At 39.1% G+C, this 72089-nt stretch overlaps 3 pseudogenes across 1 annotated transcript; 2 read left to right on the top strand and 1 right to left on the bottom strand.

The window, feature by feature from the left end:
- Positions 1-7228, top strand: part of LOC101969726 (HLA class II histocompatibility antigen, DQ alpha 2 chain-like) — a 7236-nt pseudogene extending 8 nt beyond the window's left edge.
- A 2992-nt stretch (positions 7229-10220) lies between these two features.
- On the bottom strand, positions 10221-10919 carry LOC101969431 (eukaryotic translation initiation factor 4E pseudogene; annotated as a pseudogene).
- Positions 10920-48866: 37947 nt separating this feature from the next.
- On the top strand, positions 48867-52813 carry LOC120889008 (class I histocompatibility antigen, Gogo-B*0102 alpha chain-like; annotated as a pseudogene). Its single transcript, XR_005732713.2, has 8 exons — positions 48867-48979; positions 49247-49513; positions 49741-50016; positions 50622-50897; positions 51025-51139; positions 51996-52028; positions 52166-52212; positions 52378-52813. The product of XR_005732713.2 is annotated as a class I histocompatibility antigen, Gogo-B*0102 alpha chain-like (transcript).
- Positions 52814-72089: the final 19276 nt, after the last annotated feature.

Below are 72089 nucleotides of genomic sequence, written 5' to 3'. Positions count from 1 at the left end.
CTTCGACCTCAGGTGGATGCTGTGACTACAAAGAGATTATGGAAAAAATACAGATTTTTATTGTATTATACATGTTAACTAATACTAACTTAAGTGCTGTTCAGGGAATCACTCAGAAAAGCTGCATTAAAGAAAAGAAGGATGAGCATGGTATACCATTCATTTTGAGTACAATATTCTATATCAAATAATATTTGCCTATAGTATACTTCTTGATGTTTGAGAATACTAGCAAATTGTGAGAAAATTTTACATGATTTAACCTTCCATCTCCTTCTACTAAATTAGCAAGAGAAACACTTTCTTTCCTCATCAAATAAAACGAAACCTTGTGTTAATCATTTTTCAAAATGTTATTCATTCTTTTTTTCTCAGATGATTATGTTAAGAACTTTGTTTTGCTGGATGTAAAGCTACCATGTTAACCTCAAAACCTCCAAGAAGAGGTTACAAGTGTAGTGGATACCTGGGCACAGTGATGCACACCGATAATCCCATCAATTTGGGAGGCTCAGACAGGAGTGTAAAAATTTGAGGCCAGCTGTGGCAAATAAGTGACATCCTGTGACAAAATAAAAATTAAAAAGGGCTGGGGGGTGTAGATCAGTGGTAGAATTTTCCTGGGTTCAATCCCCAGTGCCAAAAATGGGGGAAAAGTGTAATGGATAAAGGAGACAGAAAAACAGAAAAAGTAACTAATCTCCCCCAATCTTCCTCAAAGTTGCATGCACAATACACACACAAATGCATGCATGCACATACAAATCTGCCATCTATTATCTGGTAGCAGAAATTTGCCTGGATTTTCCTTTATTCTATTTGAGCTCTGAAACTAGACACTGTTTAATGGTGTTCAGATCTCACGAAATAAAATTTTCAGGCTACTAAACAAAATTTTTTATCAAAAAATAATAGATCAAATTGCAAAAAGTGTTTGGTCTACTACTATAAACTCAAGAGATTTGTAAAGACAGCACATAAGTTATAATGATAAAAGCAACAATTATGGTGTTTTATACAGAAAGTTAGAAGCTACAAAGTAAACTAAATAGGTTCTCAGTGGATCCAGAAACATCTTCTAATTACAGAGGCATCTACGGAAATAGTGAAGCATAAGATTTTCATTGGCTTTAAAAATCTATGCCAAAAGTTTTAATGCTAACTTTATATAGATGTGAAACTCCACAGGGGCTCATAGTTTCTGGGAGGCATAATTAATGGAGACAGTTATCACTAACAAACATATCCACAAACTTCAATTTAAAATATGTAACACCATACACAGACAGACCATAATAACCATATAAAGTAGAAAAAAATCAGGAAGATATAGAAAAGGACATGTCAGTGTGGGTGGCTCTACTTGATACTACAAATTTTTAAGTATTTGAAAATAGAAATGTTTAAAATTCTGGGGCTTTTAAGACTATGAATGAAGAACTTGCTTAATTGGAAGTACACAAATAGGTCAAAATAAAATGTTACTTCATTCCTACTCATTGAGATCTTTTTGAGAATAAAACTAACCCAAAATATAGAAAAACACATGGAAAACAAAATTTTGATTATTTGGTTTCTCTAATGCCCCAGTCACCAAAAATACTAGGAGGGGGATGTGGAGTGGGATGGAGTGAGACATGACACAATAAAGTTTTCCTGGAGCAGTAATAATTAATACGGACTCAATGGACACCATACAGTGACCATCCATGAGGCTTCCCAGCAACATCCACTTCCAGGCTCCTCCCTAGATCTGCACATTCTGCCAGGGTCCATGGAGGTCCCTGTTCCTCTCCTCCATCTACAGAATGAAAGTTCCCTCTGCTCCATTGTGAATCTGTGCTCCTACAGCATTCAACACAGGGGAAGTTCACAGGCTCCTTCCAGGTCTCTTTGTAAAAGTACTTCAACTGGCAACTGAGGTGTCAGCTCCAGGGGTTTCTCTAATGGGCTGAAACCCCAGACAGCAAGGGTAGCTGTGGGCTCCTCCTAATGCTTTCTTCCAGGAGTTCTCTTTAGGTCACTTTCTTTGCACAGTTCTCATCCCTTCCCCCATTCAGAAAAGTGACTTCTGAGGTTTCCCTTGGAGGAGGGTGGCCATGAAGAAAGCTCTGATCCTGGGGGCCCTCACCCTGCTGGCCATCGTGAGCCCTGTGGATGTGAAGACAAGAGTGGGTGAGTACATACATGATTGAGGATTAGGACTGTGAAAGAAAGTTGAAAAAACCTGACTGAATTTGTTGCTCCATAGTAGTATATGAAACCACATCCCCTGAATCTGAATTGTTATACATATTTTCTCTCCAAGAAACAAAACCCCTAAAACCTAATCTTAGTAGATTAAACTGAATTCTACAATGTCCACCTCTCACTGAATATTCACGAAGGGCATTATTGTCTTTCTAAAGTCAGGACCAAATGGTATACTCAAGCATTATTACAGCATTAATTTATGATAACTCCTGAAATTACAGATATTTCTCCAAGTATATTGCTTTCCTTTCACAGCACCCGAGTATGAACCCACAACTCCTCGCCCACTTTAAAGTCTTTCTCAAAGCAATTGTTGATTTATTCTTATTTTATCCATTTTCTTACGATAACTACATCCATAAATGTTTCTGCCATACAGAAAATAGTATGTCACTTTTTAGTTTGTTTCCAACATAATTTATATTTTCCAAGTTTGGGCTTTAGAGGCAAGTAGAATAAATTTGTCTGAAGATCATTAGAATGGGAAAAATTAAAATGATTAGTAGAATGACACTGAGCAAGTCAATTCCATATGTTGATCTTCAGGTTTCCCATGTGTATAATTAATTAACACAATATTCTGAGAAACACACAAATAAAAATAAATAATCAAATGTGTATTCTAAGTAATAAAAAGCTCTATAAGTGCCAAGGTTTGGCATTATTATAATTGTAACATCTTGGGGTTTTTTTGGGGTTTTTTTGTTTTTTGTTTTTTGTTTTTTTTTTGTCTCAGAAAACTGGGATAATGTGTGATGGAAAACCTAGGGACTTAGAGATAAGTTAGTCTCAGCTGGTCAGCCCATAATGCAAGTCCTGTCATATCTAACCATCAAAGCACTAGAAGGAGGGCAAAACAGATTAAATTACATCATTCTTTAACTCTCTCTGCTTTTCTGTTCCATTTCCACAATACCTTCTTAATCTAAAACTCATCCCAGTACATATCAGCCTCCTTTCTAGCCCTTTATACGGTTATGTCATGGTCACTGAAAAAATCATTAAAGTTTAACCTCCCCCCAAAAAAATCCAAGCAAAGAAAAGAATTTAAAAAATGAAACAGAGTGAAATCTTTAAAATATTTCCTAATCATCATTTATTTATTTATCTAACAAATGTTACTGAATTCCTACTATGTGCCATGAAGTTTACTAAGTACTCTAGGTACAGAAGGGAATAAGACATAACATCCCCATTTCTCATCAAGTATACAATATCATGGAAAAGACAATTTGCATGAAAACAAATATAATTTTTCATTAATTAAAATTTAAAACAGTCAATTTTTAAAACTTGTCTCTCAATTACTTGAAGAGGGAAAAGACAGAAATGGGGACTTTGACATCAGACTATGCAAAATAGGAAACCACATACTATTAGTCCCTTTACCCAAATTTGTATGTTCAAATCCTACCTTCTGAAGTGATGGTTTAGGAGATTGGGTTATTAGACTGAGACAAGTGCCCTTCTAATATATTTCTAAGAATTCTCACTGGCTTTTTATTTTTTCTTTCTTTTGTACTAGGGATTAAACTTAGGGGTATTTTACCACTGAGTATATCTCCAATTTTTTCTTTATATTTTTGCTAAGAGACAGGGTCTCATGAAATTTCATAGGCCTTGCTAAATTGCTAAGGCTGCTTTTGATCTTGTGATCCTCCTTCCTCAGCTTCCTGAGTCACTGGGATTACAGGTATTCACTATTGCACCCAGCCTCACTTGCCCCTTTTGCTACATGAAGTTATTGTGAAAAGATGGCTTTCTAGAGAATAGGCTCTGCAAAAGTCACATCTGTTGGTGTCCTGATCTTGGTTTTTCTAAGCCCCAGAATTAAGAGAAAGAAATTTCTGCTATTTATAATTCAAACAGTTTATAGAATGTTGTTAAGACAACCCCAAATAGACTAAGATAGAAAACAGGTACCAGGAAAAGGGTACAGTACTAATGTAACCAGTATGGGAAAAGCTTTGGAATTGCAAAATGGATACAGGCTGCAAAGATTTTCTGCTGTGTGCTATAAAAGGTTCACACAATCATGGACAGAATGTGAAGGATGATTCTTCCAGAGGCCCAAAAGAAAAAAAAGAGAGCTATAAAGAGTGAGCCTCAGTCTCCTTAGTGAATACCTAAGAATTACCTAAGAATCAAAGTAATCCTGAAAAATTGCTTGTAGATTTTCAGAAGTAAAGATTAGTCTCATGAGGCCTCACTGGGAAATGAAGAGCATGTTATTAGGAACTGTCTGTGGTAAAGGTGGTCCTCATTATGGCAAAGAATGTGATTGAATTGTGTTTGTGTCCTAGGGTTTCCTAGAAGGTAGATCTTGTGAGAAATTAAATTGTATGTTTGAGTAAGGAAATTTCTGAGCATAGTGTTGGAGGTGCAACTTGAATATTCTTGGCTATTTGTACTATATGATAAATGACTTAAAATGAAGTTGATAATAAAAAATAAGCAGAACTTCAATATCTGGATAATCCTCAGCCTATACATATTGTTAAAAATGAGAAGGCCTGTTTGGGAAAGATCAGGCTATGGCCAAGGGACTATTTATTAAGAAGATTAGTATGGATTAGTCATCTCAATCAAAGCCAGGTGCTAGTCTGAAGACAATGGCAAGGTTAATCAGCCATCTAATGAGAAGCCATGAACTGTTATCCCAGGCAATGGAAGAATGACCTCAAATGCATTTCAGAGGTCATTGGCATTGCTACCATCCAGCAAAGGCCTAGAGGGCAAGTGCCACTGAAGTCACTGCAGAAAGCCCCTATTAGAGTAATTCCCAGAAGATACAGGGCAGTAAGACCCAGGCACACAGCCAATACCTAGATAGGGCTGCCATAAAGAACTGGCATGAAGGTGGAGCCTCCCAAAGTCATGGGGTCAGTACCTTCTGGAGCCTTGTAGGCCCAAACACTACCCCAGGCAAGACCCATGAGGTCAAAATGTCAAACCAAAAAAAAATTATTTTCTATATGCAAGGTTTTGGACTTGCTCAGACCTGCCACTCCTTTCTTTTTTCCTACTTCTTCATTTTGGAACAGGCATGTCTACCTGATGTCTACCCCATACCCCTCACCACCATTGTACTTTGGAAGCACACAACATGTTTGATTTCACAGCTTCACAACTGGAGAATTATTTTCCTCAGAATACCTTGAATCAGTGATATCTAATTTAGATAATATTTAGGTGGGAGTTTGGAATTTAGACTTTTATGTTGGTGCCAAAAAAAGTAAAAAACCTCTGAGACTCTTGAGATAGAATAAATGCAATTGGGAAAGATGAATTTGAGAGTCCAGAAACAGAATAATACAGGTTGTTTATGATATTTTGTTACAGCAATCAAATAGAGTAATATACTGCAATATTCACAGTATTTCCTATGCCTTCTTGTTTATGAAGTTTTTTTCCTCTCCCTATATCTCACCTGCCCACTCTTAGCTTCATGCTCTGGAATGGTTATTCTTCAGCTGGCCATGTTGGCACTTATGGCACAAATATCTACCAGACATATGGTGACTATGGCCAGTTTACCCATGAATTTGATGGAGACGAGCTGTTCTAAGTAGACCTGAAAAAAAAGGAGACTGTGTGGAGGCATCCTGAGTTTAGCAATTTCACGACATTTGAAATTCAGAAGGCCCTGAGAAATCTTGTTGTGGTCAAAAAAACTTGGACACTTTGATTAAAGATTTCAACTTTACACCTTCCACCAATGGTAAGTGTCCACATTCTGCTTCTCTTCACTGCAACCTACCTCACAGTCCAGATCTGGTCTCTTCCATTCCTGGGGGTAGCTGTTCTTTCCATTACATAGTAAATTCTTCCCCCTTTTTAGTACACGTATTGGCAAATACTTAGTCCACATCATATTTATTTAATATTTCAATATCCCTCTGCTAGGTTCCATGAGATGCTCCTTGAATTCCTACACAAGGATATTCCCAACTTCTTGGCCTAAGAAGTTCTAAGCTGATCTATCTCTCTCTCTCTCTCTCTCTCTCTCTCTCTCTCTCTCTCTCTCTCTCTCTCTCTCTCATACACAAACACACACACACACACACACACACACACACACACACACACACCCTGTGGATTCCCAAAAAGAAGAATGTGCTCTATATTTCAGAGGGAAAAAATAGAAGCCTTAACTGGTATAAAAATTATTCTAAAAGGACAAGAAAATATCTCATTAGTATCTGGGGAATACTACGCTCCTCCAAAATGACTAATAATCTCAAGGCACAGTTATCATAAATACCAATAAGTGTGCTGTTTTTGTTGTAGAAATCCCTGAAGTGGCTGTGTTCCCCAAATTTCCTGTGACTCTGGGCATTCCCAACACCCTCATCTGTCTAGTGGATAACATCTTTCCTCCTGTGATCAATATCACTTGGTTTGGCAATGGACATTTGGTTCCAGAAGGTATTGCTAAGACCATCTTCTATCCCAAGAGTGACCACTCCTTCCACAAGTTCAGCTACCTCACTTTTTCCCCTCCACTGAGGATTTCTATGACTTCAAGGTGGAACACTGGGGCCTAGAAGAGCCGCTCCTCAAGCACTGGGGTATGTTGAAATCCCATCATCACTTGTCTACCTTCCAATTCTATCCCCAAGCTACATGGTCTTGCCTGAACCCTTTAACCCCCATTGCCACGACTTTATTTCCCACAATTGCAAATTTGTCCAATAATTAACTTCACTCTTTCCCAAAGTCTAGGTGTCTTGTGCATTTTCAAACACATGCACCATTTTCCCCACAGACACACCCCCTGTCCTGTGACTATGTTTCTTTTTTCTCAGAACCTGAGCTTCCAACCCCTATGGAAGAGCTGACAGAGACTGTGGTCTGTGCTCTAGGGTTGGCTCTTGGCCTCATGGGTGTTGTAATAGGCACCATCTTCATCATCCAAGTCCTGCACTCCCATGGAACTTCCAGCCACCAAAGGACTACATGTGTGATAACCTAGAAAACAGGTAAGGACTCAGATGTGTCATATCTGGAACTCGAGATGGGGAGGCTGGGAGTGCAGGGTTTTCATCCTGTACACCTGAATGCCTTTGGAAAACTTCTGGGCTAGCTGAAGTATGGCTTGACCTTGGGACAGGGGCACAGGCCCCATCAACCTCGTGCTGTCTGCTGTTTCAGATAATCACAATTTAAAGAAAAAAGAGGAATGTTTGGCTGACTCTAGCTCTCTGTGCAGGCTTTGCTATATGACTTAGACCCACTTCCTGCTCTAGTTTATTGTATTGCTCCTTCCATGCCCTCCTCCCTGCCCTGCTTGAGTGAATTCATGAAACATTTTTCCCACAGAGACTCCTTATTCTTATAAAATCTTCCAAATTAGTCTTACATGATTGCCTACCTTTCACAGAGAGACCTGTCCCACCCATTTACCTACTTGTCTTTTGGTCACCCTCATCCATAATCTGTGTAAAAATTAAATAAATATTTTTCTGTGGTGTCTTTGCTTAGAGTATACTTTTCCTCTGTCTTTTTCCTAGAACTGATTTAAGTCATGTTTAAGAATAGAAAAGCTTATGTTGAAATTTTATCAGATTTCTTAGGTCCTTAACTTCTTTATCAGGCCATATTAATAACACCACAGCTGAAGTAGCAAAATGATATTGTATCATAATAAAAGATGTTTTTAGTTTCCTTTTTGCTCTCACTCTTTCTTTACCATTTTTAAATTCAGTGAATATAGTGAATAATTTATTCCCTAAATGTAGTATTTTTATGAAAAAACAAAGAGCAATGCTTAAGTTTTGAGTTTTCAAATAGCAGTCTAAAAGCTATGGAAGAAATAAAAACTTGAAAAAAACAATTTTAAAGTCATAATTTGATTTTCAAGAACATAAAGTCAAAATGTTCTCCACAAATGTTGGATTTGTGAAGATGGAAAAATGATACAAGATGTCTGCTCCCATATTTCACCCCAGATGAAATGGAAGCTTTCTGGATTGGTCAGACAGAAGATAGAAGTGAGAACAAGAAAATAAGAAAATACTGTGTGTTTCCCAGCAAGTGCCCCATACTTAGCTCATTTTGTGGCTAACATCAATGAAAAAAAAAAAAACAGATAGAGGCAATATACTGGATAAAGGCACCTATAGCAGAGGCAGCTAGAGCCTCATCCCCTATGGACATTTATAATAGTATAAAAACATTTAAATCCACTCCATGCTCAAGCTCATAAATTGAGTTTATTGACATTATATCTTAGGCACTTTCATTATATAAAATATTGTATATTTCCTGAAAATGTTAATCACCCAATATTTTAAATGTATGCCCTTCAGTAACCTCAAAATAGGTTTTTGAGGAGACGGTGATGTTAACTCATACCATTTTCACTAAAGGACCTAGTCTAGGTGCATGACATATTTGCATATGGCAGCATAGGAAAAAATACTCTAAAACTGTGGAGAGCAGTGACAGAGAATGGGAGAGCAGTGACTGAGATTGGGGGGTCTCTAATGACCTTATACCTGTGGCACAACAGGTTCCTGGGAAAGTTTCTGTTCGAGGATACAGGATGCCTAGCTGCTATAGTAATGCCCTGCCTGGGGAGGCTCTGTTCAAGAGTCTTATCAGCTTCAACCTTGATCTCAGGTACACAGCTCCTGGGAATAGAGGAATTCTTATGCTAGACAATCACAATGTTTCACCAGCTCTGCTACTTCTGAGCCTGCTGGCTTAACCAATGTACCCTCTTGAGCACTGCACAATTGCTCCTAACATTGCACATTGCAATGTGGATTGCAACAATGGAGAAGCTGCATAGCTGTTTTTAATTCTGTAATTTTCCTGAGTATAAAGAATAATGCTTGCATAGTCATTATCCTAATAATGAGACATACATAAATAAAGATTGCTGGTGTAACTCTCTAGATCTGTTCTTCATCAGAGAGCAATGCTCCACCAGATGTCAGCTTTATCTGCAAAATATGCATGTGTGAATCTCCATATTTTCTAATTCCCCATGACCCCTCACCATAATCACCAATTTGGCTGTGCTGGTCATAGCATATAATTTCTGAATTTCTTGTGATGGAAAATAGTCGAAAAGAATATCCCAGTGGTTTTTTCTTGTTTAAAATACAATTCACTGTATACATTTTATTTATCATTTTGTACACTGTCTTAAAATGAGTGAGACTGCTTTTTTCTTGAGCCATTTTAACCAAAGCAAAATTACCTAAGTAATACTAAGTGTTAAAATACAGCATAAAGATATGAAATCAGGCATACTAATTCTAGTTAGAAATGTAACTATGATGTTATTTTTTATAATCCATAATTATGTTCATGAAATCACACAAAGCCCCTTATTTGAAAGAAATGCATACATTTGTAGCAAAGTTTTGTAGTTAGAAAAAAAACAAAATAAGCACAAAATTAATACTTATTACACTTTTGTGCCATATTCCTAGATGCTTCACCTAAGTTACATGAGGGAAATGGAAAACTGAAGTTAGAATCATCAGTGTTATCAAGTAGAGAAACAAATAAATTAAAATATAGCACCCATCATCAAGAGTACAGTAAATATAATGCTGTCAAAAGAAACAAAGAAAATTGCTAGAAAATTGTATGCATCATATTCTTTCAAACCAGCAGAATAAGCCCAGCATAAAATGAAACATAAACTCAATTTTTTTCTTATTAAGGTATAGAAATGCAAGTCCTTTTGAATATTGTCAATGGGTAGAACTTGTTTGTAATGGCAATTCTATTAAGCTAATACAAAATGGTCCAGGAATGCATTTATGGAATCTGGGGACTGTGTTGATTGCAATTCTTTGATTGGGATATTGAACACTCTATTTTTAATTTTTTTAAAAATGAACATCAAAACATTAGATAAAGGTAAATGAGACTTTCTTACATCTTAGCAATATTTAGATGGAATAAAAATTAAATGCAGTCCACACTGCTTTTTAAGAGGCTTTGCCTCAGCCCCAAATCTCTATTGCTTGAGGCAGTCTTCTTTGAGAACACTCAGAAGGCCCTTTCTTAAACACAAATCTATTTTTAGAGGTAGAGCCTCTCTTAGTAGCTGTGTCTTCATGAGACTGATAACCAATCTCTATCTTTCTTGTATACTCTCCCTATATGTGTAACAACCTCTCTGTTTTTACATTCAGTAAGTCCATGTTGCTGTCTTATCACCTTTAGCTCTACCATGAAAAACAGCTCCACATACATCATCACTGTGGTTATCAAAAGTTGTTCCAATAAGACACAGCAGTGTCTCTAGACAAAAGCGGTCAAGGTCACTTTGTTTTTGCTTTTTGTTCAGTATCATGTGCCATCTTCCCCATTTGTTTTTCTCATCTTCCCACACAGGCTCAAAACCATCCTTAAAAGTTGAGTAGTCATAGCCAGGCATTAAGTTACTAGACAACTAGCTATGGCTTTCTACAACCCTAAAGTCTTCAACTGTATCAAATCTAGAGATCAGTAGAAGGTTTGCTTGACAAGTTTTACTTTTATCATTTAAAAAAAAAAAAACACCAGAATGCCCATCTATTCTGTAGAGGATGCTTTACATAGTGTTCTGGGTTAGCAACCTCCTGATGAGAGTCTGTTTTCTCCTTTTCTGAAGGCAGGGGATTAGCAGTAGGGGTGGTTCCCAGTTCTACATTCACCATCCTACATGAATCTCCCCAGTGATGTTTGAGGCTAAGTTACAAATGCCAAACTTAGACCGGAAACTGGAAGTGGCAGGTCTCATGTGACACAAATCAAGACAAGAGGGAAGAAGTGAGTACTTCATGGAAAAGCAAAAATCGTATAAAGAAACAAGGAAAGAGAGAAGTGGTATAGCAAGTTACTAAAAAGCAGGAAAGCAAAATTTAAAAATAATAAATTAGGGTTTGGTATCCTGTGACCCAGAAGATCTGTTTGGTTCAGATTTCATTCTTGGAGATATTTATTGTTAAAAGCATGAATGTTATATTCTAATTTTTGGTAGCTTCATCAGAATCATTTTCTTTCAAGGTTTGTATTGACAAAAAGAACAAAGAAATGATTTGGATCCAAATAAATTGTTTTCTCTTGTGTTGTCAAAGTGTGAAAAAGAGGTATCTTGCATGTATTGATAATAAAATACCAAAGGGGTTGATAAGTTATTCCTTTGCTTCTAGACTCTGTTTAAGGGTTCCATAGATCATGTAAAGGGGACACATGTCTCTCAGATAAGCAATGTAGGACAACAGTTTCATGAACTCCATCATACTGAAAAACTAGTGATTTCTTGTCTTTCTAAATTAACAAAGGAATAAATGCTACTGTAAACCTGTTACTGATCTTGAGATAAGAAATAATTTTAGAAAAAATAAGTATAGATTGAGGGGGATAATTAAGTATATTTCCACATTCTTGGTAAAACATAAAGTACAGCATATATCTCTTTGGCATTTAACCTGTCCCTTAATGAGGATCACACAGACAACTAACTGTTTAAGACAAGGATTTAGGTACAGGTGGTTTTATTGGGAACAAGAATGATGGAAAGGAATAGAGAAAGGGTAAAGGAGGGGGAAAATACACACACACACACACAAAGGGATGTGTTGTTAAAATTGCTACTCTGGGCAATGGAGATGATATTGCTGCACAGTAGGCAGAACACCTTCCTTAACTGTCATCTAAAGAACAAAAGTCTTACCTATTGTCTTCTACTTCTATTGGTTGGTTGAGGACTGCCTCCAGGGGCACTGACACCCCTAAGTTCCTAGGCTACATGTTAACATAGGCCAGATGGGCCCTGAAGATGGCTCTGAGTAGCAGGACAAGATGTGCTTGAGGGAGGGAGTCTGGATTTCCTCATACCCTCCCACAGCAGCTGCAGCTGACAACACATGGACCACAATGTCATGGTGGAGGGACCATATTCCAGCCCTTCTACTGCCAAGATCCAATGACAACCCTCATTAAACCTATTTTATCGCTGAGCCTTCATGCCTAAGGAAGATTATAGTCATTATAAAAGACCTAATAAAGAAGGTAATTAAAGGATATTCCAATCCCTGATAGCCCCCAACCGCTGTTGGTATTCATAGTCTTTTGACTCTATCTCATGTTTTGGCTTTCCCTCATTCTGGGTCAGCATTCCAACCTGCCCAGCTGGCTTCCCTGATGGGAACCACAGGTATCATCACCTCAGTCACCTCACCTTGCTATCACTGTTGACTTATATCTAATTTATCATATTTCTCTTGCTCTTTTGAAGACTTCTTATCTTTAATCTTTAGTAATTGGATTAGAATGATTCTGGTGCTTGTTTTATTTTATTTTATCTATTCTGTGGTTCACTGAGCCTCTTCAGTTTATAAATGTATGTATTTGGATATGAATTTATTTCTTTTTCAAGTGCATCTTATGCACCTAATCTCTTTTTCCTCTTCTTTGGGGCTTCACTGACATGAACATTAGACCTTTTGCTATTGTCCCACAGGTCCCTGAATCTTTTTTCATTTCTTTAATACTCATTCTGTTCTTCAAATTGTATACTGGATATAAACCCATCTTCAAATTTATTTGCACTTTTGCTTGTCATTTCCATTGTACTATTAAATTTGTTAGTGAACTCTTATTTTGCTTAAGTAATTTTTTTATTCCAAATTATTTGGGGGGTGGGAGTGCTGGGGAATGAAACCAGGGACACTTAACCACTAAGTGACATCCCCAGCCAGTTTTTTATTTGTTATTTAGAGATAGGGTCTCACTAAGTTGCTTAGGTCCTCTATAAGTTGCTGAGGCTGGCTTTGAACTTGTGATTCTCCTTTCTCAGCTTCACAAGTCACTGGAAATATAGATATGTGCCACCAAAACCATCTCCATTTTTTTAAACAATTATGCTAAAAACTTCTAGAAGTGGTCATGTTACCCAGGATTATTTGTGTGCCAAATAAATTCAGATTATAGTCTGCATATCTTGAATATACATGTCAGTTCTGTGTTCTATTAAAGCCTCTGAGAAATGTTGAAATTTTTGCTTTAGCAGGCAACTAACATCATCAGAATTAGAAAGCAAGCTCTGTCTCATCTCTGTGTATGGTAGTACTGATGGCAGTACAGTTTCTTAATCCTTTGCAATGCTGCTCTGTGTCTGCCCTGAGCATATGCCACTCAGTGTTTTGTCTGGCACTTGGATGGTGGTTATTTTATAGCCCAGTTACTAATGCATTTGGTGAAATGGTGGAAGACTGTGGCACTCAGGTGCAGCCTGGGATCCCCAAGGTTTATGATGAAGAATTTATAGAACATCTCTCTCCTCTGTGTCATTTTTCCACACACTTCAGTTCCTATGGGTCCCTTTGCCAGTTTCAAAGTCCAGAAAGATGAGCTTCTCTCAAAATAGTTTCCAGTACTATTACATGATTCCACACAATTAGAGCTGCTTTTGAGGCAAAATGGCAAAATTGAAGAGAGAAAAATAATGTGGAAATATCCTCAACCTCCATAAGTCACAGTTTTTATGGCTGTCAAATGGGTTTTGCTCTTGGGTTTTTTAATGCCTCCACCACTGCACCTTAGTGCAGCTTCTTGGTTTTGATCACACCCAGGACTGAGCTAGAATAGAAAAAGAAAAAAAGAAAATAAAACAAAAACAAACAAGGTGTATTTCCCACATACTCTATAACTTTCCCCTTTCCAATCTTCTGGCTAGAAACAGGGAGTGCCTTGGGAGTTTCTTCTCCCTGCTTCATGACCACAGTTACCCCAGCCTGCTGAGAGCCACAGCTGAGTTCAAAGGGCCACTGGCATTTTGCCAATAGTAGTGGTTGGCAGGTGAGGCATTACTATCCGCCTAGGCCAATACTTTGGAGTTCTTGTGGGGATTCCCCAGGGATTCCTGGAGAATTCCCATTGGTTGGAGAAGTGCAGGAGGAGGGATTTCCGGAGGATATTTCTGGCTGCTGGCTCCTGGACAAGCCGCAAGGCATCAGGTTGCATGTGGAGTGTGCTGGTGGAATTCAGAAATAAAGTTTGTTCCTGCTTCAGTGGCTTGTGATTTGTGCCCAGCCAGACTGTGGCACCAGCCAAAGCCAAGAGAGAAAAGAGAGAACCAGGAACCCCTCCCTGAATGCCATTTCTTCAGGTTCCACTTCCCTCCTGCTACTGTTTACTTTTCAAGGTCCACGGGTGGCACTTTACACATTCTGTTCACTATTGTTCATTATGATCACTGGGAAAGAGAGACTATAGTGGGCTATGTTCCACCTTAGTCAGTACAGAAAGATTCTGAGCATTAATGCTAAAGAATGTTTTAGAAGATTTTAGGATTCTAGGTTTCTCTGGGGGCCAAGGATGATCTTGATGGATTTTAATGTTGTCTTCCATTGTTTTCTGGATTTCATTCTTTTTGTTGAAAGTTAAACCTAACTCTTATTCATTTTTGAAAATAATGCATTTTTTCCTCTCATCGATTGAAAGCTTTTCCCTTTATTTTTGGTTTCCAGCAAGTTATTCATACTATTTAAAGGCATTTTTTTTTTTGCCTATGAAGTTGACTTTCTTGAACCTGTGTTTTGTCTTTAATTGGTTTTTAGAAAGTTCTCTGCCATTATCTGTTTCCTTTCCTGCATCCTTTATCACTTCTTTCTAGAATAATTTTAATTATATTAAACCATTACATAATGTCCCACATATCTTCAATGCTCATTTTCTTCTTCTGCATTTTATTTTATGCTAATATATTATAGTGATTTGTGTCATCTAAAATCGGGGTTAATGTCTTAGTGAGATTAATGTATACATATGTTACTGGTTTTATTACATAATATGAGCCAGGTAATATTCCAAATTAGATGGTAATGAATGCTCCCTTAAGAAAAAAAAATATAATTGAGGGAATGAGTAGGTATGGCTAGTCTCATATATACTATTTGAACTGAAACTTGAATGACAAGAAAAAGCCAACTATTTAAAATATATAGCAAAACATTCCAGTCAGCAAGAACAGTAAGTGCAACTTCTAAAGCAGGAATCAACTTCTCATGTGAGAGCAACAAATATGGAGACAGTATAGCTAAGTTAATTGGGAGACAAAAAGAATGCCATTCATGAATTAATAAAACCATAGAAAAAGACATAGTGAAGGAAGTTACTTGGATTACTCTGTTATTTTCTGAAAACTCCTGACCACAGCTGACTGAAGGGGAAATTGTGGTAATGCTTTTCTCCACTGAAACCATAATTTATGGTTTGAGAGATGAAAAAGGAACAAGGCCATCATTCATTTAAAAAAACAAGTTGTAAAAATAAATTAAAATAGAGCATAAGACACAGGCAACTCATTTATTTCTTGTAAAGAATTATATTTAAATTAATGTTCTGTGAGTTTTAAGGAAAAGATTATCTTTAATTTATTGTTTTGTTTTGTTGGAGTGGTTGCTGTTTCATTAAGTAGAAAAGGCCTGTTGGGCCAAAGAACTATTGATTTGCAAATAATCTAATCTAAGACCATCACTCATAATTTCCATGGAAGAAGATTTGATCTGAAAATTACTTATGCTACTAATAGAAGTGAAAAAAATTTTAAGAGTGCCCTATTCCCATATGTAGTGGGTTGGAATAAAACCGTTCTCAACCTCTTCCAGTGCATTCTCCTGACTTCAGAAGGTGCAGCTTTGAAGAGGACGCTTCCTGGGTAACCTTTGGTGTCATTTAGATTGACTAATCAAAAGCATTCTGTGAGAGTTGAACATGATTAGATGTTCTTTCAGCTGAAAAGTTACCTTATTTTTCTGTGTTGGGATGAGGAAATATCCTCATATCTGATAAATCACTTTAGGGATGTAAAGAGGCAACACATAGCAAGTCCCCTTTACCAGTGCAAATTGATCAGAGCAGCTCACTAAATGGAGGGGCTTCCCCATGTGGCTGTCCCAACCAATGTGGTTCCCTGGTTAGAGAAGAGATAGTAGCTTTTTCAGTGACCTTATTCAGCTTCTTCTTTTCCTCTGGTAATTCTCTGAGCTATATTAAGCTTTGTAATAAATTCTTATCTTCCTAAAATCAGCTAAAGAAAAATTTGCTCTGCCATTGTTCTTTTATCAATATTCCTTGTCTTTCAGTTGAATAGAAGAAAAAATCCTTGATGGCAATTCAGCTCCCTCTTCTGCAGTACCTAAGACTTTGAACTCCTTTGTTGAGCACTAAATTTAAGAACATGGTTTTGGGGGTTTTGTCTGTATCTGTGAATGAAAGACTTCAGCAACATTGAAGAATTAACCATCTTCTGAGTCCACATAAAATTTAAATTAAAATGAAAAGGATATCTTAGAGAACCCCCTCTTTTTAACATGCTTTCTCTGGTTAACAGAAATTAGAAAACAATCTTTTATTTTATTTTATTTCATTTTTTCTGGCCTCTGGTATAATCAAGAGAAAGCCTTAGAATAAGAACTTCAAAACAGGACAATTTTTAATGAAACAAAAATGGCAGCTATAGCAACACCCTCTTGGAAGTTTACTGAATGTCTCTCCCAACATTACAGAGAGTTAGAAAGGGAGACAAAGCTAAAATAGGAGAAAAGGAAGAAACAAAACTATCTTTTTAACAGATAATATAAATGTGATACAAGAAATGCCAACAATTCTAAAGATGGCTCATGAGATTTATAAGAGTTCAGCAAAATTATTGACTTCAAGATCTTATATTACAAAGCATGCTATTTCTGTTGAAAACACAGCATTAAAGATTTTTTTTCTTCCTACCAGGGATTAAACTCAGGGGCACTTAACTGCTGAGCCACATCCTCAGCCCTTTTTATATTTTATTTAGAGACAGGGTCTCACTAAGTTATTTAGGGCTTGGCTAAATTGCTGAGGATGGCTTTGAACTCACCATCCTGCTTCCTCAGCCTCCCTAGCTGCTGGGATTACAGGAATATTGAGGATTTTTTAAATAAGGTTATTGCAGAATCAGTTCTGGCAGAGAGAGTGATGAGAAAAGGAGCACCACCTGCTCCTGAGGACTCTCTGGGGCCCTCTGCCACAGGCCAGAAGGTGAGCTGAGGGCCTGGGGACAGGCCATGGCCTCTTCCCTGCAGAACCTGGAGCTCTGGCCATGCCTGCTCACTGGCTGACCACGGCTGTCAAGGCTGGATGACCTGAGGGCTGTGGCAACCTGTCAGACCCAGACCCTGCTGCTGTCTGGTCTGCTGTCCCAATCCTGTAGGTTCCAGGCAGAACTGAGGACCTGGCGCCTATGGATGGAGGCAAGCAGGATTAGTCGAGAAGAAAGGCGGTCCTCCAATGCGGTGGAGGCAAGAGGGGACTTCAACCGCCAACAAACTAGTAGATGCCTAAAGCTCAGCCACACCTTGGACAGCAGAGCAGCACAGAGCAGGGCCCTCTGTGACCCCTTGGTGCCAGCTCCTGGCGACACCACCTTGTAGAAGAAGGCAGAGGCCTTAACGCCCTGGAAGGTGATTAACACCCAGATGACCAGGGTGGACCCGTTAGTGGCCTGGCGCTCGGTGTTCCTCCTCACAGAGAGCCTGCAGAGCAACAAGCCGCAAGTGACCCACTGGAAATGCCACCATCCCGCGGGAAGATTCCGTGGCCCTTTGGAGAAGCCTGTGTGTACAATATGAAAGGCCGCTCTCAGCTCCCCACCTTTAAAACTAGTGCTATGTCAGGACCTTGTAAATGTAAAGAGGTTGCCCACATGTGGTAGAGGTACACGGTGACGTCTGTAAATGCCCGTGTTAAAAACTCAGAAATGTCTTCTGGAAGGGACTTTGAAATGGATTTGTTAGACCAGCTCTAGGAGGGACACTTGTCAACATTTGTCCAGTAAGTTAGAGGACGTGGAGGTACCTTTGATGGCGAGACAGAGGAGGTCCCATGCCAGATGGTTTTGTGTAAAAGACCTTTTTTATAAAATAATGATTGTTTTCTGTGCATTTTATTCCTCATTACTGTATATATATAGTTGAAAATGCTAAGTACTTATTTTGAAATATCTAGACTTTCTACAGGTTCTAAAGTGCCAGATATATGTTAAAAGTAGAAATGCTAAAATATAATACATTTTGTAAATTTTCTATAAAATGTTTTGGGGGGAAATAGCCAAACCCCCTGTTGAGTGGTGCAGATTGTGAGCTGCTCCTCAGGAGCACCATGCCAGTATAGCAAGGGTTGTTTCTGTGTCTATGGATTTTATTTTACTTTGCTCTGTATGTAGAGTATATAAAGGACAAATGAGTCCTAATCTAATCCTTTCTAGATATTAAAGAGCTTGCCAGTATATGACAAAAGTAGAATTAATAAACAAATGGTGTATATTTTGTGTTAAAATACCTAGGAAAGATTGTCTTCTGAAAATTTGAGCATTATAGCCCACTGGGTCAGTGAAGGGCCAGAATACTCACATTTTGAAGACATTTTCAAATTAGAACTATTGTTACATATGTGCAATTTATTTAAGACTCTTGTGTACACAGTGAACAAATTGAGTTCTTACTTGAAACTCCTAGTCTGACTAGATGTTTAGAAATGCCCACTGTATGTTAAATATAGAGGTAGTAAAATATCATTTTGCTACAATTCATATAAAATGTTGTCTTTTTGGAATGGAACTGTGAAACTACCTCTGTGAGCAGTATAGTACTATCTGTACTTGTTGAGTGATGTGGAGGAGGGTGGGAACAATTGCAAAGGGTAATATGTTCATGTGTTCATACTTAGACATGTTCAGACATCAGTTTTCTATACATTTTGTGCATTTTGTTTTGTTGTGTATCTAGTATATATGATGGACAAATGAGACCCGGTTTTGCAACATCTAGTCTCTAGATGTTAAAGAGTGTATGACCAAGTAGTTAGTAACATTAGCACATTTTGTACATTGTGTGTTGAAATTCATAGGAAAGCTTGTCCTCTATAAATAACTTTTGGATGTGAATTCGTTCAACCATCTCTAAGCATTCATATGTTTCTACTTGTCCACTGGATTGAAAGTAGAGAAAAGGAAGTGAGGACCGAAAGGTTCAAGGACAAAATATTAGAAAATACTTCTGATTATAACCATGGTTGTGTGTGCAATTTTATTTATGTGTGTGCATAATGGACAGGTTCTTATGTGGAATATCTAGACTTTCTATATATTTAGAAGTGTGTGATGAACTTAGAAGTAGTAGAATAAAACGTTTTATAAATAGCTTTTAAAAATGGATGGGAAATACTGTGTGTGGAATTGTTAAACCACCTCTGAACATAACACTGTCTGTACTTGTTCAATGGGCTGAGGGAGGCAGGAGGGAAGTTGCAAAAGGTTTTGTTAAGTGTGCTGGACAAGTTCAGCTTACCCATTGCCCTGCAATGTGCATTTTATTTAACTTTGCTTTTCTGTATATATTGTGTATATACTGGACAAAAGAGTCTTAATTTTGTAATATATAGCCTCTAAATATTAAAGAGGTTGCCAATGTATAACAAAAGTAGAGTTAGTAAACATTTTGTAGACTTTATGTTAAAATTCATAGAAAGGCAGTCTTCTGAAAGGGCCTTTTGGAATTGAAATTGTAATATCACACTATATGACACTCAGATGTGACACAGGTAACATAGGAAAAAGAAGTGAAAGAAATGAAGGATACTAGGCCAGAATGATCCTACTTAGAAAACACTTTCAGATATAACCATTGTTATGTGTGTGTGGTTTATTCAACACTTCTGTGTACATAGTAGACAAATTTAAGTCCTTATTTGAAATATCTAGAATTCCTGGATGTTTAGAAGTGCACAAAGGATGTTGAAAGTAGAGGTAGTGAATGAAACATTTTGTAGATTAAAAAAAAAAGAATATTGTTGTATATTCCAAAACAGGAAAATATAAAAACACAAAAGTTAACACTGAAAAATAAACAATAAAATCCTGCTGTATAGAGATACCCCACCATCACTACCACTATATGTGTCAAAGTGACAAAATAGCCAAGACAATTTTGCCATCATGAGTGAGGGAAAGAGACACTACATACATCAAAGTGTATGATAAAAAATGTATACAAAAAAAGTTAAAAGATTCCAGGAATAGGCTAACCCATGAAACAGAGGTCTTCATGAGCAACCAGCGAATATTTACTAAGCACTTACTGAATACCATAAGACATAGCATTTCAAAGTATGTGATCTGATTATTTAAACATAAATAATGCAGGACTCTGAAAACCTGAGATACTACTGATCTCTTTTTAGAAAAACCCAAGTAGTAGGACATCCTGGGGATCCATACTGTAAATGTTTACCATCAGACTTACATGGACAGAACAAATCTCAAAAGTATCAATACCTGCCCTAACTTTGACAACTTTATTTTCCCTGATGACCCCTCCAAAGTAGATAGTAGTGGCAAATATATGTTGGAAATGAGTGTGGGGATGTTCTATTATATAATTCCAGAAGCTACTGCATTTGTATCTCAGTGGCTTCCCTCCTCCTCATCTGGTAATAGGTAGCATAAATAAGCAATGGGGAACTGACTTCACCCAGATTATCAAATAACACTTTATGTGAGCAAAAGTGATTTATGATTATACTTTTATTGTTATTATGCTATTATTTCCTCATGTTTTGAAGGTAGATGAGTTTATCCTTCCACCATCATTTACAGAGTCAATAATGAACACTCAAAGCAAATAAAGATAAATTCATGTAACCAGAGAGCTTGGATTTGGAAGTTAATATGATTTGAAATTCTCTTTCTATAATGGCAAAAATGAAACTTTTGTTGCATAAAACCGAGAACTAAAAAATAAATATTAAAAATTCAAAAAAAAACTACATAAATTATACTTGAAGGGTGTGGGGCTGAGGATCAAACTCAGGACCTTTTGCATGCAGAAAAGGGCTTTAGCACTGAGCTATTCCCTTGGCAACAAACTTTTAATGAGTAGGAAAAGAAATAGAGAAGGACACTTCCTATATAGAGGGAATGACAATTGATATTACTATTATTATAATTATTACTATTATCATCTATCCAGCCTTGCTTTGTTTTTCATACTTTCCTTTTTTTGAGGAAAATAAAATCCGTCTTTCTGCACAGAAATTGGTTCAAAACTAAGGCCTGACTTAGAATCCTATCTCTCATGGCTAAAATGATTGGTTGAGAAATTGGAATGTCACTCTATCAGGAATTTCTCCAGATTGTTAAACTGGAGTTGACATATTTTATCTCTTGCTAATCAGATGATAGGCTGAAAGTTTGAGATGTTCCTCTACATACCCATATTTCCAGAGGAGAAAATAAGAACTATCAGGAAAAGCAGTACTCAGACAAACACAGAGAGCAAAGCAAGAGAGAAAGAAACACACAAAAGATAGATAAAGAGAGGCAGAGAGATAAACATAAAGAGAGAATGCAGACAATGAGAAAGAAGACTTTAGAAGGACAGAAAGAAATGATCATGTGCACCATGAGCACAGCCCAATGGATGGATTGAGGGAAAAAGAAAAAAAAAAGACAGCAAGACATTCTAATGCAAGTAAGAATTAAAAGACTTGTGAGAGAGACATTCATGGAGGAATGCAAATGAAAGAAAGTGAGAAAAACCATTTAATACATGAACAGAGATATAATCCTTCAGATAGAGGGAGATCAAGAAAAATGTATGATAATAAAGAGACAGCCAGGCACAGTGGTACACGCCTGTAATCCCAGCTGTATGGAAATATAGGGGGCTGAGGCAGGAGGATCATGAGTTCAATGCCAGCCTCAACAACAATAAGGCACTAAGCAACTCAGTGAGACCCTGTCTCAAAATAAAATACAAAATAGGGCTGGGGATGTGGCTTAGTGGTTGAGTGCCCCTGGGTTCAATCCACAGTACCAAAACTGGATAGATAGATAGATAGATAGATAGATAGACAGATGAAGAGCTACAGAGTAGAAAAAGAAGTACAGTGAGAAAAGAGAGTAAAGACAGGAAGAAAAGGTCAGAGAGAAAGGAAGGAACTAACAGACAAAGGAGAAAAGAATCTCATCTTAGTCCTTGATATAAGCATTTTTCAGAAGCCAAATTAATTTATGAACTTTTAAATTATTTGCCAAATAATTATTTTTTTTCTTGGGATGGTATTAGTAGAGTTTCCATCACATGCAATCAACATATTATTTTCTAATAAAATTCCCACTGGCAAGTATATAACCTGGTAGTTCAGACACAACCCAAAATCATTGTCTTTTACCTCCATGTACATAGTCAACAATGACAGGAGACATTTGTGTGGTGAGGTTGGTTAACTTATAGTTGGTTAACTTATAGTGTTAGGTGTTGTTAGGTAACATAATGGCACAAAATAATTCCAATACCTCAAATAAACAATCAGGCTGCAGCAGAAGCCAGGAAAGAATGCTGAACACAACCCCAACTTCCAAGGCCGCAGATGGTGGACAATTGAATGTTTTCATACTTTTTCACATTTTTACATGGCATCTGAATTAGACCAGGTATGGGGACCCATACTTCCCCTAGTCTCCTCCCTTTTGGGGCATCACTGAACTAGCCCTCTAGAATCTGCTCATTTCTGTGTCAGTATGTCCCACCACCACTTTTACTCAATCAGAATCAGAAACACAAGGGACTCACAAATCTATTTAATTTTGCAATATATATATATATATATATATATATATATATATATATATAAAGATAAAGGAGTTTGACGTTTAATTCATGGGAAGTCTTCAGACAGAGCACAAGATCAGAAACGTGTTGAAAGTACTCGTGGCCCAAACAGATGTGGCAGGCAGCACAGGGAGCAGAGCTCCCAGCGTCAGGTGGAAAGTAGTCACAGATATTCAGGAAAGACCAGGACAAGAAGAGGGCCAGGGGCCTGGGGTTTTGGCTCAGTGATACAGTATGTGTGAAGCACTGGGTTTGATTCTCAGCACCACATATAAATAAATGAAAATAAATGAATAAAATAAAGGTCCATCACAAATAAAACTTGTGTGTGTGTGTGTGTGTGTGTGTGTGTGTGTGTGTTTGTCTGTGTGAGCATGCGGAGAAGAAGAAGGCCTTGCATCTGCTGCTCAGGCACTGTGGGACTCAGGTCTTGATGGGGGACAGGGCTGGCAGAGGTGGATTTCTCACAGGCCAGAGAGAAGGGAGGCTAGGAACTGTGCACAAGGGTGAAGACAGCAGTAGACCATGGAATAGAGGTAACAGGAAGAAACATGTTGGAATCAGTGCATGATCCCTGAAGAAGAGAGAAAAAAATAAGTCATAAGATAAATCCCTAGAGAAAGTCAGCCCCCTGCCCAATACCCCTGGGGCCTCTCTGCAACTCAGAACACTAAGGGTGATTTTGTACAACCACCCACTCCTCACCATCTCTCCTGGTATCTGATTAAAGAGGATACTGTGCTAAAGTGAACACAAAGCTTCTGCAGGGGCATGTGGAAGAAGGCCCCAGTTCCATTACCAGTCTAAGTGCTTTGGTGAAGCACAGGTCACGTACTTAACTGGACAGGTAAGAACTGTAACATCCTTCATCTCACCTAACATCCGGCTCAGCAGCACTGTGTAATCTGGGGGTCTGGGAGCATCGTGCAACCCTCACTCAGTGCCAAAGATTGGGTGTTGTTCTGGAAAACAGTTCCTGAAATTTCCTGCAGAGACCATGTGGAATGTTCCAAAATTTTCCTCCAACCAAACTCACATGAGAAAGAGTGTGGCATGAAGCCAAGAACAAAGTAACTGAAGTGTATTAGAGTGTCCAGTCAAACCCAGCCAACATCTTTATCTATCTTACATGTGTCACATTTCTGGGCAAGAGGAGTAGGGCTCTGTCTTATGGGTGGAGCTTTGGGTTGTTCCATCATCAGCAAGAACAAAAAGACAAAGGGACAGAAAAGATCCTTAACATGGGCAAAGGAAGAGTTGCTTCTCTGTCTCTTTGTCTCAAGTTCCAAAAGAAAATTCAAAGAATGTCCAGATTGCTCTCTCTCCCACTCCAGTCCATGTGATATCACCCCAAAGCCACTGAGTCAGTCACTGAAGGTAGTGAGCAAAGTCTCTGCATCTGTAAGGAAGTCACATGTTAACAACTGCTTGGCACAGGTAAGGATGGACTGAGAGCTTCTCTGTCTAAAATCACCCTCCAACACTGTCCTCTGTGATGAAGCAAACTTGACTTGGGACAAGGAGGACTCAGGCCTTTCTAATTTCTGCAATCTACTTCTATCCCTAGTTTTGCCCCCCCTTTTAACTGAGATAAGAAAAGTTATAACAGAAACACTTAGTCCTAGCACCAGTCTTCCCCATTTTCTCTACAGGTGACTTACCTTTCTTATGCCAAAAGTAGACAGTAAGGCCCAAGCCAAGAAAGATCAGTCCCAGCACAAGACTCCCAATGCCACTCAGCATCTTGTTCTGGGAAGATTCTGACAGTGCCCCTGGGAAGTAGAAGCCTGTGCATCAGTGATTGTTCCCATATCCCACAGAGTCCCCATCAGGAAGCCTGGAGTCCAACCCAAGATATAAGAGTCAGAGGTGCCCCACTACCAAACAGAGGAGAGTCAAGGGCATGCAGAGACCCCAGGAGAACAGTGGATGGATGAGGATTTAGGGGAAAAAGGGAGAGTGGGTCCCCATGGTAGGTCCATCTGAAAATCCAGAGACCATCCCCAAACACCAACCTTAATGCCAAAGCCCAGAATTTCACCACTGCAGAAGATATACTGCCAAGCTGAACCTCAGCCTGGGGATCAGGTTACACAAAGCAATAATATCTTGGAACCAAAGGAGGTCAGTACTCAGTATCTGTCTTTTGACTTGAGATCTCAGGCCTCCATGACTCTAGGCAAGAAAGGGTGCAAAGGGTGTGAACTTTGTGTGTTTAAAGAAAAATGCCAGTGTGGTTGGAACAGAGTACTTTGGTTGGATAATTATAGGGAACAAGATGGGAGAGGCAAGCAAAAAAAAAAAAAAAGGAAAAAAATTTGTAAGACATGTAACTCCCATTAGGAGTTTCTATGTCTTCCTAATGGTAATTAGATCAAATATCTCTACCCGAAAACATGACTGTAACATTTCATAAAAGTCATGAAGAAATATGGAAATTTTCACAGCATTTTTTTTCTGGTTTTGTTGTTGTTTCTTCTAAGAAAAACTATGTATTTGTTTTTGCTAATTTTCCCCCCTTTTCTCCATTTTTTTCTGTTTGTTTTTTTGGGGGGTTATTTGTTTTGTACTGGGATTAAACCCAGGGGCACTTTTTCATTGAGCCACATCCCTATTCCTTTTTATATTTATTTATTTATTTACTTACTTACTTACTTATGAATGAGACAAGGTATTGTTAAGTTGCTGCAGATCTCATTAAGTTGCTGAAGCAAACCTCGAACTTGAGATCTTCTTGCCTCAGCTTCATAAATTGCTGTGATTACAGGTGTGTGCCACTGCACCTGGCTGTATTCTCAATAACAAGGAGACAGCACCCAAGAATAGAAACTGAAGAGAAGTAAACCAGGGGGAAAGAAATAAGGAAGAAGAAATCGCCATGCATTTCCCTTTCAAGGTCTTCATCCCCATAGCTTTCATGTCTCCCAAACTGTATCACACCATCAACAAATTTCCTCTATGTAGTGTCCATTCTGTTCCTCAAATCCCATGCTCCAAACATTTCCTGAACTAGAGACAAACGGAGAATTCTGACCCGACCCCACCTTTTCTTATAGAACATGCAACACAATTTCTGTCATAGAAGACAAATGCCAGTCGTCCCTCAGATTGGTAGGATTCATACTCTAGGAGTTAAGAAAATCCTTAGGGAATCAACCAAATTCTTTTACATGCACGTAAGAATATATCACAATGAATCCCACCTTTATGACAAATTATAATGCAAGAAAAAAAAGAAAAAGAAGAAAAACCTTAGGACATAGACACACACACACAAACTTTCAGGTGACAGACAAACATTCAGATAAGATGTAGAAACTGAATTCTTCATCTGGGGAAGACGACAGGAAAGGATAGAGGACTCTAATGAATATGGTCAAGATGGAAGAAAGGAAAAATATATAATTCAGGTGAGACCTTTCCAAAAACAAACAAACAAACAAAAAATGGGCTGTGCAGTTCTCTGCTCGCTAACCGCTCTAAGGGAGGATGAAGTCTTTCATTCAATAATCAGGACTAAAAGAGTCTAAATGGAAATACGATGGGAGTATACAAACTGGTGGAAAGAGAACCAAACCGGAAATCAAAAACCCTGAGCTCTATTCCTGGCCCTGCCACTGAGGGCCTGAAGGAACCCAGATAAACAATTTAGAGGAGCCTGGCCGCAATTTTTCTACTTCACTCTTTCATTCAACAAATATTTATTCAGTGGGACTGCACTAGGTGATGATGATACATTAGTGGAGAAAAGGTCGGGGGTCGGGGTGCAGGAGCCGAATTCTTGCTGGTGCGGAGCTCAGCTCTAGGGGGACCACAGTAGGATCTACAGGATGCATGGACTGACCCAGGTCGCCCACTTGTCCTCCAGCCTGACCCTTACAATTGGGTCCGCGGGAAGCAGGAGGGCTTCAGGGCTGGTCTGGAAAGCTGCCCATCACCCCTTCTCCTGTCCCTGGTTTTCCATATCCCACCGTCGCCGCTGTCAGAACCTCGCAGATTGATGTAATGTGAGAAAGAAGAGAGAGGCCAAGGCTGCGTGGGGAGAGCCCCTGTGAATAGTCGGGTTTCCATGGGAATTTCCACCGCAGCAAAAGAAAAACAGCTTAAACTTCGGTCTCTGTCGCCATCTGTTGTCCGAAGTGCACACTGCATCCCGGAGCAATGACTGGGAAGTTGCATAGTAGTGGAAGACTAGGCTTCTGAACTTTTTTAAAAAGATGTTGGCGATCCAAGCCAGGCATGCTCAGCAAGAACCCTGCCACCGAGCTACACCTCTAGTCCAAGTTTCTAAACTTCTTTCATCCGGAATTTTATTCAGTATTTCATCTAGCATCTGACTGTGCCCTTCATTATGACATGGAAAACCGTCTTCTTTTAGCTCATATGCCATGTAAGGATACTAGAGATGAGATCTTTATACCCCCCAAACACCACCCACAGAAGACCTGCTACTGTCTCTCCTCCACCTTACCTTCCCCTTCCCCTGGCACATTCTGGGTCAGAAACCTAAGAGGTCCCCACACCTCACTGGGATAATGAAGAAAATGAAACCTTCTAATGAAATTAGCTGACAGATTACAGCTTCAAGCCAAATCCTGAACAACATCTTTGCTCTCAGAGGCAGTTTACAGACTCTTATTCTGTCTGATGATGTATTAAACACCAGGATGACAGGAAAAGATAAAGGACTCCAATGAATGTGGTCAAGATGGAAGAAAGGAAATATACATAACTCAAGTGAGACCTTTCCAAAACCAAAAGAAAATACCCTCTTCAGTTCTCTGCTGAATAACTGTTCTAAGAAAATATGAAAGGGCAGTTTACAGAATAGTTGTTATGTTTAATACTAAATATGTATTTAATATGTATTTAATATTAATAGTATTAAACATATTTGGATAAGACATAAGAGCCCTCCTACTTTGCATGGACCTAATAATGGGGCATAAGGGGTCAAAAGGCCAATGTAGAAGATCTAGGTCCACCCACACATTATTCAGATTATGATGTAAATCAATCACTGCTGAAAAGCAAGAAATATGTTCTTGGAGACCAGGAATCCATATCACTGACAATCCACCAAAAATCACGCCTCAAAACTGTTACTGGTGGGATGTCCAGATGAGGCCCAGGTTCTTGGCTTCCCAATCAAACAAGTAACCAAGAAACACAGAAATAATAAAGCATAGATTTATTAAAAGGGAAAGGGAAAGTAACACTTCGAAAGTAGAGCAGAGTGGGTCAAGCTAGAGCATGACCCAAGGTCGCAGTGTCTGGTGAGTTTCTTACATGCTGAGTTTCTCGTACTCCGACCCCTGAGAGACATGATCCCAAAATTCTTTTCAGGTGGCTGAGGAGCTGGAGGTCTCACCTCCTGTACTTGATTTAGGCATGTTTGGGGTCCTTCTCCCCACCTAATTAGGGATCATGACCCTCTCACCCTATCAACCGGGCATTTGGGTCCATTTGTGGGATGGGTTTGAAGCCCTGCTGCAGCACCAGCTGGAGTTTCACAGCCTCTAGATGAGAAGAGATCAACTGTGACAGTAGGTTTAACAGGAAGGGTCTGAACAACAGAGATAGAAGGAGCATCAGAAAGAATCCCACCAAGGATTGTACCAAAACACCCAGCTGTAAATTTTGACCATGATCCTTATGAATCTTACGGTGCTGCCTAATCCTGGAGGGACAGCCTGCTAGTTTCTTTGTTGCATCTCTAACTATACCAGATTGGTTTACATAAAAATGCCATTTTTCTTCCAGAAAGAGACATAATCTCTTGGTGGTAAATAGATATAATTATTCCCACTTTTGGAGAGTGATTTCTGTTAGTGAGTCCACCTGGTTCTGCAGGGTAATTATGGCTGTTGCTCTTTCCTCTACACTAACACAGAGATCTTTAGATAAATCTAGATGATAGGAGAGGGAGGTAGATAGACCTCCTATCACTGTATCCACCCAGGAATTATTCCCAATCCTACCAGAATAGGAATGAGTGGTATAGCCCATTTAGCTCTGGTGGATGCTGTGCTTTGGGGTAGATTAAAAGCCAGAAACACAGGTGCAGTCCATCCATGTAGGAGGTGAGAAAGTTTGGTAGATTTGTGAGATTATGCTCAAATGAACTCAGGACAAACTTGTCACTCTATCAGAGTCCTTTGTTGTACTTACTAGGCTCTCCTGCACGAGAGCCCTCTTTTTATAACCACCTAGTTTACTTACTTTTAGGAGAAGAGATGCAAGTATACACCAAATATTGTTTTTCCTTTTAAATGTCCATGTAATGTCTGTGCTTTGCTTATACTTGACTGCCAGGACTTAAGACTAAATTGTTCAAAAATAGACCTTATCCTACACTTACGGCAGTTGAGGTTCCTCTGGGATCACTCTTGGGAACTGTGAGAAGAAGCTTGGCCTCTTTAGCTTTCCTCTACCAGCCATTTCATCTGCCAGGATGGGTCAGACTCTTGCTGACCACTCATGGCTTCCTTTGGAAGCATCAGGAACATCTCCTTCTCCAATAATTCTCTGCAGAATATTCACTGGTTGCTTCCTATTCTCTAGGGTCCTCACAGCCCCCTGATCAGGAGGTCAGGTGACTTGCCAGAGTTGATGTCCCTTAGAGTATTCCCATCATTCCCTGGGTCCTGGCTGACCTTAGAGGGCAAAGGTCAAATATTGACTGATTTTTCCTTAGCCTTTTACTTCCTTGGCTTTTGTCTTCAAGTTTTGATTTTAAATATCCGATAGGCCAGTTTCACCAATCTTGAGGAGGGAGTAATGGGTTTTATCTTTAATATCTATAATTTTACAGTTATCTCTTTCATTGACTTAGGGACAATTATTCGTACTGGAAGTCAGCATTATATCCTCTCAATCCTGTAGGTGATTACTTACTGTCTTAAATTAACTCAGGTTGTTCTGTTAGAAGTAGTAATTCTGCAAAGTACTGACAGACGATGGTTCTAAGATTTTACAAAAGCAAAACTGTTGTATAATAACTTTGATCCAAGAAACATAATTTCTATAATAACACTAATGTATCTTTGGTGTCTATTTAGCCTCCATAAAGATCCATGTATTTATTCTACAAAGATCCATATATTTATCAACTCAATCACATAAAAAAATCCTTTACAAATTTTTCTTTATTTTAAACCTTTACAAACTTTAAATACTTTTTATAATTGACCCAAAATTTTTATTTTATTTTGTATTATATCCCCTTTATTTTGAGATCTCAGTAATTTTCACAACAAAAATCTATCTGTTGAACATACTTTACCTTTTATGGGTTTAATTTTTTTGTCTGTTCTTTTCAAATATACATGACAGTATATAATACACATGACAGTATATAATATGAACAAATTTGTTCATATTATACATCCATAGAATATGACTCTCCATCCTTGTGGTTGTACATGAAGTGGAATTACACTGGTCATATATTCATATATGAACATAGGAAATTTATGTCCTATTCATTCTTCTTTCTTTTTTATTCTCATCCCCGCTCCCTTTCCCTCACTCCTCTTTGTCTAATCCAATAAACTCTGTTCTTCCCCCACCCCATGTGGGTTAGCATCATATATCAGAGAGAACCTTCAGTCTTTGGTTTCGGGGGTTGGCTTATTTTACTTGGCATGAGTGTCTCCAGTTCAATCCATTTTACTGGTGAATGCCATAATTTCATTTTTCTTTATGGCTGAGTAATAATATTCCATTGTGTATATATACCACATTTTCTTTATCCATTCATCTGTTGAAGGGCACCTAGGTTGGTTCCATAGCTTAGCTATTATGAATTGAGCTGCTATAAACATTGATGTGGGTGTGTCACTATAATGCTGATTTTTAAGTCCTTTGAGTATATGCTGAGTAGGATAACTGGGTCAAATGGTGATCTCATTCCAAGTTTTCTGAGGATGAACATAACTTCAAATGAGTTTAATTCTAGTCTACTTTGGAGCCATCTCAACTTGTCTCATCTTGTTAGGGTGAGAGGCAGAGGCAGAGACTTATCTCAGGGAGACAAGGCTCTCGAGAAATTCTAAAGGTTTTTTTTTTATTTTTGAAGCTGATCCTTGCCTCTTTTTAAATGTTTTTCTCTACAAAGTTATCATATATTGTTTCCTGGGCCTATCTGAATATCATTTAACATAACATGACATTATATCTGAAGCAGGAAGCAAACAGAATTGAGGGCACTAAACATCCTTTTTTTTTTTTTTGAAAAAGTGATAAAGTATTTTTATGTTCCACATTGTCAAAACTTTTAAGCAAATCAGACTCTCCTACTTTAAAAAATACATTTAAACTTAAATTTCCATCCCACTGTGAAGAGTGACATAAAATTTTTAAATCGTTTATTGATTACAGGTTACCTTTATTCAGTTACAGAACATTAAATACCATAAAGAGAACCAGAGTTATAAAAAAGATCACTTAAAAGATTTTACAGATATTTGTTAAAGAAGTTAATAAGCCAAGAGTACTTGAGTTTATATTTAGAACTTGATGTTCTGTATTTTAACTTTGCAAATTAATCAAGTATCTCCTCTAACAAACATATTTATAAATGATTATACCTTCTATGCTGAATCTAGTTTGCCCATTTCAATTGTTGACTTTTGATTACCAATGAAAATGAATGCTAAGTTTCAAGCCATCTTTTTCTGATGAAGAAAAACCTTAAAAGCACTGGACACAATACATTTTATAGAAACCAACACTGTTGACTCGCTGACCACCTAGAAAAACATGTGGATTAGTAATTTTTAAGGCATTTTGACTTTTATCTTTTTGGATAACTTAAATTGATCTTTTTGTTAAATGTTTATTTAAGTCATTAGAACTAAAAGTCATTTGAATCCATTTTTAAAAAATTTATCTATAAACCAGATCATATGTCTGTAAGACAGTTTGGTAGCACATAAATGATGCATAGACACAGCATGTGTGTAAACACAGTATATAATACACAGGTGTGCACAGACCTACATGAAATCAAACAGGAAATAGAGATTGCACAACTTTTTGCCAAGTACATGCTCCCCAAGGTAAGAGACAAAAGAACTACAGGTGTTTATCACACATTTTCTATCACATTTTACCTTTCTGAAATTAAAACAAAGCCTGTCACAAATGTCTTCAGTGTGACAGTGATCAATATATTGTTGAATAAAGGGTATAGACCTGGAGGAGTCCTGCACAGTTGGGGATGGCTGGGACAGGGTTTATCAATCACACCTGGACACTGAATCAATGGTTCCGATGGCCACTTGTCCAGTCATGATGGAGATCTATGTCAATATCATCACTGTTCATTCTCTGTTTTAGGACCATGTGAAGGGGTCCTACAGGGGTCTTTCCTTTTCTGGTGTATTTGAGAATTCACCTTTGAATAATTAGCCTCTGAACAAAGACAGCAGTATAACACATATGACTAAAAAACTTCAGTTAGATTAAAACAAGACTCATTAGAACAAAAAATATATTGATTTAGGTACATGGAACAAAGGTGAATTTACAAAAAAAAATTAGCTTAAAAAAAGAATTAAAAAATTACACACCTGTAATTACCCTAGTAAAGAGACACATGGAACATCTATCAGACCAGAGTGCAATCTGAATTAGAGTCATCCAAATACTTAAAGACTGTAGAAGCCCATGAAGTCCCAGGAGAGGGTGGACCTCAGGAAAAGGTTCTCAAGAAAAAGAAAACTTGCTGCAGCCCAGCTGGCTGGGCAAAATAGCCGGGGGGTGACGAATAACTTGTGTACGTTGATACAGCAGGAGTAGGAGCCCTTTATTGTAAGACAACAGAAGTATTTATACATTTTGCACAGCTTATCTTAATTAGCATAAACTAGATACATCAGTCAACCAATAAAGAATCTCCACACTTAATAGCTCACTTTTGTTACTTCTCAAACCACTCCCTCTGGCATTTTGCCAGGCACCATCCAGACTTGTTTACGAACTCTAACATTCCCCTGGCAAAATGCCAGGTGTTATTTTGACTTGTTTACAGACTCTAACAAAAACTTGCACAGGGGGGATTTTTCCATTTTCCTTCCCTGTGCAATCATTATTTAGGGAATAACTTAAAGAGAGAGCAGAGTCCCAGAGTACAAGTAAAGAGAAAACAGCCATTTAGGTCCCACTGAAGCTTAAATTTAGAAGTGACACTTTTTCCCTTTGGTCTCAAACCAGTTTTTCTTATGTAGCTGACACTCCAGATACAAGCCTTGGAGGGACAGAGTATCAGGCAGGCAGCTAAGGAGTAAGGAAAGCTGTTGTTTAAACATGAGAGACAAACAGGCATTAAATAGGGCATCTTGACCCGAGATGGAGGGCACCCTCTGACCCTTGAGGGTCCCATGATGTTCTGTGTTCTGGAGATAAGGATAAGAAAGTAAAGGGAATTGAAATAAATCCTTATGCTAATAGGCACCAGGGTCCAAAATCTCATAACTGGGCTTAAGTTTCTACTGGGTTTCACCATTTCCAAGAATCTCTCAATTTCCAGTGAAAAGCTTTGTCTCCCCCAAAAGGCTGAGGTGAAGGCCTCAACTCCTATGCCTAAGGGCTGCAGCATCTGAGCTTCAATCAAGAGATCTTTAGATTTTTACCAGAGTGTTCTCTAGCCAAAACCCATCAAATATCTCAAGATTTTTCCTCTTGGGCTTTGGTTGTGGCTCAGTGGTAGAGCAATTGTCTCACATGTAAGAGGCACTGGGTTTGATCTTCAGCACCACATAAAAATAACTATATAATTTTTTTTAAAAAAAGATTTTTCCTCTAGTCACCAAGAACCTGGGGTGGAATATAGAGGTTCAGAAAAGGCTAATCAGAGAAAGTAGCCAGAAAAGAATTGGGGTAACCAATGAGAAGCAGGTGGAGAACCCCAAATATTCAGGGCAAAAGACCATCACAAAACTGAGGCAATTGTGAAGGTCCCACTGCAAGTACCCTGTGGACTCAGGGTGTTTGAGGAGGAAGGGGCTGGAGAGCTAGGTCCTCTGGTGGGGAGTGTGGAGGGGGTTTCTGGTGTTCCCCTGAGAGACATGGGGGTGACTCAGCAAAGAGTCATCTATGGGATGGTCAAGATGGTGGATTAGAGGAAGGCTGCATTCCTTGTTGCTCTGCGACTTGGGATTCAGACAGCAGGAATATGGCTCTTCAGTGAGATTGGTGAAAGAATCAATATTAGACAGAGTGTCTCAGGCCCAGAAATTTGGTTACATTAAGCAGAAGAAGTCATGTGTTGGAGTTACACTTGTTGTGACAGTGGTACTGATAGTGGTACTGGTTCACAACAGAGGGAGGAATAACACAGAAAGAAAGTCAATGGACAGATTTGGTGTGGAAAACAGATATCTAATAACTTACATAGTAATATATAATTACATATAATGAATCATTAGTATCATATCCTCTGAAATGCTCCCATGAATTTACAGATACACTAGAAGTCATACAAACCTAAATGGTTCCATACCTTTTAAACCCCATCAGGTATATCCATACAGTGAAATAATGTTCAGCAATAAAAAGGAATGAAATTCTGAGACATATATAAACTTCAAAACTCATGGTAGGGTTAGAGGAGGCTCAGTGGTAGAGTGCTTGCCTAGCATTGTGCAAGACCCTGGATTCAACCCCCATCACTGTGCATGTATGTGTGTATGTGCATGCATGTGCATGTGGGTACACACACACACACACACACACACACACACACAAACACGATATGCTAAGTGAAAGAAGCCAAACAGAAGCAAAACACAGACTATATGTTTCCATTTTATATGAAATGTCAAGTGAAACAAATCCACAGAATTCAAATGAAGATTTGTGTTTGGGAGTGGGGGCAAGGCAATGAGCATGAGGAATTTCTTAGGATAATGGCATTATTCCTTAATTGTACTGTGATGATAGTTGCATACATTTATACATTTATTTAAATTTTAAATTGCTCACATAAGAAAGTAGAAAACTTTGGACTAATATTTCTCATGAATCCACAAAATATCAGCAAATGAAATTTAAACATTATGATGAAGTTGGTTTAATTCTAGACTATAAATTTTGATGAATATTTAAAAATCAATACTAACTTACCATATTAATGGGATAAGGAGAATAACCACAGGACCATCTCCTTGAAGAAAAGGCATTATACAAATTCAAAACCTATTCTTGATCAAATTTCTTAGCCAACCAGGAGTAAAAGGCAGCTTCTTCAGATAAAGGGCATCTCTCAAATATCTACAGCTAACAATGTACTTTGTGATGAAAGTCCATTTTATTTAAGATATGGTGTTAGTAAGATTTGTTTTGCTGTGAAATAACACCTGAGATCAATCAACTTAAACAAGAACAGGTTTATTTTGGATCACTGTTTCAGAGGTGTCAGGGCCTAGTTTCTTGGTCCCATTGCTTTGGGCCTGTGGGGGCACAGTACCTCAGCACGAGCATGTGGAAGGAGGCCCCTTCACCTCATGATGCCAGGAAACGAAGAGAAAGAGGAGGGGGCCAAGGTGTCAGTCACTTCTCTAAGGGCACACCCCTAATAACCTAGGCTCTTTACACAGTGTCCCACTAGTAAAGGTTTCATCCATTAGACTGTCACCAAGCCTTTGGCATATTGGGCCTTTGGGGGACATTCATGATCCAAACTATAACTCATAGGCCAGTGTGTTGACTCCACCTCTTCTGTGACACATTGTAATTCAACATCTCAGCCAGAGTCTTGAGGCAAGAGATAGAAATAAAAGGAATATAGATTGAAAAGACTATGTTTCAATTTATAGATGATGAAGTGTCTTAATTTGCAGATGACATGATTGTATACATAGAAAATCCTAAGGCAAAGAAAGTTCCTCAAACTAATAAATGAATTTGGAACACGGCAAAATCTGAAGTCAATTGTATTGGCATGCCCTGGCATTGTAATATTTGGGGGGAAAACTGTAAATTCCATTTATATTTACATTGAAATAAAATATTTAGGTACTCATTCTTAAAAACTAAGTAATTGTTTTAGTCAGTTTCTGCATAGCTCACTAAAGGATCTGACAAGATTAATATCACAAGATGAAAAGTTTATTTGGTGGCTCTCAGTTTCAGTGATCTCAGACCATAGGGGGCTGACCCCATTCCTCGGGACATGAGGTGAGGCAGCACATCATGGCAGAGGGTGCAATGGAGGAAATGGCTCAGGACATCATATCAGGAAGGAGAGATAGAGCACTCTGCTTAACAAAGATAAAATATATCCCCCAAAGGCATACCCCCAGGGACCTATCTCTGCCAGCCACACCCTACCTGTCTACAGTTACCATCTGGTTAAACCCTATCAGGATTAATTCATTTGTTAGATTAAGACTCTCATAACCCAATTATTTCACCTCTAAAACTTCTTGCATTGTCTCACATGTGAGCTTTTGGGGGACATCTAATATTTAAACATAACAGCAACATTTTACACTAAAATCTATAAGCCATCATCAAGAGAAAATAAATAAAAATACTATAGTCAAGGATTTGAATAGCTGATATTGACAAGGTATCAGTTCTATCAAAATTGATCTACTGATCCAATGTATTTCCAATTGAAATCAAGATGCCTATTTTTTAGAAACTAACAAACTGAACTCTATAATCAGTATGCAATTGAAAAAATACTTCGTCAAGATATTTTTTCACTTTGAAGATGCACACTAATTTCAAGATTTACTACTGCATTCAAGTAATAAAACAAAGGCCTGGTGCAGTATAGACTACATCGCTAGGATAGAATAAAGATGCACAACTAGAAGCGTACATCAAAATTCAGTAGGCAATCTTCAAGCTTATAGAAAGGGATCAAGGAACCCAAAAGGGAGAGGATCATCCTTTTAACAAATAGAGGTGAACAATGAGACCCAAAGAGAAAAACAACACCATGTACAAAACCATTTGAAATGAATCACAGACCTGAACATAGAAGATACAATTATTAAGCTCCTACAACAGTGCTATCCAATAAAACTATAATTTCAACCACAACTATGAGCCCTAGATGCAATCTTAAGTTTGCTAGTACATTTTAAAAGAAAAAGGAATAGATGAAATTATTATTTTATACATTATAAAATAAATATAAAATGTATTATATACTTAATACATTCAAAATATAATTTCTACTTGAAACCAATAAAAAGAGTGTTGACAAGATACTGTGCATTGTTCTCATAGTTAGCCATTCTCAGTGTTGCTATTTGGAGAATCTTAGGGCTAGGTAACTATCCTCCCACTCCAAGGGGGCATTTGCTGATCATGAAAGATTCAATTACACCTCAAATTCAGTAGGCCATCTTCAACAAATGATCTGGGGAAATTGGAAATCCATATGTAGGAATAAATGACATTAGGCCCCTATCTCTCACCCTACATGAAATTCAAAGTGAATTAAAAACCTGGCATTAAACCACAGACCCTACTAGAAGAAAAAGTAGCTCAACTCTCCTCCATGTCAGCTTAGGAATTGAATTTCTCAACAAGACAACTAAAGTGCAAGAAGAAAATCAAAAATCAATACATGGGATGGTATCAAACTAAAAAGCTTCTTCCCAGAATAGGAAAAAATCAAGAATGTGAAGAGAGAGCCTATAGAATGGGAAAAAAAAAATCTTAACCACATGTACCTCAGATAGGGCGTTAATTTCCAGGATATACAAAGAACTAAAAAAGCTTAAACATTAAATAACCAAATACCCCAATCAATAAATGGGCAAGGGATCTGAACAGATACTTCACAGAAGAAGAAACACAATTGGTAAAGAAAAAAAATGTTCAACATCTCTAGCAGTTAGAGAAATGCAAATTAAAACTACACTGAGATTTCATCTGACTCCAGTCAGAATGGTCATTATCAAGATTACAAGAAACAGAAATGTTGGTGAGGATGTGGGGGAGAAGTTACACTCATATATTGCTAATAGGACTGCAAATTGATGCAACCACTCTGGAAAGCTGTATGGAATCTCCTCAGAAAACTGGGAATGAAACCACCATTTGATGCAGTCATATCACTCCTTGGTCTATACCCAAAGGACTTAAAATCAGCATACTGACACAGCCACATCAATGTTTATAGCAGCTCAATTCACAAGAGCTAAGCTATGGAACCAACCTAAGTGCCCTTCAACAGATGGATGGAAAAGAAAACATGGTACATATACACAATGGAATAATACCAGCCATAAATAAGAATTAAATTATGGCATTTTCTAGTAAACAGATGGAACTAGAGACTATCATGATAAGTAAAATAAGCCAATTTTCAAAATCCAAAGGCTAAATGTTCTCTAGGATATGCGGATGCTAGCTCACTATTCATGGGAGGGGGGAGAAGTTCATTGGATTAGACAAAGGGGAATGAAGGAAAGGGAGGGGGCATGGGAATAGGAAAGACAGTAGAATGAATGGGACATTACTTTTCTACATTCTTATATAACTACAGCCAGGGTAACTTCACATCATGTATAACCACAAAAATGAGAAGTTATACCCCACATATGTATGTTATGTCATAATAGACTCTACTGTCATGTATAACTAGAAAGAACAAAAAAACCTCTGTAGGCAAGAGAAGAGCACAGAGATGGAGTTGGGTGTGAACCCCACCTCAGCTTGCTCCCTCCGCTCCCAACCTTCCTCCAAATACTGGGAACTTCAGTTACCCCAAACTTCAGGACTTCAGGAAGACTTCATGAGGCACAAAAGAGAAGCTGTCATGAGATCCAAAATATTCTGTCCAGAATCACAGTCAGGAAGTCCTTCCTGAAGTCTGCCCATTGTAGGATTCTTACACAGAGAGACAGGACACTGAGACTTTCAGCAGGAAGAAGCATTTATTAGTGCTGGCACTGGCCCACAGGATTTTCACCCAAAGGCTGAGCCCTGAGCGCAGTGAAGAGTTACCTTATATGCCCTCTGTTAGCTCCCCCTTCACTTGTTAGCCTGTTTGTCTCCCCATATGGTAACAAACATTCTAGAGTATTCTATAGAGTTACTAGTGAACTGTACCAGTGTTGCACATGCACACAAAAATACTGATTGTGCCACGTTGTCTTTCCTTGGTCCTGGGAGGGCCCACTCCCATTTTTGCTGCAGCCTGTTATTCCCCAGTACAGCCCAGAATGTGCAGGCAGTGACCAAATGTCACCTCTCAGGAAACCCCACTCTGAGGATGATAATTAAAATAATTACAACCATCTCCCTTATCCCTACTTTGTTCTTTTTCTCTAAGTCACTCTACTTTCTGATGCTCCTTTTAGTGCAGTCACCTCATTATTTATTAACCCCACCTGAAGGTTAGCTCCTTGAGGAGAGGGGATTTTGCCTGACTTTGGTTTAATGTATTGTAAGATCCAGGCACAGAACAAATAAACACTTTTCAAGGAATCAGTAAATCCAAGGACAAGATCTCCTTGGAGCCCAGGAAAGGCAGGTAGTTTTCTTGGATGTTCCTGGGGGTCCTCTTTGTGCATGTGTGCATGGCAGGGGCTACTTACTACTTTATTCCCAACTGGTACCCCTCATTCAGCAGCCCTACAGCACCCTCCACACTCTGGACATAGCATGAAGTTCATGACCAGGGAGGAGTTCTGACCACTAACCATGTTCACAGCCTCCTGGAGTCAGGAGGAGGATCCTAACCAGTCACAGGAAGATCCCAGAAGCCTAAGCTCAAGAATTCAAGGATGTTTCCCATCTCAGAGTCCTGCCCCAGTTTCAGACTGTGGATCCCTCAGGATCCTCCCCAGAATAAAACCCCAAACTCTAGTAGCACATTGCAGGGATAAAAATAAACTCAAAACCACAGGAACATTAATTTGGAGAAATGGTGAGGATAAGGTGTTAGGCTTGAGGAATGCAGCAACAGGTCTTTTCTGCTTTGGTCCCAAAAAAGAAGAGGCAGGACGTTTGTGTCCTGGACTCTTGGGGTTGTGGAAAGATGGCTCTCCAGGCTCCAAGAGGGTGCCTGATCTGGTGTCTTGGAGAAGGGTCCACCCTTGACATCTAGAGGGATGGTAGTTGGACACCTGAACTTGAAGGTCTGGAGAAGTAGAGAGTGACCACCTCAGCATCCAGGGGAGATGCTGGGTGGACACCTGGCCTCCTACTCTTCACAGGTCTGCAGTAGGCCCCTGTGGTCTTCAGCTACTGCCACACCTACTCTTGACCCTCTGTCTCCATGGCTGCCAACTGTGTAGCCAAATGCCAGCCCATAGCCCCCTGTTCCTGCAGCAGCTCCTACCAAACCAAGTCATCCAGGTAGCCAAGGCTTGTTGCAGGATAACTGGGGTGGGCTTAGAAAAGACCATGACATTGGAGAATAATAAGTGGGACCCTGAGAACCCAAGATTCAGGGAAGAGAGGTGGGCACTTCACTTTGAGGCACAGGCCTTCTCTTCCCTCCTCTCCTTGATTCTGCCTGCACCCCAGTATTAGTGTGTATGGCTCTGGAAGAGGGGGATCCCCTTAGTCAATTATCCTCTTGCATCTGCTTCTTTTCCCATTTCTTCCCTGTGTGTGTGTGTGAATTACTCTATGCATGAAACACAGAAGACTGTCCAAAACATACAGTGGCCTACTGATGACGGACAGCTAATACCTGTGTAATGACCAGCCTAGTAAAAAATGGAGCCCTCCTTCAGCACCCAGCCAGAATACCCTGAACCTCTCCCCAAACAGACCCATCCCCCCCACAGTGTTCTCTAGGTTGGCCTTTCCCAGGGCTTTTTTTGTCTGATTCCTTCCCCTCCCCTCTTTGGCCTCCATTCCCTTAATGTCCCACTTTCCTCCCCATGTTCACCTCTTCAGGAGGCTCCCTCACCACCCTAGGCCAACACTCCAGGGGCTCCTCTCACTCCTGCCCTATCAGTGTCACAGTAATGAGGAGCTAAAGCTCCAGGCCTCCATTCTTGTACCCCATGAAAGAAAATTTAGAGTCAGACATGAAAAAGCCAGTAAGAGAATTTTATTATAAGTGAAAGTAAGGCTCAAGCTAAGAACGCTCTCAAGGGAGAAAGAGAGTGGGTCATTATTTCTCCAAAGAGAATGCAAAGGAAACTTGATACTACTTCCAAATTATTAAGTTTGATGTTTGCCAGGAGAACAGGGGTCCACCTTCTGCCACCTTCATTAATCTGAGCAGGGTAGTGTTTTACCCTAGTTGGTCCTTTTGGTAACTATCATGGTGACCATCCCATTCAGTGGGGCTTCATCCACAAGTCAATTCTATGTTAATATAAGAGATGGGTCCACAACCAGGCAAACTGTACCTTAGTGCACCTGTGTACTAAAGTCCCTTCTGATATACATTGGGAATCCTGTGGCTATAAACCCTAACTTTACAATGATCCTGCAAGATTCTGTCAGGAACTCCCCATAGATCTTTCCCTCTGGGCTTATTTCTTAATTTGTTCCCTTTGCTTCCCCCTGTTAATTCTCAGGGTTAGTACCCTATTTTTTTCCTATGAGTTACTAATTTATATGTTAGGTTTTTTGGTGTTTTTTTTTTGTTGTTGTTTTGTTACCAGACATTAAGCCTAGGGGTGCTTTAACATTGAGCCACATCCTCAGCTTATTTTTTAGTTTTTACTTTGAGACAAGATCTCACAAAGTTGCTTGGGGCTTCCATAAATTGCAGCTGGCTTTGAACTTTCCATTCTCCTGCCTCCCCTTGTTGCTGGGATTACAGGTGTGTATCACCACTCTGGCTGTTCATTAGTATTAAAGGCAATTTAAAGAAAACCCCATGACCCTATGTCTCGAGGCGACAAAATGGTGACTTATGCAGTCAATGGGAGAAATAAAGAATGTCCACGTGCTTCTGCCCCTTTCAATGTTTATTCACTCAAATTGATTACTTAATACCATTTCCCTCTATAGATTCTTAATCATGAAAATGACAAACCTTAATGCTAGGCACTGCAATAGATACAGCAAACAATTCTAGATTAATTCTAAGCACTGCAAAACACTCTTAATCATGACAGGCTAATGACAGACTCTGCATGCTAAATTCAAAAGTCTTAAGCCTTAGGCTTTATGTCCAGCATATACACACTCACTCACACCACGGTGACCAGATCTGGAACTAAGGCAGGCTTTTCCTGGCATCGAGTGAATGACTGGTTGAGGAGAGGGTTGTAGGGAGAAGTTGTGGCTCTCAGCAAGGACCAGATGACTCCGTAGAGTTTGAGAGTGGTGGGAATCATGAAGAGGCTCAGGAAATGATGACAGGTGATGGGATGTCAGGTCCTCACCAGGCTCTCCAGCTGAAGTGCATCCTTGTTTCAGCTGGCTGAATTCCTGTTCATTTACTCTACAATTTATACTGCATTTTGGGGCTTTTGACCCTCCTTTCAATCTTTATCAGCTACCACCAGATTTCTTGGTGACATCATTTACCCTGGGGTCAGAAACATCTGGTCTGGTGGTCTCCACCCTGATCTTCCCCCCTTTCCCTCTTATCAGGCCAGGACAGCCTGCCAGGGGCTTTACTCTCTTTATAAGGGTGAGGGGAAGTAACTTGTTTGAGGCCATACTGGAGGGCTCTGTGGGTGTGCCTAGTGAGACTGCAGGTTAAACTGGAGTTTTTAAAATGGAGTTGCTTTAGGCTCAGGCCTAAGGCCATCCTAACACCCTTCTACCTTATTGTTTTGTATTCTACTGCTCATTACTAATTACCACCTAACACTAGGGTTAAAAAATCTGGCCCAGTAAAGGGGACCCTTGAACCTGGAAACAAGTCTCAGGGATTCAGTGGTACAAGGCTCCATTCAGGAAATTGAGGACATGCATTTTGTTCAGGAGGTTCATCCATAACCTGGGAATCTGCCTTTATGGCATGGAGACTTGGAGGCTTCATGGCACAAGAGTCTACTGTCGATCAACTGGGAGGAAATATATTTTATCTTGTATTTTCAGTAACAGTTGGAAATTCCAAACCTGACATGGGATAAAAGCGCCAACTTCTGCACAGATCCCTGTACAGTTGCTGCAACCCTAGAGAGACCCAGGACTCCCAAATAAAGACAAAAATGGCAGTTCAGATCGTCTGTGCTCAGCCACATGGCCACACGGAGGCGCTGCTGTGCTGCCCTGCAAGGCTGCCAGAGCAGCTCTGAAGAGGATCAGGCTGTGGAAGGACTAGGGCAGAGATGGCTGATCTAAAGATTCCTCTTTATTTGGGTTTTGTTTGTTTCTTTGTTTTCCTCTCCAGCTTCTACATATGGAAGAAAATTTTGCTCCTTGACTTTCTGAGTCTGGTGTGTTTCACTTGGCATGATATTCTCCAATTCTATCAGCTTATTAACAAATGACATTATTTCATTCTTCTTTATGGCAGGGTAAAACACCACTATGTACATATAGCACAATATATCTGTTGACATATACCTAGATCTGTTGTATAATATGGATATTGTGAATTGCTGCTGGAAACAGTGGTAAGTGTGCATATCTCAGTAGAGTATGCTGATTTTAGTTCTTTTGAACAAACATCAAGCAGTGGGACAACTGGTCATATGGTGGTGCCATTCCTAGCTTTTTGAGGCATCTTCATACCAATTTCCAAAGTGGTTGTATTAATTTGCAGGCCCACCAACAATGTTTTAAGTGTACACTTAACCCCATATCCTCCACAGCATTTATGATTTGTATTCTTGATGATTGGTCTTTTAATACTTATGAGAGATAAACTCTCAATGGAGTTTTGATTTGTATTTCTCTGATATAGATAGATAGACATAGATATATACATATATGTATATATGAAATGCCATTTGAATTTCTTCTTGAGAAATGTCTGTTTAGTTCTTTTGTTCATTTATTGGCAGGGTTACTTGCTTTTCTTCTGGCAAGTGTTTAAAGTTTTTATACATTCTGGATATTAATCACTTGTCAGAGAGTATCTGTCAAAGGTTTTCTCCAATTCTACAGGCTCTCTCTTCATTCTCTTATTTGTTTCTTTTTTCTGCAGAATTTTTTTTATTTGATATCTACTTATTGATCCTTGGTTTTATTTCTTAAGCTGTAGGAGTATTATTAAGGAAGCTGATGCCTGAGCCAACATGTTGGAGTGTTGGCCTGTTTTCTTCTAGCAGTTGCAATGCTTCTGGTCTAATTCCTAGGTCTTTGATCTGCTTCCAGTTGATTTTTATGCAGGGTGAGCAATAAGGATCCAGTTTCATTCCTCTGCATATGGATATCCAGTTTGCCAGGTACCATTTGTTTAAAAGCTATGTTTTCTCCAATTTATTTTTGCTACCTTTGTCAAGGATCGGATGACTGGATCTCTGTAGGTCAGTCTATATACCTTCTATTTTATTCCACTGGCCTTCCTGTATGTTTTATGCTAATACCAAGCTGGTTTTGTTATGACAGTTCTGCACTATAATTTGAGATTGAGTATTTTAACGCCTCCAGCATTGCTCTGGTTAATAGCTAATAATTGGTTTGGCTATTCTGGGTCTTCTCTTCTTCCATAGGAAATTTAGGACTGTTTTTTTCTTTGAGAAAATCATTAGTATTTTGATGGGGATTGCAGAGAATCTGTACATCACTTTTGGTAATATGGCCATTTTGACAATATTCATTCTGACAATCCAAGAACATGGGAGATCTTCCCATTTTCTAATGTCTTTAATTACTTTCTTCAATGTTTTTATAATTTTCACTGTACACATCTCTCATTGTTTAGATGTATTCACAGTTTTTTTATATGTTTGAGGATATTGTGAATGGAATTTTCCTGATTTCTTTCTCAGGAGGATTATTATTGGTGTCTAGGATAGTTTGACTTTTGCTAGTTGATCTTGAATCTAGCTACTTTGCTGAATTTATCAGCTCTGAAAGTGTGGGGTTTTTTCCCTTGGGGTCTTCTAAGTATAGAATAATGTCATCCGCAAACAGGGATATTGAATCCTTTTTTTTTATTGGTTGTTCAAAACATTACAAAGCTCATGACATATCATCTTTCATACATTTGACACAAGTGGGTTATGAACTCCCATTTTTACCCCAAATACAAATTGCAGAATCACATCGGTTACACATTCACATATTTCCATAATGGCATATTAGTGACTGTTGTATTCTGCTACCTTTCCTATCCCCTACTATCCCTCTTCCCCTCCCCTCCCATCTTCCCTCTCTACCTCATCTGCTGTTGTTCAATTCTCTCCCTTGTTCCCCCCCCTTTCCCCTCACAACCTCTTATATGTAATTTTGTGTAACATTGAGGGTCTTCTACCATTTCCATATGATTTCCCTTCTCTCTCCCTTTCTCTACCCCCACTCGTTTCTGTTTAATGTTAATCTTTTCCTCATGCTCTTCCTCCCTGTTCTGTTCTTAGTTGCTCTCTTTATATCAAGGAAGACATTTGGCATTTGTTTTTTAAGGATTGGCTAGCTTCACTTAGCATAATCTGCTCTAGTGCCATCCATTTCCCTGCAAATTCCATGATTTTGTCGTTTTTTAGTGCTTCGTGATACTCCATTGTATTGAATCCTTTTCTATTTTTATCTCTTTAATTTTCATCTTTTGCCAGATTGCTCTGGCTAGAGTTTCAAGTACTGTATTGAATAGGAGTGGTGAGAGTGAACTTCTGTGTCTTATTTCAGTTTTTAAAGAAAATACTTTCAGTTGTTTCCACTTAGTATGGCATCAGCTTTGGGTTTCACATATATAACATTTGCAATGTTGACACAAATTCCTTCTATTCCTAGTTTTTTCAGTGTTTTTAATGTGAATAGGTACTGAATTTTGTTGAAGGGATTTTTTTATATTTACTGAGATGTTTATGTAATGTTTTTCTCTAATTCTATTTATGTGATACATTGCATTTACTGATTTTCATATATTGAGCCAACCTTGCAATGTTGGATGGAACTGATCTTCTTAATGGGTTTTTGAATGCAAATTGCTAATATTTTTTTAAGGATTTTTACATCTATGTTCATCAGGCATACTGATCTATAGTTTTGTTTCCTTGATGTGTCCTTATCTGCTTTGGTATCAGGGTGATATTGGCTTCAAAGATTCAAAACATATTTCATGTCATTAGGTAATGTATGACTATAGTGTATATTTGATGCAGAAAATTACAAAATCTTAACCATAGTATGTTACAAGTTAAAAATAATCCATATGCCTAGACCAAAAAAACTTGTTGCACTTCATTCTAGTCTGTTATTCTCCTCTTCCTGCAGCCTGAATGCTGCACATTTCTCCTTCTCTCCCTCTCTTTCCCTCAGATGGTGAACACAGGCTTCAGTGGCCCCCTGCACTGCTCTTTCCAAATACCATTTTCCAGGTTAGTTGGCTCTCTGCCCCCAAAAAGTGCATTTCTCACTTTCTCCTCCCTTCTTGCATCCCACTCTACCTCCCCATTTCTCACTCCTAGAGAATGAAATTTTTTTCTCTTTTCACATGAAAAAAAAGTAGGACTCAGGTAAGGACTGCCTCATAATCCCCTCAGAGCCTGCACATTTCAAACTGTCCCATATGAGTAAACAAAAGGAGAACCCTAGCCAGATGCCAGTGCCTTGACCTTTGACTTCCCAACCTTACTAACAGTGAGAAAATAAGTTTCTGTTCTTCATAATTTTGTCAATATGTGATGTTGTCTTATAGAAGCCCAACAGACTAAATCTCCATGAATATATTCAGGCATAACTACGATTCCACCAATTCGGTCTTTGTTAAGACACCAGTCCTAGAACTCAGTCCTGCCAGACCTGGACTGGATGCCTTCACAACTGGATTGAGGCTGACTCCCTGGATCTCCTTCACCTCAGGGGGGAACACACTTGGCCTCCATTCTTGTGCTGGCTCCTTTTAACTACATTTCACATATCCCCTTTCCTTGGTTTTCCTCCATCATTTTTGTTTCACGTCATTTAGCCATATCCTATAGAAATATGGAAAAGAAAATGTTGAAACTCTAAACGTCTGAAATATCTTTAGGACACCCTAGCTCTTAGTCCAACTTTAACTTTTTTACTAGGTATATGACTTCTTTCTGGTACTATTTTAATTGCCCAAATCACCTATAGACTTATCCATTTCTGTGACCAGTTTTAAATTTCTAAGAAATTATTTTTGTTTTCTGCATAATTTCACTACTTGTTCACAAACACCATATCTTTCTACATGTTTTAGCAATTATCTAGAGTAGTGGCAGTGAATCAAGGGAAGAGGATGGAACCAATTGGGATCTCTCCACAGTTTACTGAGAGCAGCAATTCTCAAAGTGTCATTTTTGGAACCCCCAGAGGTGTTTAGACTATTGCACAGGATCTATATTATCAAGAAAATATTTTTATAATATCACTAAAATATTATTTAAAATAAATTAAAACTCAGCAAAGTGGAATTAATGGTAGCAAACTGCAATAATAGTTATTGTGTTCTTGAGCACCTTTTAACTGTGGAAGGGAAGGCATTCCAGTTCACTTAAATATGTCCTGAAGTATGAAAAATCATTAAATTTATTAAATTGCCATTCCATCGTGCACATTATAAATACACTTATTTGATAAAAAGGGGAAGTACACTTAAAACACACCTACTACATTCAACAATAGGGAGTTTGTGTCAACAAACGCCATTTAGTGAGGTTTACTAGCGTCATCTTTATGGAATACCATTCCTGATTAAAAGAATGAATGACAGGGGAGGTTTAATTACACTTCAATATTTGGCCAATGTTCTAAAACATGACCTTAACCTGTCCCATTGAGATAATCCATTGACAGCAATATATTCAATGATAAAATGTATGCTCTCAAGAGGAAAAAAAAATCTGGGCAAACCTGCATCCACCACTATCAACCTGACAGACTCCCAAGTAATCACAACACTTTCTGGTGAAATCTGTGGTGATATCAAAATAATCAACATAAGACCACTTGATTAATTTTACTTAAATCTGTTAACACTAGAAGGTTTATATAGCTTGGTCAAACAATGCATGACTTTAAAAAAAATATCATGCATTAGCACAGGATCAATTCAATGTACAAGACACATCCACAGACTTTAATGGATAAAATATGGACTATTCAATGACAGTATTTTATGGTTCTTGTGGAAAAGAACTTTTAAGAAGCTAACACTTGTATCATTTTAGTGTAGTATCAAAGATGAATACTGGGAACATTATTAAAAACATTCCTCTTATAAATATTTGTGTGAGGCTACATTTTTTTGTTTAAACCAAAGTCACAAGTTAAATGCAGAAAATATGAATATCTAGCATTCTCTGATGACAAATAAAATTGTAAAAAGTAAAATGATCCATTTTTCCTAATAAATATTTTAATTTGGGAAAAGTTATGTTTCTTTGAAACTACTGTTTCAAAGAGTGCCGCACATTTTTCATGCAATTATTTAACATGCAATTAGTTATTAATATTCAGGAGGAATAAAATATCTGGAAAATGGCATTAACTTCTAATATGGCAAATATTGATAGACATAACCCACATAAATCTAACTATCTCTGGAGTGCACATTACTTTCTAAGAGCATATAAAGATCCTGAAACCAAAACGATTGAGAACTGCTGATTTTACACCCTGAGGCAGAAATCAAGGGATGGTGAAACAAAGAATGATTAGTAAGGAGGAGGGTTCAGGGCAAACTCCAAGCCCTGGGCATGGCTCTCAGGCTCTAGAGCTGTGCTTGGGGTGTGGACAGGGAGCGCTGAGAATCCCTGTCTCCAGGGAGTTTCACTTTTCTCCTCCCAACCAGAGCCAGGTCATTCTGCCTGGACACTCCTGACTGGTCCACAGTTCTCACTCCCATGTCGTCTTCTCCTAAAGAAGCCAATCTTTGTCACTGCGGTTTGAATGTTAAAGTCCACAGCGACCTCCCCCCTCTCGCCCACTCCAAGTCGCAGAATCTCCACAGAGCTGCAGGACGAGGGTGCTGGCGCCCCGAATGCTGCTCCTCCTGCTCTTGGGGTCCTTGGCCCTGAGGGACACTTGGGCAGGTGAGCACAGGATTGGGAGGGAAATAGCCTCCATGTGGGAGGAGCGAGGGAACCATCTGGTGAGCACTCAGGACCTGGGGAAGGTGCTTCCCCTCCGCGCCCAGCCCAGACCCTCCCCTGCATAGCATGGTTCTTCCCGACCCTCCCGCCCCTACGTCCTGCCCTTCTGCTCCCACCGCCCCCTTAGCGTCTCTGGACCCAGCTCCTCTCCTCCTGGGTAGTCAACCTGGGACCTGGTTGGGTGGTCTCAGTGGCTCCCTTCCCCAGGCTCCCACTCCCTGAGGTATTTCGACACATCCGTGTCCCGCCCCGGCGGGGAGCCCCGCTTCATCTCCGTGGGCTACGTGGACGACACGCAGTTCGTGCGCTTCGACAGCGACGCTGAGAATCCCAGGATGGAGCCCCGGGCGCCGTGGATGGAGAAGGTGGTACCCAAGTATTGGGAACGGGAGACACAGACCGCCAAGGACAATGCACAGAGTGACCTAGTGAGCCTCAACAACCTGCCAGGCTACTACAACCAGAGCGCGGGCGGTGAGTGACGGGGTCCATGTCGGACATCGCGACCCCTCAAGTAGCTCACAGATGGTCCCAAGAAGTCAGGGATTCCCGGGCTAAGCTTCACCCCAAGTCTGAGGGACCCGCGGAGACTTGACCCAGAATGCGCCCTTGGGGACTGTAACCGGTTTCAATTTCAGTTTAGGACAAAAACCAGCGGGGTGGGCAGGTGGGGACCCTGGCTGACAGCAGGGCGGGGACAGGCTCTCACACCTACCAGAGGATGTATGGCTGCGACATGGGGACAGATGGGCGCCTCCTCCGCGGGTACAGTCAGTACGCCTATGATGGTGCGGATTACATCGCCCTGAATGAGGACCTGCGCTCCTGGACCACAGCAGACAAGGCGGCTCAGATCACCCAGCGGAAGTGGGAAGCGGCTGGTGTTGCAGAGAGCTTAAGGGCCTACCTGGAAGGAGATTGCTTGAAGTGTCTTGCAGGCTACCTGGAGAAAGGGAAGGAGTCCCTGCAGCGCACAGGTATGAGCAGCTGCTGAACATCTGCCTCATCACCTGTAGATCTCTCTAGCAGTTCCCAGGAGGAGGGGAGGAGAATGGCGCCCACTGTAGCACACCACCCTGCTCATAGTCCAGAGGGGAGGGTGTGGGCCTGGATTCCCCAGTTCTGTACTAGAGAGGAACTGAAGGCTGCTTTCTCTGAGGACAAGTAAGGAATCTACTCTCTCTCCCTGGCTGGTGGGAAAGACAGTAAATACCTGACCCCAGGTCCCTGTCACCAGTCTTGGCATCCAGGACAGTTAGTTCTACTTCAGCCTAGTGCCTGGGAAGTCTGACTCCAGCATTTCCACGTGTCCCAGCCTCTATCAAGATCAGATTCTGAAGTCCCTCTCAAGGATCTGAAGCCTCTTCCACTGGGTTGTTTTCAATCTGATTTTAGAACTTTCCAAGGAATAGATTGTGTCAGAGGTCTGTATCCTGGCTTGTGTCTAGGTCTTGTGCTCTCTCCCCCACCTGAATTATGTTGTTCATTACTCATGATGGTATTGTGATGGCCATGTGAGCACCGCTTCAGTGGCCCAAGAGGAAATGCCAAAATGTCTGAATTTCCCTGTTCTTTCTCTCAGATCCCCCGGAGACTCATGTGACTCACCACCCTATCCCTGAAGGGGATGTCACTCTGAGATGCTGGGCCCTGGGCTTCTACCCTAAGGAGATCACCCTGACTTGGCATCGGGATGGAGAGGACCAGACCCAGGACATGGAACTTGTGGAGACCAGGCCTGCAGGGGATGGAACCTTTCAGAAATGGGCTGCTGTGGTGGTGCCTGCTGGAGAGGAGCAGAGATACACCTGCCATGTGCATCATAAGGGGCTGCCTGAGCCACTCATCCTGAGATGGGGTAAGGAGGGGATGAGGGCACAGAGCCTATTGTCAGGAAAGCAGAAGGCTTTCTGGAGACCCTCAGCAGGGTAGAGACTGAGAGCAGGGGACCAGGTCCCCTCATCTAACTTCCCTTCCCCTCCCAGAGCCACCCCCTCAGGCCACCATCCCCATCTTGGGAATTGTTGCTGGTGTAATTCTCCTTGGAGCTGTTGTCACTGGAGCTGTGGTCACTTTTGTCTTGTGGAAGAAGAAAAACAGGTAGGAAAAGTGCAGGGTCTGAATTTTTGTCCCACTGGTTGTTTGAAGTACCTAGTAGAAGTGCGTTTTAGCCCACATCCCACATGGGCTAGAAAAACGCAAGTCTCTAGGGTGAATTGGACTGGCACAACAAAACACACAAACATTTAGACCTTTTAGGGGTGTTTCAGGATGATTCTTCTGCCTCAACTGCAAGCTCCCACAAGTGGAACAAGAGAAAGGAAGGGAGGCAGGCAACAGAGAAAGGCATGCCCTGAACCTTGGTTTTTATTGGGGGAGGGTGTTTGGAAGAACATTCCATCCAAATAAGGAAGAAAGGGTAGTGTTAAAGGAGAAAAGGGGGGGCAGGCCACTCCCATTAGGTAATATCCACTCCCAGAGCTTCAGTCCCCCCCTAGCAAAGGTGAAGTCCACTTGCTTGTGTGCACAACAGAAGCCAGTTCCACACCTCCATTGCTCAAGGAAGGTGTTGTGCTTAGCTCCTACAGGCAGTTCCTGATAATATGCCCTGCCTTGTTAATGGGAAGTAACATCTACAAGTGTCCTTACCCAACCTGGACCCTTTTTACTTTTGGTAAGGTGCACAGAAACTAAAGGACAAATATACCCTCTTGATATTTGTGGTGATGGGGGCCTGATTCCCAGCATTTAGAGGCCAGAGGGGAATTTTCCTGGTGAAGACAGAACTCCAGGAAAGTAATTATCTTCATCCTTACCTGTCTATTTTCTTCTTGTCTCCTGATCCTTTCCTACATCTACAGTCACAGTTCTGGAGACTTCCCCAGTGTCCAGGACTAGGGGACACTCTCAGACCTGTTTCCAAGCTACTCTCTCACAGGCGGCTTTCTTCCCACAGGTGTAAAACCAGACACCTATGCTCCAGCTGCCTGTAAGTGTGAAGAACAGTGATCTCCGAGACCCTGGGTGACTGTAGTGGGAAGCCATGGGGGAGTGATCCACCCATAATTCATCCATTAGCCACGTCTCCTGTGGACTCTGACCAGGTTCTGTTTTTGCTCTGCTCAGGTAATGACAGTTCCCAGGATCTGATGTGTCTCTCACTGGTTAAAAAGGTGAGACCCTGGAGGGCCTTGAGGGAGAAGAGTTGAAGAATGGGGAGACTCTGAGTTACAAGGAGTCTCCCAGGAATTTCTGACATTTTCAGTGTTTAATGGGTTGTTCAGAGTGTCTTCATTACAATGACTTACCTGAATTTGTTCATAATGCTTTATTTACAGTATTTTCTTTCAACTGAGTAATACAGGATTTCCTCAGTTCTCTTCCTGCTCCCTACTGCAGTTTCAAGAGGTCCCAACTTCTCTTTGTGCAGCTGACAATAAACTGTGTCTATGTGTCTGTGTTCCTGTCATCAGATCATGAGGAAATGGAGACAGGCTCTCATCTTTGATCACCAAGAACCCTCCCTACACTGTCCTGTTCTCTTCCTCAGTTAACTTTCCTATGTAGCAAATGTGGGGCTGGGATGTCTCCATTCCTGGTAGCTTTATGTTGCCCTGGACTGTAGACTTTTCCTTGCCCTTTACAAAACAGAATGTGTATATTGATTTGTATTTCACATTTGTGCCATGAATTACGGTTGTGGGTTAATTAAGTGAAAAGAGGATTCCTAAAATTTCTGAGAGAAAAATAAAACCCCAAACCTTCCAGAATCCACATGTTTGCTGTGCTGAGTCTGCCTCAGGTGGGGACAGGAGAAAGATGAAAGGAGCTGAAGGTGGACAAAGCAGCACCCAGTCTGTGCTCAGTCCATCCTGGGTTTGATGTGGTCACTCCTCATCTGGTTCATCTTCCCTGGTCCTTAGACCCATCCGTTCAATTGAACCTCATCTCACCAGGACCTGTAATGACAGGGACTCAGGCATCACCAGGGCAGGTCCTGTCTCCAGGACCATGGGCAGGGAGGGCATCACATTGAGTGGGTTAACATAGGCTGAGACCTGAGTCTGACCTTGTGCTCCCATCTTTTTTTGTTTTGTTTTGTTTCTCAGTTTCTGTGGAGAATTATCCCTATTCTTATTACTAAGTATGAGTTCTGGTCTCATTCTTCTCTGGGTGTCTCTCTTTGAGAGCAGCAGAAATCCTTTTTCCTGTCATTGTCCCACAAAACCCAGGGCAGTTTTCTGAATTATATTTTCCATCATTTCTGCAGTATTTTTAAAGGGACCAGATATGAGAGTCACAGAAAGGAAGGATCTTATGATTTCTCATCCTAGATAAATTCCTCTTAGGCTTTCATCTTCTCTACTCAGCAGTTTCACTGTCCTTAACAAAATAATAATAATACTTGAACTTGCTCCAAAAATATGCAAAAAGCAGTATATATCTGTCCATGGTGGTTTTATCATATCACGGGAAACCAAGGCTGGTCTTTTGTTTTAGAATAAAACAAAAATCCATATCACCACATTAACAGAATGATGGTGAAAAAGTCATAGGTTCATTCCAAAGGATGCAGTAAAAGCATTTGTTAAAATTCAATATAATGTCATGGTAGAATCTCTAGGGGCTCTAGGTATTGAAAAGAACATTCTCAATAAGATTAGGGAAAGTAACAAAATTCTACCACTCTCATCTGTATCAGTGATAAAAAGACTCAACACTTTCTTGTTGGAATCAGCAACAAAGTTAAAGTGTTGGATCTCAGCATTTTTTATGTAACTTAATTCTGAATCACAGCCAGCACAACATCACAAAGACACAAAGGTGCCCCTGGTATAGAGCAATATTTAAATATGCTAAGCAAATGCTGTAGTTTTGTTGATTAGGACTCAGTTTTAGTTCTCTTCCCAAGAATAGTTTGATCTCTTGGTTCTACACAATGAGATCTGTTTTTCACTCTTGGTGATCCATTGTTTTTCTCTCAATGAAATGCAGCCTATGTTTGCAATTGCATAATTTCTTCACTGCTTCTTGCTCAGAGAACTAGAGGGCTCTATAAGTCTCTGTATTTTCCACTGTCTCTGTTTCTTACATTGAAGTTCTGTTTCTCCTAATCAAATTTCTCCTAAAAAGCCTCTTTGAAGTTCTTCAAGGTATACCCATTACCCAGTTTAAATTCTACTCCATCCTTTAAAGTTTTTGTTTTGTTTCTGTTTTCTTTTCTTTTTTTTTTTTAATGATGGCACCACATTTTCTTGGAAATGTCTGTTGTAGATACTTATTGCTTGGAAAAATCATTAAAAAAATATTTTTTCAGCCTTTAAAAAAAGAGAAAATTTTTAATTTGCAATAACATGGATGATTCAGGAGGACATTATACTAAATGAAATAAGCCAGGTACAGAAAGAAAACCCCACAACTCAACACATAGGGGTTCTTTCACCCCCTCCCTCCAACACTTTCAGAATGAGCATTGGCCTAGCAAAATCTACCATGGTCACATGTGCACCATCCTCAGAAACCAAGAGCTTTGGGTGAGCAGTGACCAGGTCCAGGATCACTTCTCCTACTGTAGAGAAACCTAGGACATGAGCTCTGTAGAAGCTCTGGCTGGACTTGGAACTAATTACTTCAGTAATCTGTTACCCACTTTTCTCCTCCAAGTGGCAGGAAAATTCCTTATGATTACTAACAAACACTACATAAACAAATTCTCACAGCATCCCGCACTATACAAAGAACACATTTAAATGCTGAAGGCCACTGTGAGCCACAAGAAGGCAAAGTCAGGAGAGAAAGCTGAGCCTAGGAAGATGAGGGGGTTTGTGTGGGGTCATGGCTACCTCAGATAGAAGAACAGCTCCAACGTGACCAGTGGAGGGTGCCCTGACTTTCCTGCTTCCTTCATTTTCCACTTGAGGAAAGAGGGATGTTTCTGTATTTTTATCCTTTAATTTTCCTCATCAGTTTCTGTGCCTGCAGCTGTAGAAGCCATTACTGTCTGACGTGGATACCTCCCCCAACAGCTCACAAAAACCCTTGTGTTTTAGGTCTCTCTCCCAGTCATGACCGTGTCCTGTGAAATACATACAACAGTTTTAAAAAGTCATATGTCTAAATAATTATTGACTTTACAAGACTATCTCATTTTTATATATGTGCTATTTTAACCACAGTCACTTATTTAACCAAGTGAACATTCAGTACAACAGTCAGCGTCATCCCCATTGTACAGAAGGTAAAGCAGAGACATAATGGGCTCAGAAACTTTCCCAAGGTCTCACAACCCACAAATGGTGGAGCCAAGATTCAAACCCAAGCAGTCAAACTCTAGAATTCCCATAGTGAGCCAGGAGCCTGAGCAGTCATCAATAATTATCTTCACCTCTGTGGTATAATTTACCAGTAAAGTCATTTGGAGAAGGAGTTTTCTTTGTAGGTATATTTATAAAATATATTATTACTAATTCAGTGTCTTCACTTGTTCTAGTTATATTCTAAATATCTATTTATTCTTGAGTCACCATTACTAGTTTCTTGTCTATCTACCATTTGTCCATTTTATGTATGCTATCTAATTTTTTGGCACCCCATTGTTCACAGCAGAGTTCAAATTGTTTTTATTATTGCAAAGTAAGTAATATTGCATCCTCTCTCTTTTCTGATCCTAATTATTTTACTATTGTTTTATTGAGTATATCCAGCTGACAATTTGTCAATTTTTGTTCATCTTTCCAAAGTATTCTATTTGGTTCCATCGATTGCTTCTCTGTTCTTTATTATTTTCTACTATTTCTTGCTATTATATTCTGCTATTTCTTCCCTGTTTCCTTCTCTATATCTGTTTGGGGTTTAGTTTGCTCTTCTGTTCCTATGCCTTAAGGTGAAGGTTTGGTTATTCATTTGAATCCTTTTTAATGCAGGCATTTACAGCTACAAATTTACTCTAAGTGCTCCTTTATTAGTGTCTCATAAATATGATGTATTTTTTCTTCATTTTCATTAATTTGAGAGTGTTTCTTAGCTTTATTTTAATTTTCTTAAGCTCTTGACTATTCTGGAGTGTTTTTAAATTTCCATACATTTGTGATTTTCCCTACTTCTTGTATTATTTGATTGATTACTAACTTCATTTCATTGTGGTCAGAAAATATTTTTTATTGTTTCTTTTTTTCCATAAATGTATTGAGGTAAAATTGAAGTACAGTAAAATGTACATATTTGAAGTATGCAATTTGATCAGTTTTGACATCTATGCAACCTATACAATCAACATAAAAAGCATTTGCAATGCTTTTTTTAAAAATATGAATTTGGGCTGGGGATGTGGTCAAGCGGTAATATGCTCACCTGGCATGTGCAGTGTGCTGGGTTCGAAAATCAGCATCACATAAAAATAAAATAAAGATGTTGTGTCCACCAAAAACTAAAAATAAATAATAACAAATAAAAAATTCTCTCTCTCTCTCTCTCTCTCTCTCTCTCTCTTTAAAATATATAAAATTATGCAGACTGTGTTTCCTGCACAATATATTACATTAAAAACCAATCATCTAAAGATCTGTAGAACTCCACCCCTACAGGTCAACTCACTTCAAAATCATATGTCACACGTATGACTATCTCAGAGGTCAAAGAAGAAAGCACAGAAAAGTAAATAATAGGTGCTTTGAACTAAGTAATAATAAAAGATTAATGTATCAGGATTTCTGGGATGAAACGGCACTCAGATAAGCATTTATAACTTATAGCATTTGCATCAGAAAGAAGCTAGATGAATAATCAGATTATTTTCAAATTATATAGTAGGGAGAAAAATATAAGAGTAGGACCAGAAATATATGAACTAGAGAAGAAATAACACAGCTTAAAGTTGATAAAAATCAAACAAGTCTAATCAAGAAAAAAGAAAGAATGCAAGAACTAATATCAATAGAAATAGAGCTATAAAAATAACCCTATAGATGCTAAAAATATGTTGAATTAATATTATAATTGCCCACAAACATATGTGATAGCTTACATAACATGGTCTGCATTAAAGAATGATCCATGTGCTGCTAAGAAGAAGGTGTAATTGCTTAATGATGGATGAAATATTCTATATATGCCTCTTAAGTCTAAATTATCAATTTTATTTTTACTTCTATATCTTCTTTATTTGACATTTGTTTGAAGGAGCTATCCAGTGGTGACACAGGTATGTTAAAGTTCCCCAGTATCATTGTATTGTGTCTATTTAATTCTTGAGATTGAGAAGAGTTCCTTTGATGTACGTAGATGCTCCATTGTTTGGGGCAAAAATATTTACAATTGTTATGTCTTGTTGATATATAATTCCCTTGAGCAGTGTGAAATGGCCTCCTTAGTCCCTTCTGATTTACTTTGGCCTGAAGCCCACTTTATCTGATATGAGGGTAGAAGTCCCTGTTGTTTATACCATCCTTGTGAGTTATATGTTTATATCCATCCTTTCACCTTCGGTCTATGGATGTCTTTGCCTATGAGGTGAGTCTCTTGGCATATTGCTGGGTCTTGTTTTTTAATCCAATCTGCCAGTCTATGTCTTTTGATTGATGAGTTTAGATCATTAACATTCAAGGTTATTATTGAGATATGATTTGTATTCCTGGTCAGTTGCGTGTGTTTCTAGCTTTTAACTTGACTTGGTTTCTCCTGTGATTGACCTTTCCTTTAGTGTAGTTCCTCCCTTTGCTGGTTTTCATTGTTGTTGTTTTTTTTTTTCATTTACTCCCTATGGAATATTTTGCTGAGTATGTTCTGTGGTTCAGGCTTTCTAGTTGGGATTCTTTTAACTTTTGTTAATCATGGAACGTTTTTATTTCATCTTCAAATCTGATGCTTAATTTTGCTGGACATAGGATTCTTGGTTGGCATCCATTTTCTTACAGAGCTTGAACCATGTTGTTCCAGGACCTCCTAGCTTTAAGGGTTTAGTTGAGAAATAATCTAAAATCCAGATTGGTTTCCCCTGTATGAAATATGATATTTTCCCTCTCTCAACCTTTAAAATTCTATCCTTATCCTGTATAATAGGCATTTTCATTATATTATGCCTTGGCGTGGGTTTGTTGTGATTTTCTACATTTGGGATCCTACAAACCTCTTGTATTTGATTTTCTATTTCATTATTTATGTTTGTGAAATTTTCTAATATTATTTCATTGGAAAAAAATTGTTCATTCCCTTGGTTTGTATCTCTGCACCTTCATCTATCCTGATAAATCTTAAATATTTTCATGTTATCCCATAGATCTTAGAAGGTCTATTCATGGTTTCTTAACATTTCTCTCTATGGTCAATGCTATTTTCAAGATTATATATTTTGTCTTCATTGTATGAGTTTCTGTCTTTGAAGTGCTCTAGTCTGTTGGTGATGCTTTCTACTGAATTTTTAATTTCCAAAATTTTGAGGATTTCTACTTTTTTTTCAGAGTCTCTGCCTCTTTATTGAAGTGATCTTTTACTTCTTGTATTTTCTCTCTGATTTCATTCCTTATACCATCCTATACTTTACAGAAAGATTAACTATGTACTTTCTAAGCACCTTCCCTGAAATTTTTTCCACTGTGGTGTCAATGGATTTGGTTATTGGAGTATCTTGGTTTGTTTGGGGTGATTTGTTCCCTTGCTTATTCATGTTGTGTGTGTGTGTCTGTCTACCTAATAGTATGGATCTGAGGTGATAGAGTTTCTCCCTGTGAACTTATAGTGTCCCTGAAGATTTCCAATACCTCACTGTTTAGGGGGAGAAAATAAATAACAAAAACCAATGCAAACAATTCACATCATTAAACAAAGTAGTTTCTACTAGGATGTCTACAATGTTAATTATCACAATAAACAGAAATGAAATGACCAGTTTATGCCTATAATAAAAAACAGTAAGTTCAGGGCTGTGTTTGGGGCACAGTGGTAGAGAATTTGCCTAGCACAGGTGAGACACTAGATCTGATCCTTAGCACCACAAAAATAAACAAATAAAAAATATTTTTAAAAACTAGCAAATTTGCAAAAGTGTTTACATTTTCAAGTGGTGGACAGGGAGAGAAAATAAGTGTTATAGAATGTAATGATTGTGAGAGAGGAGGAAAAGAGAGGTAACAAATTAAAGAAGAGTGAAAGAGAAAAACAATAGAGATTGAGTGTTAGCAGAAGAAAAGAAAACAATCATGGGAAACTAGTAGGAGAAAAAATATATAACAAAATTTTGAAAAATTTTTAAATAAAAGAATATTTTAAAACCCTAAAATATGATACTTCAGAAAAAAACTAATCCATGAAAAATAACTGGCTTCAAAAACACTAAAAAAGAAAAAAACAATTATAAATATGTATAAATGTCTTTGTACCATTAAAGTCACAATTAAACAGAGAAAAATGAAAAATAAGATTTTGATGAAAAGTTAAAGAATTATTTCCATTGGCGTTCAGAAGATTCTCAGCTTCTCTTCTCAGTAGTTTTAGATGGGGTCATCTGGAGCATGATCCTCCACTCTGTGGATTGCTGGAGTGAGAAAGGTAATCCCATAGACTAAATTCCTGGAAGCAGGGTTTAGGCTTTCACTGAATGACAGTTGATCTGTAGATTTTAACTCAGTGCACCTCCAGTGCCCAGTACTTGGTGGTCCATGCTGGAAGATTGTACCCTAGGGATCTCCCCTGTTTTCCACTTTTGTGATGTTGGAGTCAATTCATAATCCTCTACTTACCTTCAGACCCCATGTTTCCTGGTCTCCAGTTCAGTCTCCAAACAATCTCTTCCACCTCTGCCTTCCAAGTTCTCAGTCAGATGCATCTTTCCCAACTAGTTCTGCAAACAGTGGAATTGGAGGGCGAGAGGTAGAGCCAGGTTGGCTTCCAAGACCTGTTGTCCTCTGTGTGAACCTCTTTCCACGTTTGATGTTCTGCTGGTCACTTAAGCACACTCTATGTCATGCAGTATGTGTTTACCTGCCTGTATTTTGTGCCAAACTCAAGTTTCCCAGGAATTGGCCCCTTCAGGCCCCAGTCTCCATGCAGCAACAGCAAAATTGTTCCTTCCTTTGTCCTCCACATGCCACCTGGAGAGATGCAGCTCCTTTACCCACACACAGATATTGGGCAGCATTTTCTTCAGGTTTGCAGGATAATGCCCTTGACCTCTAACACTCCATACCCAGAAATGTCCTGGGCCTATCCAAAATTCGAGTTCTTATAATTCCCTTATCCCTTCACTATGAGGATAAAGAGACCACTCTGGCTGGTACTTCTGGCCCAGCAGCTGCAGTGGCTGTGCCGCCGGGGATTTCTTCCTCATTTTATTGTGTCCAACTTCCTGAGTCCCCAATCTGCTTTGAATGTCCAGTTTTAAATTCCAGGAAAGTCCCCACACTTTTTTTTTCACCCACCTTGCTGAGAAGCTGCCTGTCTGCTTTCTTGGTTTCACTCCACAGAGCAGCCAGGGAAGTGATCTCTATTCCACCATCTTGAAAACCTCATTTGTATTTATTTCTATGGTTTCAAATGGATTAATATTTCTCTTACAGAGGAGCATGTGGTGCATCCTGAAGAATGTTCCACATGCACTCTAAAATAATATATATTCAAATGTTACTGAGAGGAGTGTTCACAGGTGCCCACTAGGTTTAGATGGTCCACAATGCTGTTCAAATTTGTTTTTATCCTTTGCTTAGTAGTTTTATTCATCATTGAGTGTGGAATATTGAGGAGGCCTTCAAGTTGTATTTCTGGATTTTGCATTTCTCTGCATTTCCACCAAGTTTGTTGTGCTGTATAATTTTGTGTTGCTTACTGACAGGGAAACTGAGAAATGCACCATTCAGTCATTTCAGTATTATGTGGTATCTTAAAGTATATTTATACAAACTAAGAGAGTCAGGATGTTGCTAGGTTACATAATTTTATTGGAACATTATTGATCAAAAACATTATTATGTGATGTATGGCTATATTTTGGTGCTTTATTATTAGATGCACATATATTTTTCATTGTTCTATATGTCTGTTGAATTTATATTTTATCATTTGCTAAGGTTTCTATAAGTGTCCCCCACAGACCTATGTGTTAATGACATGATCACTACTTTATGGCACCATAGGGAGAAGGTAGAGCTTTTAAGAGGAGGGTCCTGATGAGAGAAAGTCTTCTTCTTTGGGTCATGCCCTTGATGAAATTTTGGGACCCTGAATTTTCTTATTTTTCTCTATTTGCTCTCTGGTTAATATGAGGGGATCAATTTTTCCACACAAATGTTCCCTAGTGTGATTCTTATTGGGCCAGATGTTACAAGGCAGCAGGACCAGCTGCCCATGGAATGCAATTTCTGAAATTGTGAGCCAAAAGAAGCCTTTCCAATTTTATATATTGATTACCTTAGGTGTTTTGTCACAGTGATGGAAAGCTGTCTAAAGCATCATTTCAAAATTCCCTGTTTATCACTACTCCCAGTAAATAGGCTATTTTTTAAATATGTGTGTAAGTACTCCAGGTTTATCATGGTTGCTGTTAGTATATCAATGGGTCACATATTAGATTTTAATGTACTTGTGACTGTGAGGTATGATTCCTTCAGCATAGTCTGGTCTTATTCTTTTGCCTAAAGCAACAATCTGACCTTGTGATTGGCTTGGTCATTCCACTTCCACTTAATGTTAATATTTATACACTTGAATTTGTTTGTCATTTAACCATTTGATTTCCATATTTTTTTATTCCATTCTCCCTAACATAGTCTGCATGTGTCACATGGATATTTTTAGTATTTTAATTCTCTTAATCATTTTTCTTTAGAGTTTACTTAATGGTTGCTTGAAGGATCCACTGTATACATCTGACCTTACTAGAAACTACTTTGGAAACTACTAACTCAACTTCAGTGAAATGTAAAAATACCACCTCTATAGTTCTATTTGTTCTTCCTCTTTGTGTGCTTAATATTAAACATATCCTGTCTAAATGTTATCCACTGAACATATGTATAAATATTATACCTTTATGTAATTAAGGATTTTTTTGTTTATGTGTCTTCAAAGACACTCACTGTTGTACAACACAGAGTCTACCATCACCAGCATATTCTACATCTCAGAATTTTTATGGTTGCAAATTTAATTTTTGCTTTTTATGTATCTTTCATGTCTCTTATGTAAATTACTGAGTATAATGTCATTCATTGTTCATTTTAAGCTTAGTGTCAGTTCTGGGCTAGATTGATTGCATTTATTTGCTTTCTGAATTGCATTTTCTTGCTTTCATTGTATTCTTGGTGGCTTTTAATTTAATGTTAGACATTCTGACTTAACCAAGTTAGATGCCAATTATTTTTACATGTCATTTACATTGTTCAGCATTTATTACTGAGACAAATGAAGTCATTCAAGACCTGTTTGGTTTTTTGTGTTCTGTCTTTTAACATTTTTAGGTAAACCAGAAAGTGGCTAATTATTTACTACTTTGGACATGAGACCCTTCTGAATAGTCTATTCAGTGCCCAGAAAACTATGAGAATTTCCCATATTGCTATTGGAAACAGACTCTAAATTGGTGTTGTGTATCCTTAGGTACCATTGTTAATTCTAGTCATTTTACTCATTGCAATGCTAAATTCTCTGTACCATTTCTTAAAAGGTCACAACAAGAGACTTACAGAAAAATAAGAACAAAGTTGGAAAGCTTAAAATAGTTTATTCTAAGACTTATGAAATCACAACAATCCACAAAACATGGCATTGATGTAAGAACAGACACATAGATCACATTTTTGACAAAAGTGTCAAGATAATTCAATGGAGAAAAAGGTAGGGTTTTAACACGTGTTATAGGAACACCTGGAAATCCATATGGGAAAAGAAACTGAACTCAATCATTTTGTGTCATCATAATCAAGATTTAAATCACAACTTATCTAATGCAACAAAGCTATTGAACATCCTTTTACAAACAGAGGAAAACATTGAAATTGTGTTAACAAAATTTTGACTACATGAAGTATAAAGCAAAAGGTAAAATATATAAAACAAAAGTGATGAAATGGATTGACTCATGCTTAATGCACAACTTTTAATAACCATAGTAAAGGAGATGAAAACACAAACTTCAGAAAAGAAGAAAAACTTTTGCAGGAAATATATTTGTCATAGAGCCAGTATCCATAATATAAGGAGAACATTTACAATTCAATGATGAGACAACCAGCCCTTACTTCCATGGACAAGAAATGTAAATAAGAGTTCACAGGCTAAGCTAAACAAGTCCCTAATAGTTATTGAAAAGATGCTCACCATCAATAGTCTCCAAAAATGTACAAATTAAAATCACAATGAGATACCACTTTACCTCAACTAGAATGGATAATGTTAAAGAGAGTTGTGATAATAACAAACAACAATAGGATGTGGAGCAACTAGAAATCTCTCACAATGCTGCTAGAAATGTGAAAAATTACAATCCATTTCATAAAATAAAATGACAAATTCTGACATCACTAAACACACTGACCTTATGACCAATCAACTCCAGTATAAGGAATTTATCCAAAAATAAGGAAAACATGTATACAGACAGACTATACTCAAAAGTTCACAGTGGTTTTATTTATATCAGACCCATTCTTGTAATAACCTTCCTGTTTAACACATTTAATACATTTTCAGTAGAAAATGCAATGGATAAGCTAGTATTTCAGTAATACCCAGTACTAAAAATGAATGAAATATTAATGCACACACAATAACATAACAAAGCTTAAAATAACTGTTATAGCAAAGATTACATACTATATGGTTGCATGTACATGAAATTCCAGCATATTCAGAATTCTACTCAGAAAGCAGACTGGTGATCAACTGGAGCTGGAGTAGAGGAGAGGGTTACACAAGAAAGCAGAAGAGTTTAGAGCAAAGGACAAGGGTACAGAAGAACATATTCTGGTTGTAATGGTGATAATTGATTCCAAACAACTTAGTGAATTTTATTTCACATAAACGAATTCATAGTCAAAAATGGAAAAATAAGGCAAAACAAAGTATTTATCTGATAAGTAAATATTGACAGGATTCCTTGCTAGCAGTCTTTCACCACATGTAATTTGAAATGAAGAAAATCCTAAAGTTTAATAGTCAAAGATGGTAACTAATTTGTACAGAAAGGAATAACTAGCAATAGAACATGACAATATTTTACATATATTATATTTTAATATTTAGAAGGACAGATGACTTTTATAGCACAATGTATTACCATGTCTGCCTAGGTTTACAATGAACACTGATGTAATATATTTAGTGATAATACCAGAAGGGTGGTTAACTGGAAACATGCTGCTATAAATTTCCTGTATTTTCCTGAGTCTAGTTAAATGTTATCTAAATTAAAGATGCAGTTTTCAATTTCTAAACCACAATAAGAATGAATACAAATAGATAAAACTAATAGCTAGTAGAAGCATTAAATTCCATAAATGTTTTTGCATATTTTAGATGTTATTGAGAAAGAATTGTGGCCAGGGTACTCTGAGGTGTCCTGCATATCTGCTTTCATGAATTCATGAACCTTACTCACACTGTAGAACTCAATAGGGATGTTTATTTTTGTAATGTCTGCTGAATATGCATGTCCCTTGTGACAATGCAGGTGAAAGAAATTAATGCTAATATATTTGTTCAATTTGTGACTTTCTTCTTTTCCAAGTTGTATTCTTATTCATTTTGATTAGGAAGGTAGTCACTACAAAATATTGAATTTAAGAAAATCAGATCCTGACATCTGGAAACTACTCTGACACTTAGAGCTAGGGGTCAGAGTTGTTAGGAGCTATTGTGGTACACATAGTGAGGCCATGTTATTCCTTGTTGGACAAAAGGCATACTAAGAAGCAATGCATACAAACTGATTCTGAAACATGCAAAATATGGTAAATCAAAAATAGTACATAACAACTTTTTCTAAGCACCTGCAAAACTAAGGAATTGTGCGATTAACAAAACACTAGCCAGCTTCCTATGTAGGTGGATATGAATAATAACACCTTTTTATTCTAATTTGTTATATGTGATGGCAGAATGCAATTTATTTCATATTACACATATAGAGCACAATTTTTCAAGTCACCGATTGTACACAAATTATTTTCACACCATCACGTCTTTTATGGATACTTAGGGTAATGATGTCTAACTTATTCCACCATCATTCCTACCCCCTTGCTCCCTCCTTTCTCCTCTCTCCCCTTTGCCCTATCTAAAGTTCCTCCATTACCCCCATACTGCCCCTCCGCCTCCCCCCCATCACCATTATGAGTCAGCATCCTCATATCAAAGTAAACATTTGGCCTTTGGGTATTGGGATTGGCTTGCTTCACTTAGCATTATATTTTCCAACTTCATCCATTTACCTGCAAACATCATGATTTTAGTCTCTTTTAATGTTGAGTAATGTTCCTTTGTGTATATATACCAAAGTTTCTCTATCCATTCATCTACCGAAGGGCATCCAGGTTGGTTCCATAATTTAGCTATTGTGAATTGGTGAGAGCACATTCTTTACAAATTAGTTTTATTCTTACTCAAGTCTGTACTTCTTACGGCTAAGATTTACTGATTCCATCCCATAATCCCCCTCTTCTGGACGCCACCCAATCTAGAGTGAACTCCTACTTCCTTAACCATCCCCCATATCATCCAACGAAAGCCCCAGGTTTCATATAAGGATATTTTAACAGACTTCCATCCAGGAGTCAAGTGTATCTTTGAGGGTAGGAGACTGAATATTAAGAACACACTAGATATGCACTGTCAGGAATAGTAACCGTGAACTAGACATAGTTATTTATGTTTCAATTTACAAAAAAAATAAAATAAAATTCTATTGTTTAGTTGGCCAGCCACATTTAAGTGCTTAATAACCACATGCAACTAGTAGCTACCTTATTGGAAGGTGTAGAGATAACAATCTCATCACTACATAGTATTTTCACAAACAGCACTGCTGCCAGACTAAGCTTAGGTCCCTTCTAAATCCGTATAAAGGCTTACTAGAATTAGTCATGTCTCTCAGGATAATTAGTCATGACCCTCATGACTAGAATTAGGATCTCCAAAAGGAGAATCCAGAAAGCTATTGTGGCCAGTTGCCCTCTGAAGATGTAGTGAGAAAATAGCTGTCTACGAGGAAGTTTCTCTGACTAGGAATGAAGTGCCAGCACCTCCATCTTGAATTTTTCAGCCTCCAGATCTGTGAGAAACAAATATCTGTGTTAGTAAGCCACCCCGTTTGATGCATTTTTGATACAGCAACCTCACAGACTACAGTAACTGCACCACTACACCCACTTAAAATGAAAACAGCCATTTTTATTATTTTTCATGGAGACTGTACCCTAGTTGTGCCATGATGTGGATGCAGGCAACCAAAAGAGTTTACGGTGCCTTCACACACAATTGCAAAGAGAAAAACATGTCCCTCCATCTCTGTTCCCAGAAAAAGGACTGTTATGGCATCAAATATTTAGGGGGTGGCTTGTCCACCAGGGCAGAGCATTAGAGAATACATCACAGGACATGATCTGGACATAAAGAAGTGGCAAAGAAGATGGGGACAGTTGGGAGCTCTCCTGGGTTTTCAGAGCAGCAGTGCTCAAAGTGGTCTGTGGAATATTTGGGTGTGCTTAGACACTCACTGCAACACTGTCCCAAGAGTCACAAGCCAATTTTATAATGCTACCCAGACAATAGTTGCATGAAAGTAAAACTTAGCCAAAATGGAAGGTAACACAGTTATTGTTCTCTATATCACCTCTTAGATGCAGAAGACCAAAAAAAAAAGCCACTTGGAATTAAACATGTCCTGGTGTAATTTTTCAAAATTGTTAACTTCATCAATTATTTATTGTAGGGTCCTCATTTTCAAAACATCTCATATGATTAAATGGAAAACCCATGTGTATCTTTCTACTGCATTCCAAATGGAATGTTTGTGTCAGCAAAACCATTTTGTGAGCTGTATTGACTTCTTTTTTAGGGAATACCATTTTTACTTGAAAGAATGAATGACACAGAAAGTGTGATTACTCAGATTGTTGCCTGACACTGTCTCAAATCTAAGTGTGAGCTGGTTCCTTCAAGATAATGCACTGGCAGTATATTTTACAGTGATGGAATAGAAGCTCTGAAGAGAAAGAATTTTGAAGGACTTCTACCCACCACCCTAAATCTGACAGTTCCTGAGTACTTACATCCTTTTCTGAGGGATTTGCAATAATATTACCAAATATGGCTTTTTTGATCATCTGCTGTGAATATGAAACACTATAAAAAGTATATAATTTGAGGAAACAATGTATTGCTTTTTAAACACTTACACATGAGCAAAAGATCTATTCAATGTGAATGATAGACATATAAATTTTAATACGACAGAATATGAGCTATTCAGTGAGTGTTTCAACTTCCATATTTCAACTAACTTTTAAGTGTTGGGGGCAGCCCTGACTAGGAGCTGAGCATGCCCCCTTAGCCTTGACTAAGGAAGATATTGAACTGGCATTGCATGCAGTGTGAATCCAATGAGCCTTACCTTCACTGGGACAGGAAGTGCAGCTCTGGGATTGGGCGTCACCCAATGGGACTGGCTACACTCCCATTTGTTGTAACACAATCCCTTGCATTATTTGGTTGGAATATTCTATGGAATGTCTTTTCCCTAATAAATAGAGGGGCTCAGGTTATGCTCACTCTCTCTTGCCTCCCTTGCTCCTCTTTCCCTCCAGCGTGAGAGCTGACAACTGAGGTCTCACAGCCATCCCCAAGCCCAAGAAAGGTATTTCTGTGTTTGTGTGGTCTTTTAGTTGCCAGCCCAATTCACACGGAGTGATCCTGAATCCATCGCCTCCATGGGACATGGGCAATATTTAAGTTAACACTTGTGTCATTTTAGTGTAATATCCTTGTTGAATAGTCACAGTTATCTGACAAAGTTATTAAAACATTCCTCCTACAATATGTGTGAGGCCAGATTTTTTTCCACTCACTTCAGTTTGCACAGGTTAAGTGCAGAAGTATGTATAACAATCCAGGGGTCTTCTAATGAGACAGGCAAAAAATAACTTGCAAAATGTTTATAAAAAAACTGTTGACAAGCAGGGGATTACTATTCTAAATGCATTAAAAGTTTTTAAATGGTTTCTTTTCATATACTGTAAGCATACAGATAAACTCACAAAAGCAATATTACCTTTGCAGTTCACACTAATTTCAAGGAGAGTATAAAGCCAAAATGTTGACAATGGCTGAATTAGCCCCTGGATCAGGACTCAGAAAGACAGTGTGACAAAGAGCACTGGACCCAAGTGGATGGGTGTCAAGATAAAGCCCCAGCACCCAGGGCATGAATCTCAGGGTCTAGACCAGAGGGAACCCTAGTATTGGAGATTCCCCATCTCCTCAAAGTGAAACTTTCCGTCTTCCAACATTAGTCAGATCCTTCTGCCTGGACACTCAGGATGTGGACCCATTTCTCATTCCCTTTGAGTGCTGGGATTTTAGAGAGGCCAATCAGCATCACAGGGGTTTTCCTTGCTGAAGTCCTCAGACACACACCTGGCCTAAGATTATCCTCAGCTTCCACATGTCCCCAGGGTTCCACTCCCCAGTGTATTTCTACACCATGGTGTCTTAGCCATGATATCAGGGGCCTCACCACTGTCAACTACCTGGACAGAAAATGGCTCCTAACACTTGATTTTCCTGCCCCAAATCCTAGTAGTCCTCCTGCTGGCTCCTATCCAGATCCGTAGATGTATGAATCAGAGTCTAATTATATTTTTGTTTGACTGAGAAACAGGATGAGCCTAGGTATAGGCAGGGATGAAGAGGGGAAGGACAAGCATCATTGGAGAGAAATGCCCAAGCAAACCAGACCCTCAGTGTGAGAGGACTTTGTTCTGAAGCTGCCACAGAGAAGCCTTTGTTCTGAGATTCCATTAAGGAAGATACTGTCACTAGGTAGGGAGGTGCTTTTGATTGCTGTCATATACTGTATATATCACAAACAATTTTTGCATTTTTTAACTATCTTGGAAATAAAGTAAAACTTCTATTTTTGTGGAGCCTGTGTTTTATTAGTAAAAGGCAGATGATATGCCCTAAGCAGAGTAAGGAAAGTGTTCATGTTAGGAGGTGGTCAGTGTTATAGGGAATGTGATCCAGAGTGCTGGTGTGGGCACAGGGAAGATGACTATTTCTCTAGGGTCACATAGGGCTTGTTGGGAAGGTGGCACATTAGAAGAACATGAAGAGCTCTGTATTGAAGATTCTGGGAATTGTTTTCCAGGCATGGGGAAATATCAGTGGTAAAGCTCTAGGGCAAACTTGTGTCTATGCATTCTGGAAGAACAATGAGTCTTGTATGACTGGAGCACAGTCATTAAGAGGAAGTTATCAGTACAGAACATGTGGACCTGAGGTGCTGGAAGGACTCCTACTGCGAGTGAGGCAGCGTGGAGCTGCTGAGAGCCATTGCCAAGTAGGAAGCATCGTAATCCTTGCCAGCGTACCCCATGTTAATTTGCTGCGACCTTGCTTGTGTGTTTGAGAAAGATGACCCTGCTCAATCACCAGGGTGGATCCAGGATGAGGGTGTATCTTGCAGGAAGTATCCGGGTCCTTGGGTTTAGGGTGTTCCCGGTTAGACAATAGGAGTTTTAGGGAAGTTGGAGGTTGAAGATTATTCCTGCTGAGAGTAGGGCATGCCTTCCGCCTGAGTTCCCACTGAGTTCTCCTGGAGAAAAAGTATGTAGGACCTGAATTGTGCAGGCAGATTTGGGATTTCAGCAGAACCTGCTTGTGTAGAGGCCGGTATGGAATCGGGAATAAAGAATTGCTCTTTGAACCTACAAAGCTGTGTGGTGGCTAGTGATCTTGTGCCAAGCCGAGACATTGACATTTGGCATGGAGCAAAGACAGACAGTGGGAAACTTCTTTCAAAGGCTCACTCTGGATGCTCTGCTGAGAACATATGGAGAGGATAGGGGCAGGTGAGGAGGTGGGAAAGTGTAGAAACTAGTGAGTCCTCCAGAACGGACATGTCCCTAACTTTACTTGGGTTGTGAAAGCGACTGGTTTCTACAGAACATTGAAGGTAGATATGACAACATTTCCTGATGGACTAAATCTGAGGTATGACAAAGAGGAGTTGAGTAAGACACAAGTGAGTTTGGTCTGTGAAAGAATGATGAGCTGCTCTTCACAGATACAGGGAGAACTCAGCAGGGCAAGAACTGAACTCAGGTGAGGATAACTGAATGCAGGGCAGGCTCTCCATGTAGCAGAAGCTGTGCTGTGATGTGCACTAGAAATGCACGTGAGGGGGCCAGTTGGCAGAGGAACAGATGAATGTGGAAATATTTAGACAAGGGAATGATATATAGGAAGTATTGCCATTAAATGACAGTTAAAGCCTTGAGAACTGATGAGGTGATCAAGGGAGAGATTGGCAGCAGAGGAGAAAGGGAACAAGGACTGAGCCTGGAGCTCAGTGTAAGTGACCTGATCAGGCCCCAGCAGACTGCAGAGTTCTGGCCCCACAACTAGAAGCTGGTAGAACAGGGAGTCCCAGACTTTCCTGCATTGGGATCCTCTGGATGTGACTTTAAGGAGCAGATGTTCTGGAGTTGAGCAGGAGATTGCATATTTAAGAGATGGTGGTACCAGTTCTGTAGCTCTGCAGATCACACTTCTTACTACAGTGGTAAGAAGGTAGAGCAGGATTCCAGACTGTGCATTGGCAGCTTGTTTCATGGTTGTTCAACAAGTAGTTCTTGGTCTTGTGCATCACACTTGAGACCTCAGGTCTGGGAGGAAGTCTGAGTGTTCTATCCACAGCTCACCAGCAACTGTGCTACAAGGATAGGTAAGAACAGCTGAGGTCAGTGATCAGAGTGTTCAGAGTGGGGACGGGTCTTATATCTACATTTAAATGCAGTATTTTTCCTCAGAAAGGAAGTGGTAGATTTATCCAGTCAATTATCATACCCAATTTAGGAGATAAGTATAATTTTGTATTCCCAGGAGGTACAGGCAGATGGAAGATTTAAGAGGTGACTCTCAACTGAGCATAATGTAAATCTCCAATGCTGCTCTCTGAATCACTCCCAGACCTGATTTACCTGTCAATTCTTTCAGAAAAAAAGTGCCAGTTTTTCTAGTTCAAGCATAAAGGAAATTACATATGTGTTTGGAGAGCTAATTTAGTTTTGAAGAAGGTCACAGAACCAGGCTTGACACCACATAGCCACAAACAATCCATGATCCTTCCACAAGTTAAGAAGCACTTATCCTGATGCTGGACTCAGATGCCACTGAGACTGATGCTGCCCACTAGACTCTAGAGCAGGGACTGCTGTCATTGCTGCTCATGATGGAATCTGGAAATCACTGTTGCCACTGATGCTACCTTTACAAGTCATTCTGCACAGTGCCAGCTTCTTGTGTCTGTACATCCTGGTCATGTGCCTGATACATGTGGTCACCTGAGCAGTAGAGCCCAAGCCTGGAAAATTGCTCAAATGCAATAATATTGAGAAAAGTGAATGTTCCTCTTTGATGCAAAGAAAAAATTTCTGTCTTCTTCTGATGTTTTATAAGTGTGGAATTTCTCTAATGTAGGAAGAGAGATCAAGTGCTGGAGCAGAGGGTTGAATGATGGAATTGCTAACATCAGTTTCTAGAACAGTGAACTGAGGGAACTTGATCCAGCCCATCACAGGCACCAGAGCTCCACTGAATAAGTTCTAAAAAACATCTATCAAATTATTTATCTTATAGTTTAACTTGGGATCCAGCTTTCCTCTACTCCAATTTATGTTCTCAGATAAGCAGAGTGGCAGAGTCATAGGATAAAATTAGGATCTCATCAGTTTTCTTCCTATCTTTGTCTCTTGCTAGGATTAAGAACCACAGGTCTCTAAGATATCTTTGGATCCACAAATGGTGTGATGTTAATATTAATTTTATATTTTGTGGTACATGCACA

Source organism: Ictidomys tridecemlineatus, chromosome 8 (assembly GCF_052094955.1).
Source record: "Ictidomys tridecemlineatus isolate mIctTri1 chromosome 8, mIctTri1.hap1, whole genome shotgun sequence".
Classification (NCBI taxonomy): Eukaryota; Metazoa; Chordata; class Mammalia; order Rodentia; family Sciuridae; genus Ictidomys; species Ictidomys tridecemlineatus.
This window is presented reverse-complemented; position numbering and strand designations above follow the sequence as displayed.